At 36.6% G+C, this 72089-nt stretch overlaps 1 protein-coding gene across 1 annotated transcript; it reads left to right on the top strand.

The window, feature by feature from the left end:
• Positions 1-13830: 13830 nt before the first annotated feature.
• On the top strand, positions 13831-44104 carry LOC148216207 (uncharacterized; the record flags this gene model as incomplete). Its single annotated transcript, XM_088138797.1, is given in 6 exon segments — positions 13831-13933; positions 14493-14604; positions 41212-41349; positions 41990-42108; positions 42111-43351; positions 43963-44104. Coding segments are annotated over 6 exon segments (1855 nt in total), but the record flags the coding sequence as incomplete, so codon positions are not given.
• Between the last annotated feature and the right edge of the window lie 27985 nt (positions 44105-72089).

Genomic DNA, 72089 nt, shown 5'->3' on the forward strand with positions numbered 1-72089 from the left:
ATTAAGTCAACTATGATAATTCTTTGCTAATTACACACAACTGATTAAATAGCTACATAGCTGTTCCACTTCTTTTAATAAGCACAGCTGTTTCCTGTCCAGATTTTGACTGGGAAATTTTTCCCATCTCTAATTTTGACAAAATACACTTGAAAAAAGAAAAAAAAAAAAACCTCCAGAGGGCTCTTTGGACACATGCTGTTTAATGCATTTTGACACATGTTGCGCCAATAGACCTTTGTTTAGCCTTAAATAATTCTTAATGACATTTCACCCCCCATTAGATAGAGCTTTATGACTAACAAATATATAATAGAGTTCTGGAGGCGGGGGGGGGGGGGGTAAAGTCCCCAGCTTGTACATTGAAAACAGTTTGAGTTATATTGTTGTTTCCAAAGATTAGAGATACTGACCACAATTATGACTCTCTGAATGACAATTATTGTGATGGAGCAGAACATATTCTATGATGTAAGCTAACAGATAGATGATTTCCCTTTGGAATGGTATCTTTGGCACACACCGTGGTTTTCTTATGCAACCAGCCCTAAAGCTGCCCCTTGGTCAATGTTGAAGAAAAAGGCTCCTTTCAGGCACCTCTTATAGAGCGAGATCTATGGAAAAGGCTGCAAAGAATCCAAAGCAATTCAAAGCAAAGCAAGTTAAGTGAGCATCTGCTTGGGGCCTCCTTCCAGCACATGCCAGTCAAGACTCAGATAGCTTTGTACCTATCTGTACCTATACCTATATCTATGTCTATCTCAGGCTCAACAAACCTTCAGAGTTCAAACTCTGTCCCTCTTATGATAGAAGAAAACAACTCCTCTAAGATGATCAGGCAGAAGAATCAGGAATTGAACCATCAGTGGCAGTAAATTAAATGTCAATAGATGGTTTCCGTAAAAAGAAGACAGGAGAAAAGGAGATGCAGAATCAATGCTAGTTTTTGGAACAAGGATAATGAATCCACAAAAGAGAGGGAAGAGAATAGGGTCAGATTTATTCAATACAGAAGGAGGCCTGTGTAAGATAACTTAGATTGACCTTGACAAATACATCTGTGCCACAGAGGTGACATCAATCTCTTTCTTAAAGCAAAGAGGCAATGCAGTTTGCTTAAATGACGGACTTGGCATTTCCTCAAAACTTCTCCCTGTCCCATACTTGTCACCTGATAAAACCAGGAACTGGGCAGGAAAATTCAGAGAAGCAGATTCTTCACATGGCTTGCTCTGGCTTGGAGCAAGCAGTGCCAAAGAAGCAAGTGCTTCTTTAAATTTTTGGTCTGTTGGGCTAAGGAAATCAGCAGTGCCTCTTCTTCAGCACTTGATGTAGCTTTGGGTGACCAGAATGACAAGAAATGGCAATTGATGTTCTTGTACGCTTGGAATGAGAGATTTGGGAGGGCACAAGAGAGATGGGCTCTGAAACTTTTGGCAAGTGGCCCGGAGGACAGCAAGCAGCACTTTCTCTCACCGAAGCTTGGTCAATATTGCCAGATAAGCCATGAGGTTCTGTGAGATGGAACAAAGCAAAGCAACACAATCAATTTGCTTCACTGTTAGAAGTGAGGTGACTGCATTGCTTCATGAAGCAGCTTGGAGGGAGCACTTTGCTCAAAGCTTCATAGACGCAAAGCACTTCTTTGAAGATTCGCCCAGCTCTAATAGCAAGTACTTTCAAGAAACATATGCTTCTGAATGGTGACAGTTATTCAATGACTTGAATAGATACTTTAGCAAGAAGACATTGAGAAAGCTACAATACATGTTATTTCAACACTTGACTTTTCTAAAAGCTATTGACAGAATTCTGCTAGATAAAACAACTTGTAAAAGTAGCAGCAAAACTGCACACAATAAACAGAACAGCAGAGCTTCTGGGGTATTGCCTGGCACCTTTCCATGTCCAGCTCATTGCATGTTCTGCCCTTGACAGAACCTATCAGCCTATCTAGCATCTTTTCCTTCCAACGCTTCCAACAATGTTCACGTACAATACTCTCAACTGTCTTTTCTTGTTGCATGCATTTATGTGTATGAAAAGATGGGAGGATCAGACTATTTCAAGTCTGTGGTACTCATGTATTCACACAGAAGCTTGCCCTGCCTTGTTTATTTCATAAGTTGCTTTAAAAAATACAAATTAAAAAATCATCATAAAAAAATTGAAAACACACACTGTAGAAGTACTTTATTTGAAATATATTCCTAAAGGCATTTTCTCTAAATGTGTCTGAATGTGTGTGTGTGTGTGTGTGTGTGTGTGTGTGTGTATCAAGGTACACAAAGAATTGCATTAAAAACAAAAACAAAAAAAATGCAAAAACTTGTAGATAGCTAAGGCAACCTACATAGTTGGTTAGAGTTAGGGTTCTATTGTTGTTAGCTACTTTGGACCTATTTAGTAAGAAAGGCATAGCATAAATGTAATTAATAATTAAATGGAGAAAAATCCATCTCCCCTTGCAGTGAATCAGACTACTGCCTCTCCTTCTTTGTGTCAAAACTGATTTTTTTTTTTTTAATTCTTGCTTTGGCCTTCCAGATTCCCCCATTGTAAATTTGGGCAGTAGGAAGGAAAGGAGCAAGATCAATGTGTTGTAGCTATTCTGAATCCCCTTTAATAGAAGAATAAAAAGAACATTCCAAGGTTGGCTTATCCAAGATCAGGGGCCACATGGGAAGGACAGACAGGGATTGTCCCAGATACCCAGTCGGTCTTGGTCCCAAAGCTAGAGCTGGACTGCTTTTTTGAACATCAATGCATTAAAAACTACCCCTCTCTCTCTCTCTCTCTCTCTCTCTCTCTCTCTCTCTCTCTCTCTCTCTCTCTCTCTCTTTCTCTCTCTCACACACACACACACACACACGTATATATTTTCACATTCATTTCTCCTAGCACATACACAGTTTGCACATGATCTTCTCCAATGTTTTATCTGAGTTTTCTTTTCCAAAAAGTGCAGATTAGACCAGTTTACTTTAAGACATGGATTGAACATGTCCCTCCCATTCCTATCCAATACTGAGACATAGGCAGGTGAATAGAAAGGAACAGCCAAAGAAGCAGGTGTTCTTATGTTTATAACCTTCATTTTCTGGTGGAGTTTCCATGCCTTTCGCAGCTCTGTGAAAAGCAAACATCAAGCATTTTCCTCATTGCACATCCACAGGCAGCAGGAAAAGTCTCCAGTACTGTGACAAATAAGTTGGCAGTGCTTTAGACTTCTTACTCTCCTTCCAAAATCACCTAATACATATATTTCAAATGTTCCTTCTTCACAGGGACCATCCCATTTCTGCTCTGAAGATATGGGCTACAGGTGGGCTTGGAGGAGTGTGATTCCCTATCACGTGGTCCTTTCAACTCCACTTGGAACGCAGATGAAATCTGGGATAACCTGGAAGCTGGATTTTATCAGTTGGAAACTTCTTGGAATTGCTCCCTGCACGAGAACTCTGAGACATTGTCAGATTTTGTATGGGGAAGCCAGGGCTGAATCATGTTACATGTAATTTGCTTGGTCAAATAGACCACTTTGGAGTTTCTATGACACATGACCTCCCCTCCCACAATCCAGTTAAGCATAGGGTATGAAAAGGACCTTAAATGCTCTAGCAAGATCTACATATTTGACATTTATTATTGGATTAATATATCTCTCAGCCAAAAGAACATCTCCTTTCTTAAATTAGGAAAGGACAGGAATACAACAGAGGAGCTGATATGATAGTCTAGGCAATGACCTTTGATCTGAGAACAAGAATGTTACTGATATGATCTACTTTTCCATATATGAAATTATGGAGAATATGCTAATATCTATCCCTAGCATTACTATAGGCAAGGGTTACTACAGCTTGGAGCTGTAGTTATTGCTGCACATTTCTTGAGACATTAACCCTAATCATATGTATGTAGATGAAAATGTTGGTGCCATTGCCTATTTCTTCTACAATCCAGCATAACTTCAAGAGGCCATGGTCAAGTTTAAAATCAGCCTAAAGCGAGCTGTTAGCTGAACCAGAGTATTTCTCCAACTCATTGTTTCTAACCCACTAGACTTTAACAAGGGTAATTATCTAGTCAATCCAATTATCTAAGCAGAAGCACCATGTATATTAAGAAGTCAAGAAATCCAACCCTACTAAAATCAATGGCTATTTCCCCCACCCCACAAAAACTTCCTTAAGTCAATTTCATATTCTGATTTCCTGTTTGAGACCCATATAACATTATATCCATAGTATCAGCTTGACAAATGAACATTTGAGTACTTGAGGAAACTCCTATTAGCAAGATAAGGGTTGCTTTTTTTTTACCCTTATTAATTGCTTAAAGAGTTAATAGAAAGACAGCAGTTAGTGTGCTTCTTTAATGAGAAGCAATGGTTCATTAGTTTAAAGTGCAGTCAGTTGCCAATAAATTAGACCAAGATGGAAGGATAATGAATGTTATTTTCAGAACACAATAGAAAACATGTGCTTCTGAATGTATGATTTTTCAGGTATGTCTGTGCATCGTAGATACCTCTAACATGTGAGATTAAAATTCCCACCCAATTTAACTCCAGTGAATCACAACTGCCCAGATATGACCCAACTATAACAACTTCTGGAAGGACTCTCAGTATTAGTACAAAGAATCAGGAGGGATGATAAGGCAAAAGAAGCTAAAAGTTAAAGACTGAATATCACTGTGTTCTTAATATAGTCCCTCCTGTTAAAAATGACAACGCAATTCCTTTCCTGTATTCCTCATATTAATAATAATGAAGCCAACGAACTGGAAATAATCTGTCAAATTCCTAGATATTATCTGCAAAGATGTGGCCAAAGGCAACTCCTTCTATTGCATTCCTTATTATTTCTCTTTAATGAACTGGTATATAAATTACAGGAAGTTTTTTATAAGCCCATATCTTATTAATTCCATATTTTCTGCAACAGGTGGTTAAATTAATGAATCAAAGAAATAAAAACGTCTGTTAATTTAATTACATGATTACTGTTGTGCCAACATTTGTTTTAGTAATCTATAATAATCAGAACAGTTGCTTTATTCTGAGTGTTTTTATGTAAATGACTTTATAGTAAGTATTTACATAATATTTTTATTGCAGATTCCTTTTTTGACATGTTTGGTGTTTGGTTTCTAATTTTATTCAGAATATTACAAATGGAAACAGAGAAAATATTGATATAATTAATCCTCCCTATTTCTAATTATTCATAAAGCAAAATGAATGGAAAACATATTCCACCTTGAATCAGAAAATCTTTATATGATGAAGAATGAAGAAATCTGGGTGTCAAAGGAAAGGAATGGTCATGACTTACATGCATGGAGAAATTCACATTTGTGGAAAGGTTGAACATCATCATATGTACAGACTCAGCAAACCTATGGAATGTGTTTGAAATCATGGGAGGAAAATAAAATAATGAGAAAACACATTTGGCAAATACAGACTAAGCTGAGATATTTGTTTGGTAGTCATCAAGAGTTTGATTGTAGATAAATGATTCCATACCACGCGCATGCAAGCAGCATAAAATGTTTCCCTCTCCCCGAAACTAGAGTTTCATATACATAGACCTCTTTAGTATCTGTTATGCTACATTTATGCTACATGTATACAATATACATTTATGCTGAATGAGGAAACAGATAGGTATAGATTTCTCAGTTGACTTATAACATCTATATACCCATATCTCATCCCTGTCGGTTGTTATTTGGAAGGCATATAAAGTTGTTGATTTGATTTTGGATTTCAAAATGAATCATCCAAATTGGTATGATAGTTTCAAAAGCTAAATGTGCAAGTGTGCACGTGTGCACGTGAGAGAGGCAGCCAAATTAGTTTAAATGGCATCAAATCAATTCAAAGGTGTCTGATTTGATTTGGCAGTTTGAAACAAATTGTTATTTTAATTCAGAAAATCAATTTGGAGATTTAATTGACTTGCCTATGAATTACAATACTGAATGGAATATTTCTATAACCCTAGAACACAAGTCCAAAATAAATGTACATAACAATTGATACAATGGCATCCTTTGAATTGCTACAACAGCAACTCAGAACCAACTCAGGGTTACACATGACTTTTCAATGTCTTGGCAAGGAGTGGAGGACATTATAAAAAGAGCCAGGGCAAATATGATTGTTCCCCATGTATTTAAAGTTTTCTCCTATAACAATAAAAATTAAATTTGGTACCAAATATTAGAGCTGTCAGGGCCACATGGAAAATCTTTGGAGGCTATGTACTATCTCTGAGACTTCAGTGGTACTTCTCTGCTGTCCTAAACTTTTACTGTATAAAAATTCAATAATACAGTTATTTTATTGGCTTCTTTCTCCTACTGTAACACTAAAATAAACAGGAGCAGGAAGTCTAACCAGAAAATAATGTAGCTACCTGCACTTATAAATCTGATCTAGAAACTCCTGAGCTAATACTAGGACCTTACACATCCAACACTGATCTGTACTCCATATGATCTCATGCAGTCATTTTTTTTAATTCATTCATTTATTTATTTATTTCACTCAAAATTCAAATCTTACCTGGAGCTTGATCCTTATGATCAGCCTAGCTCTTAGTATCTGTCCTGAAATGCTGAAATTACTTCTTGTTATCTCATTGCCCCTCACCTTATATTTGATGAGAGTGAGGGGAAAAAAAATTGCTAGGCGATTAAAGATGCTCACTTCTAATCCAATTCTTTAAGCAAAACCTTAGGGAGGGGAAAACTGATGGCAATGGGGACAAAAGACAAAAACAGAACCACCTCAAACCTCATGGAAGGAGCTGTTTTGAAGACCACCACCCCCCCCCAAAATTCCCACAGAAAACCTTGCCACTGTGAATTATAGAACAGTTTCAACTTTTGTAACGAAACCTAGGAAAAAACTTTAAACTCATTCCGGTATTGAGAAAATATCTAGAGACTAACCAATAGTCTCTAGATATTTTCCAATATGAAAATCTTGGAGGCAAATCTGAAATGGGGTATTTAGAACAGAGAGGCAGCAGTTTACAATCAGATTGCTCAATAGAGTATAGCTGATGCACAAAGGAAAGGCTGAATAGTTAAGGAAGGATAGAACCACAAAATGAAAATAGGGTCAAGAACTTTTTAGGCAGTTTGGATCTTTTAAAAACGGACAGTGTCTTGAGAGATCATCAAAATCTTGCAGGATCTTAAAGGAGATCACTGAATTCTTGTGAGATTTCCATCACTTCATTTGTAATTTTTTTTTTTTTTACTTTGTGGACACTCCCTAAGGGTGTCACAATAATCAGGGCACCCAAGGGTGCTCTGTTTGTGATCCTTGTTATAATGGTCAGCTTCCAACTTCTCTAATGGCACCGTATCTCAGTGCTTGAATGTCAGCGTAGCCCAGCATAGCACAAGAAGAATACACTTCATTCATCTTGTAGTCATATGCTGAAAAAACAGAACCAATTGGTGTGATCTTTATACAGGATATTCAACTGTAGTAATATGTCAGCTGAGAGAGAAAGAGAGAGATTGATCTTACTAGGTTTATACTAAGAGTAGGTGTGTGCCTATATATATATAATTTTTATCCTAGTAAAATGTATCATCCAATACAAATTGCCAAATTGAAGAGGGGATTAAATAGAGCCATTCAGTAAACAGGTTCATCTGAAACACTAAATTAAATTAAGGCTTAGTTTCAAAATCAAATTTAGACTTAGATCAGTAGCTTTTATGCTGAAACAAGTGTGCATGGAAGGAGAAAATTTGCACCTGCTATAGGAGATGTTATTGCTATTAATCTAGTTAATTAGAGAAGAAAACACAACAAATTACTCTTAATAAGTTTTTCAGGCAAGATTTATTTTTAATCTATGAACTCATTGATACCTATTTATATTATCTTTTTTCCCAAAATTAAATTTGTATTCCAGAGAGTTTGAAATGACCTTTATTTGTTAACTAAGCAGTTCAGCCCATGGGCTTCAATGCCAGCATTTGATCCATTAAAGGAAGAAAATTCTTAGACAGTGAAAATCACCCAAAAATCCCTGGAGGTTTGGATCTTAATAATAAGCTAAAATATGGTTCAGAGAGAAGAAGTTGGCACGAAAAATGCTCCTTGTCTTTATGGGAATAGAAGCTGCAATGCAGAATCCTGTACCTTATACTAGAAATCTAATGCCTGAAATTACTGAAAGAGATGCTAAATCTTTGTTAGACTGTATTGCCTTTGTATGGGCTACAGACTTTTCACATTCCTCTGAATTCCTCATCTAAACTCACTTCTGAATTTTGGACATTTGAATTATATGGTCAGTTTTTCAAAGAGGTCAACGTTCTTTTAGGAGTTCCTTCACTTTTCTTCCTATTTATATCTGGATAAATAATAAAACTGATTTGTTGACTTCTCAGTTATGGCAGAAATTCATTTTTTCCTACCACTTCAATCCAGTGAAAGAGAATTTTCTTTACAAATTGTTTCAATGGAGAAGATAGTAGCCATGAGTAGAATAAGGGGCTCTTTCATTATTCACTTAGGAAATGACCAAGTGGTCTGTATGAATGTCCAGTATTTCACTTGCAAGATTCTGTTAATGTAACCTTACAGTAAAATAGAATTAGTTCATCTGGGCGTGCTTTCTGTCTGGACTACCATGCTAGGCTGACATCAGTCTTGCAAGTCTGAAAGTACATTCTCCCCCGCCATCCTTACAGCCCAGGAAACTAGGGGGGGTCCCTTCTGAGACATTTGCCACATCCCCATTCCTGCTGCGGGCTCAGCTGCCTCTTATCTGACAGTTTCCCTGGCTGTGGCTCTTCCCCTTGTCTCCCAAGGTCATTCCCACAAACCATTACAATATGTGTGCATATCTTTGTGTTCATTCCCTCTAATATTTTATCTCTATATTTTCCCCTAATATCCACATTTTTCACAAGAGATTTCCCCTTACCTAATCCTTTATGATTTTTTGTGGTCATTTCTGCAGCACCAATCTGGAACAGCATAGATATTTTTGTATCAGTACGTACTGGTTTGCATTAGGTTTGGAAAATGCAGTATTGATAAGTCATTTAAATATGAATCTTGCTAACTTTTCTTCAATGTGTTGTAATACAGGTAGTCCTCAAGTTAAGAATGCCCGGTTTACTATTGTAGCAAAAGTCGAGTTCAATGCACAATGATTTGAATTAAATTTTTATAATAAATTTTTATAACCAATGCACAATGGTTTGAGTTAATTCAACAATACTATTTATACAGTTTTATACAGTAATACTGTTCCAGCTTACATACAACTTTGACCTAAGGGCAGACTGTGGGAACGGAACTTGTTCTTAAACTGGGGACCACCTGTAAGTGAAAAAAGCTGACTGTCAAATTTTCCATAGCTATTTATTTATTTATTTATTTATTTATTTATTTATTTATTTAAACCAATGTATATAGCCGCCCATCTCACCACAGGTGACTCAGGGTGGTGTACAACAAAGCTAAAAACTGTCAATAAATATGTTAAAAATATAAAAATAAAAATAAAACCTTTTCTTGCTGTTCTTCTTGTATATTGGCAGAGAAGCTTTTACTCTGGATTTCAGGGCTCTTATCAAGTGGGTAAGAGGTCATAGGATGGCCATTCCATTCGTCAAGAGGGTCCATCAATGAGCTGAAATCTTAAGGTTCGTTTCTTTTTTCTTCACCTACTGTACAATGGATGATATAATTATCTTCCCCTGTAAAAAGTTAGGATTGCTTCCTCCTGACAAATGATGGGCCGTACAAGGCATTTTTCAGTGTGTAAAAGAAATTCCTGTATTCTAGTAAACCAAGTGTGGGTAACTTGGAATATGTGCAATATTTTGTCCTTAAGTTGCCATCAGTCCAGTTAGCATGAAACATGTTATAGGATTCTGAACACTGCAGTCCAAAATGTTTGCAAAGCACTACGTACCTTATGCTAAACTAACTCACTGTCCCATTTGTTCAATATTTAAATACTGAATCAGTGAAAAGAAGGACAAAGAGGTCACTAATGTTTAAAAGCATGATACAACATAAAAGCAAAGAGAGAGAGAGAGAGAGGAGAGAGAGAGAGAATGAAGTTCTGAAATTAATGTAGATAGGTATTTTTGTCCAAATATCAGACAAGTTTAATTTATTAATGATTTTTTTAACCTATTTTGAACACCAAAAGTTGGTGAAGTAATTTAGGGTGAAAGAGACTGGGCCAAAAATCACCAGGTTAATTTCATAGCTGAGAGGAAAGTGGAACCGGAGTAAAGTAACTCATAGTACGCTGTAGTGGTTAAGACACCAGGCTAGAAACCAGGAGTCTGTGAGGTCCAGTCCCACCTTAGGCACGAAGCCAGTTGGGTGACCTTTGGCCAATCACTTTCTCTCAGTCCTAGAAAGGAGGCAAAGGCAAACCACTTCTGCAAAACCTTGCCAAGAAAATTGCAGAGACTTGTCCAGGCAGTCACCAGGAGTCAGCACTGACTCAAAGGCACTAAAAAAAAAAAAAAAGTAACTCATAATCCATCTTTTTAATCACTAAATGATAAAGAATTAAGCAAAAGAGACTGTTTGGTGGCAGAGGGACAGATAACTTTAGTGCTGAGAACTGTTAAAGAGGGATTCAGACTTGCCCTGTAGATGAGAAATGCTTGGCTGTTATATTTCAGTCCATTGGCCAAGCAGTAAGATAACTGGAAGGATTAAGGCACATCTTTACACCAGTATGAAGACAACCCGCTAACCATTTCTAGAGGACACATCTGCAAGCCAGCTGCCTATATCTCATTGTCCATCCACAGTGAAGCAATGCAAGGATAGCTTTAGGTTCTCCATTCTGGAAGTGGCATCTTCCCTCTTATTCAGCCTTCAGATGCTGCATGCAGGCTATTTGGGCATATTGAGATGCATGGGTACATGACCTGAAATGATGCACTCCATGTTGGCAAACCTTTGGCTCCAATTGGTTCTACACTTTCCTCTGGGATCATGCTTTTTCATCTGATCCCTGACCCGTTCCCCTGCCTTTCAGCCCTCTCTTCACTGGGAGAGAGACTGGAACTCTGGTTTCCACAGCCACGTCTTTTCCTTTTTAAAGGAGCTAGTGTCTATCTAGTCGACTTGGTTATGTGCCATTCAGCTGGTGTTGAATCTTAGCAATCACATAGATAGACATTGTTCAAAATGATATGTCCTTAACCTAACCTTTCTGGATTCCAACAAAGTACTTTCACCATTGCAAGTGAGTCCAACCACCTTGTTGCTGGTCACCTTCTCCTTCTCTTTCCTTCCAACTTTTCCAGCTTTAAGGATTTCTCAAGGGGCCTGAGTCTTCTCATACTGGGTCCAAAATATGATAATTTGAGCATGATAATTTGAGAGCTCTACACTGATTTGTTCTATGGTCCATTTGTTTGTGTTCTTGGCTATCCATGGTCTTTTCCAACCCAAAGTTAAAAAATGCCAATACTCTTTCTATTGTGCTTCTGCAAAGTCCAACTTTCACATCATAGAGTATCACAGAGACAACCACTGCCTGTATGATTCTGATCTTTGTAGATATGGATGGCATCTGACGATGGCGTCTGAATATCTTTTCCATAGCTTTCATTGCTACCCTACCAAGTGCTAATCCGTGGCATATATTTGATTGCTGGTGCCTTTACTGTTAATAGCTGATCCTAAAAGGCAGAAGCTATCTATAATTTCAATGTCTTCTTGCCAATGTGAAGGCTAGTTGCTCTCCGGGTTTTCATTAGTTTGGTCTTCTTTATATTCGATCTTAGTCCCATTTTTTCACTATGCTCCTTGGCTTTCATTACTAGAGCTTACAGATCATTTCAGGAGCTCACACGCTCCTTAGTCAATTATCTGTAAGGTAGTTGACCTACAGAGTATGAAGCTCTGAAATTAGTCAGCCCGTTCCTGGCTTAAGGCTTATAACTTGAAATATGATTGAATGGGCTTGGCTGTTGTACGTCTGTAGCCCTGTGTGGCAGGGAATTCCCTTCCCTGTTGCTCCTTCGCTCAGGAATCTCAAACCCTTGCTTCCTCTTCTCACACAATGATTAGGGTAGTTTACAGCCCCATACTGATCTGTACAGCTCGCCCCTTTTCTCAAAGTCTAGCTCTTCAACAACCTTTATTCAGTTGCTGCATAAATCTATACATTTTTTATTGTCAGTGATGGAAAGAGATGCTAGTGGGATTTTTCTACCTCATATGTCAGATTAATTCATCTGGCTTTGGGTATTATGCACCCTGACTTCATGTGTGGTGAGTGTGGGCAGTTGCCTTTTTCTGCTTTTGATAAGGAGAAAAAATGTCTCTAATGAGCCCTGCTATTCGAATAGGACATAAAAAGAGGCTTATCTTGAACGTGGGAAATGAAGAGGCTATTTCTCATTTTTTAGTGTTGCTAATGACTGGCTGCCCTTCTCTTTGTTATTTTCTCAAGCAGGCATTAACCTTGCTTCACTCGCTGTGGCACTTTTTCATCTTCCTTTGTTTTGCTTTCTTTGTTCAATACCTTGGTTTAAGAATCTCCAGGGGCAACTGATTAATGAACCTTCAGTGTTCCACCTTAAGCCCAGAAATGGAAGAGAAACTTCTGTTTTATTTGATCTAGTATAATTTACAGCTACTGTCTCACTCTTTCAAGGTATGTGTGTGTGTGTGTGTGTGTGTGTGTGTGTGTGTGTTCCTGAATAATACTCACAAATACATAGGGTCTATGAGACTAAAGAGAGACTGTCAATACCATTATATAGATATTTGCCATTCAGAATTCACAAATCCAGCTTTATTTTTGAGAAAGATATTGGAAAGTGACTCTTAGTAGTCCATGTTCTACATGGATATACCCCAGAAGACTTGCCTGGATCTTATGATCGTGGATTTTAATTCCATGGAATGATATAACCGCCATCAGATATTATACGAAAAGATCTGGGTCCTTTTCCAAATCCAGTTCAGAGTCTGATGACATAACAGAGCATGTCTCATGCCCCTTATTTATATTGGGTCTGCAGCAAATTCTCTCTCCTTAGAAAGGAAAGAGCAAAAACTTATTTGGCCATGCTTGAGTACACACCACCTTACTTTCAGTAAGTATGCAAGGGGTATTGATAATTTTATACAACTGACATTTTGAAATGAACTCAAACAATTCACATTTTCCAGGCTATTATGCAAAGTAGAAAATATTTGTCCTTTGGATTTTTCTCAGCTGAGAAAGTGGGTTTCCATGTATTGTATAAGATATATTTTAAAAAATGTTTTAAAGTGATACAAAAATTCAGTGATCAGACTTGTGATTGAATAATATTTGCAAACGCTGAAAGAGATTGTTCATATCCAGTGTGACATGTGAGAATATGTGACATTATGTGGGAGTTGGTTGAAAGAATTGGAATCCATACCCAAGATGGTATCAAGCAGGTCTGTTATTTCTTCTAAGGAATGAACCAAACCAAAAGTCTCCAACATCTTACAGTTATTAAGAATGACACCTGTCTTGATCCAAAAAGGCGATAAAAAGTTCTACTTTTAAATTAATAAACCCTGCATTATAAGAGTAACTGAAAGCTTCATAAAATATGGATTTAGGATTTGCCCATAAATGATTAATGTATAGGGCTATCCCAAGTTTTACTCCTGTTACTGTAATATTAAAATATGTAACACTTGTCGTCTAATCCTACTGAATGATCAGGATTAGTAGGACAGTGCAATTTTCTAAACTACCATGTCAATATTTCAATGCTATTAAAAATGGATTAGAAAGTGCCCCATCAGAAATGGAGTTCAAAAGCTATGTGAAATGCAAATTCTTTTTGATACCTGTTTCTTGTGTTGTCATTTGGGGTCTAAAGCTCTCATTCCAGCAGATGAATTATGACGGTAAGAATGTGTGTTTGATACATTATGGAGGTGATTCTAGCTAAGGAAAGAAAAAAAGATTCTGGATTTTTTTTTAAAAAAAAGACAAAATAGAAAAGTGAGTTCTCCATGCTTCAAGGTAGAAAGTTACTTCCCCTTCTTTCAGATTTGTCTTTTGAATCTCGGAAATCATGGAAATGTTCCTAGATTAAAAGCAACAATTCTGCAACATTTCAAAAGAATATGTTAGGAGGTAGGAATTAAGAAGCATTAAAAAAAAAAAACCCAGCAACTTTGCATTCTGAATTTGGTATTTGCTTGAGTCTGATAAACACTCTGACTTTCAGTCAGTCCTCTGCTTTTGGCCTGTAACAACTTACCTGCATGGAAGTAAACCAGTCCTCTTGAACCCTTGAAGCTACTAGGTTTCAGCTATTGAAACTTTGGAGAAGAACTTTCAATTCATCTTTCACATATGTATATCATAGCAGAACTTTTAAAGGTGCAGACTGATGAGAGGATCTACCCTCCTCTCAGAATGGAATGTGTTTTTTAATTTGAAATTTCTGGTCTTAACTAGGTCAGACTCTCCTGTTGTTTGTCCATTGCACATCCATTGTTTCTAAAGTTAGTCCAGAACAAAAGGACGTTCAGGGGAACCAATCTGGGTCTGAACTTCAGGTTATGAGAAGGTAAGCAGAGGCTTTCATTTTTCCCAGTGTGCTTGCATTTGACAACATCAGAAAGGGCCCCCTTAATTTCATGGGATAACTTTTGAGCAATGTAAATTGGATGGTGGATCCCAATTCAGTTGGGAACTTCCTGGGGGAGGGCGGGGGGACCACTTCCTTTGCATAATGCTGTTAATCCAGTTTTGAGTAAAAGAAAGAGACAAAATTGCCAGCTATAACATCAAAGCAGTATTTATACTTTTTAATTCTAAAAAACGGGCAACTGCAGGCTTCTGTTCCCAGATGCTGCTATGATCCATCTTTGGAGGGTTTTGTTTTGATTGGCAATATGACAATTTGCTGTACAGAAGAGCAGTATTATTATAGAGCATTATATAGTCCCATGCAGGCACCCCACGTAGTAAATATTTTCTGTGGATACCTTAGATTGCCTTCACAGCTCTACAACACATTGCTCCTTAGCTTTCTGCTGCCTGCATTTAAAATAAGCATTTAGGAATGTATTAAAGCATCCAGGAGACCTGTGTTGCTATGATCTGTCTTTCAAGTGCAAATATATTTAGCAGCTTTGCCGGTACGGAGGCAGCCTGCTGTGCTGGGGTTAACACAGTTTAAAAAGCCAATGCAGTTAAGGTAGAAGAAGGCTTCCGCTATGCTTAAACTACTAATTCAAACTCTGTACAGGTTTTTCATCCTGTCAACCTGATCAGAGGGTTGTTCTACTGCAGTGTGGGCTGGTTTTGAGTCACTGAGGGCAAGGATAATGCAAAAGAGATGGCATTCCTCTGCCTCCTTTGGCTATTACATTAACTATAAAAGAAATGGCCCTTTGCTAATTGATACTGAAAATTAATCTAGTTCAATTTGTTTGGGATTTAGAATGAAATTATTATTATTATTATTATTATTATTATTATTATTATTATTATTATTATTTTAAAAGCATCTTTTGACAGGCTAACTTTTAATGCCTTTCCCTTATAAGTCCCTCCACCAAAGTCATTCACTTCTCGTTGAATTATTTACAAGACAGTTTCATAAGGGAAAGCTTCAAAAACCCTTCAGGCAATAATAATATGTTCCTCACTGCTATCAACACAATTTGTTCTGGTTAATTGCTTGTCTATTCCCATCGGATAAAAGCATCACTTAAATGCAGGGTAAGTACCTACTGTTACATTTTAAGGTTGTTGCAAAAAAGAGGACAATATTTAGATTTTGTTAGGGGCCTTATTCCAACAGCTGTCACTTACTTGCAGGTAGCCACACCTGGAAGAAAGAGGAACAGTGAGAAAGCAGATGCAAGGGATATATGAATCTGTCTCCATCTAATCAATTTGTTCTGTACATTTCCATCACATTCATTTCATCATTTTTTTTCATTATTCCAGGATTAAAAGAAAAAGAAAAACAACATCATCCAATAACATAATGTTTTTCTGCACCGTTCCCCTAATAAAAATCTAGTCCATATCAAGATGTTCACATATTATTCCATTGTGTCAACATTCTGGGAAATATACTGTTATTCTACATACCTCTTCCCTATAACAAGTAGATGCACAAAGTTTTCTGATATATATTGCAACTTAAAAATAAAAGTTTTAAAGACGTGCATTGCAAAATATCAAGGAATGCTGTATTTCAAGGATTACTGTACTGGTTTGCATGCTAGTCCCAAAAGTGTGAATCAGCTCAGTAGAATTTGAAAAATCCATGTGTACTTTTCTATCTTAGCATGGCTAGCCTAGCTCAATGGAGAGATTAGAATCATCTGCTCCTTGAATTGCTTTCCATTCTAGATAATAATTGTATGAATGATTTTTTTCTTCTCATCTAACCCATTTCCTTTTGTGGTCTACCTTTTTAGATTGTAAACCTGAGGGGGGAAAATATCTTCTTACTAATTGCTGTAAGCCCTTTCTCAACCCAAAATGCTTTCTTGGCTGAACTGTGGAATGAATGAATGAATGAATGAATGAATGAATGAATGAATGAATGAATGAATGAATCCGTCCATCCATCCATCCATCCATCCACCCATCAATCCAAATACAGGAAAGAGTGGCTTCTACTTTCAGCCTTCCCAAGAAGAATGTCTGAAATTAATTCCATTAATTCCAAATGTTTAGATATTGCTACATCTTTTGATTCCATAGAATTCATTTGCATTTTTAAAAAACCTCTTAATATTAAAACAATTTGCACACAATTGTAGGGATAAATCTATCTGAGCCTCCGAATCACCATTTGCAGTTTCTGAACATGGATATGCTAAATACATGACTAACATGCAATAGGATAGGAGGACTAAATAATCTGGACTGCAAAATTCTTACTGTCTTCTCATACAAATCAGCAGTTTATCAACTAAATCCAGAGTTATGGTATGTCACAATCCAGTCACATTATTGAACTGGGCAAATCCTTGCTGTAGAGATCAAAGACAGGGTCTTCAGAGCTGCTTAAGTTTGATGAATTAACCACTAGACTAAATGTCTGATGTACTGTTACTGCTAAAACCTACTTCTTTCAAGTATCACTCTGAGCTTTCATTTCATGGCTGACAATACTGTAATACTTTCCCCAAAGAACTTTGGAGTGATACTGGTCAGTTGCTTGAGAAAATGTGGGTGCTAGTTTTCAAAGCATAATTTTAATAAATTCTGAATGCACTCAACATGTGAATAGGATTGATTGTTTCAATTTATACAGCCGCCCATCTCAAAATTCATGACCCTGGGTGGCTAAAAACCACTATGCAACACATAACAATAAAACACACGCACATATAATCAGCAGCTGATGTAAAAAACCAACCAACCAACCAATAACAACAACAAAAATTCAACACAACAATTGCATGGGGTCTGCCGAACATCCACATCCCTAAGCCTGGCAACACAATCATGTCTTTTTTGCCTTAGAAAAGCCACAGGGTTGGGCCAATCTAATATCTTGGGGGATGATGTTCCAAAGGGTGGTTGCCAAGACAGAAAATGCTGTCTTCCTGGGCCCCCAGATGGAATTTCCTAACAGATGGGACCCAGAACATGCCTCTCCTGCCAGTTCTAATGGGATAGGTAGTCCCTCAAATAACCTGGCCCCATGCCATAAAGGGCTTTATAGGTGACTACCAGCACCTTGGATTGAACCTGGAAGCTGATGACCAGTGCAATTCATGGAGCAGAGGTGTAACATGCCCTGACTGAGAAGCACACATAACTGCTTGCACTACTGTACTCTGTACCAGCTGTGGCTTCTGGATGCTCTTCATGAGCAGTTCTGTGTAAAGTGCATTGCAGTAATTAAAGTAATCTTGCCTGTTTATGGTTGAATAGATGGTTGGATGAGGGGAAACCCCACTCATCATATGGGTCCACAATTGTGGTTAGGACTGCAAGTGCATTAACCAGAACATTCTTACAGCCCCCTTTAAGTTATTCATGTTAAATGTGTGCAGATGTTTGAAAGAAACCATAATTGCTAATTAATTACCTCCAACTCTCTTTAGCTTTATGCATCAGCAAGTGAACATCTACCTAGAGCTATAAGGGTATGTGTGCTTGGGAATCATGAGCTTGTTCCATCAAACAATACGTCTCTAAAATGTGTTGGGCTAAGAGTTAACAATTTCCCCCAAAACACCCAATGCCATGGTATATGTAACACACACAGCTCTCAGGTCCATACAAATGCCATCCAAACACTGTAAAGAGGAAGAGTCACTTTTGATAAACTTTATTGCAATGGGAGGCACTTCAAACCTTGTGAAATATAAATTCTAAAGTGACAGAATACTCTGCTAAATAACATTATGTTTATTATTTATTTATTTATTTCATAATATATTATGATATAACAGACATTATATTATAATATATCGTGAGAGCCAGGCTGGTGTAGTGGTTAAGACACCAGGATAGAAACTGGGAGACCATGAGTTCTAGTTCTGCCTTAGGCATAAAGTCAGCTGGGTGACCTTGGGCTAGTCCCTCTCTCTCAGCCCTAGGAAGGAGAGAATATCTGAATGACATTCTTATGACTGGGGAGCCGACCTGTTGTATTGCCTTTTGCTAAAACAATTTATTATCATCTATTGTACAATCATCTCTCCAATGGAATGCAGCCACCCGAGGGTTCAACACTTTAACTAAACCCAAGGAACAACATCAAGAGAAAATTTATCTTGGTTTTTTTTTCCCCCCCCAAAGTGAAAATCTGGACAAGTAGGGAGGCTACAGAGTAATGGAGAGTTCTATAACACCACACTGTTTCCATCGGCTTGTAACAATAATGCAAGTTTAAAAATACTGTATTAAAGAAAAACACATTGTGAATTAATTACTAATAAGAGAAGCCTATCCTGCAGAAAAACAAAATTTGTGGGAAATTTTGGGTAAAATTGGAGGACATATTTTTGGCATAATGTTAACTACACCCTTGCTATAATCCTTCTCTATTGATAAGGATAGGATACACTTCCTCACCTTCTCAGTAAGTTCCTATTTCATAATATCAGACTGTCAGGATGCAGTTTTCTTTAATCAAGTTGCATTCATTCCCATTATATTCTTTTTTTCTAAATGTAAGAGTCAAGAAGTATATTCAAGTAGATGAACAGCCATAAATGTAGGTGGTTCATGCATTCCAATATTCCATTTCAGAATATTAGCACAGGATTGATTTTAAAATGACTTTATCCCTTAAGAGTGGATTGTGAAAGAATGGTCAGAATGGTAATTTTTCACCAAAAATAATTGTGCTCATTTTTTCCCCATTTATACTGGGCTTTTTTGCAAGAAACATCACTGCCTAGTTTTGAAGATCTGAAGAACATCCATTAACCCTTCACTCCTCCCTCTTAAGTATTCTAGAAATCCATTCAGCCCCTTATTTAATTCTCATCTTTTTCAGCCATTCAATCCATGAACCATCATTTCACTTTTTTCTTTTTTTAGCAAAAACCCCATAAAAGGTTTCCAGTCTTTTAAAAAAAGCACTTATTGTTTTCTCCCTGATCAAACAGGTCAGTTTTGCCATTTCCACCAGATCTGACATTTTCATGATCCATTTCCCCATTGTGGGCATTTCGGTACTCTTCCATCTTCGTACATATAATAATCTTGCTGCCATTGCCATATACAAAATCAGTCTTCCATGAGCCTTTTCTAATTTGTTATCCATAATATAATATTCAATAATAAATACGTTTTTGTGTATCTATATTCTTTTTCTTGTAAGGGAAAGAGAGGGGGAGGGAGGGAGGGAGGCAGGCCTAAAGGCATCATTATTGTTGCTGACCAAGAATAAATGGGAATAGACTTCTTTGAGGCCAAAGTGTGATGGGTTAGGCTACCTAGCTGTGAAGCCAGATGAACTGATTATTATAAAAGCCTGAACTCAACCATTCATAATTATTTTCTTGAAATGAAGAATAAACCATGTAGATGGGACTCATGCATTGTTTTACCCCAGTTCATTGAATAAACCACAATTGGCTAGATAAACACAACTCATTAAACTGAAAATGTTGATCAGCAAATGGCAATAGACTTATTTCACAACATGCTGAGCCAAAGCTAATTGTAGCACATCATAGCTTAATACATCAAGTGAACCAAACTGAATAGCGGCAACAATCTATATAAGTCAAAGATACTTCATTTTTAAAAATAAAACACATTACTAATAAGAGAATGTATTACAACAGTAAGAAGAAACAAACAAATAGCTGTCCATGTATACATTTGGAAGTAATGAAACACAGATGATAAATGCAGTAATCTGAAATCTCCATATTCAAATATTTACCATACAAACATAACTACATTCACAATATTTGTTAATATGTCTTTGAAAAGCTTCATGTTATAGTGAAAAGCTATGCTATGGTTAGCAACAAGACTACAGGAATGGAATGTTAGGTGTTTATTAGATTTTTTTCCAGATACACGCTGGTAAGATATTCCAAGAAGATGAATCACTTCTGTATGCCTAGAATAAACTTTAGGTAACTCCATACCTTGTATAAGATCCAATCATTCAGTATTTTTCATGAAATAAACATTCCTCTTCAACACAAGTTCCAAATGAAGGAACTCTATGATTTCCCACTTCCCAATTAGATTTAGCTTCTGCCCGGTCTTCTGGAACCTGTATATAATTATCTCCATGCTTATATATACATATACATCTGGAATGCACTAAGTGAGAAAAGGTTGTTTTAATATCTACAGAAGAAAGAAAAATAGGTGCTATTATATATATACATATATACATATACATATAAATGCATACATACATATATATGAAAGTTGAAGAGGTGGTATGATAAAGAATACAAAGCATAGAAGTTGTCATCTCAACACATCTGGAGTGCACCAGGTGAGAAGAGATTGTTTTAATATCTCCAGGAGAATGAATAGGTGCTATTATTTTAAAATAATTAGAGTATTTTTCTCTTCCCCGTATTTGTCTCAAAGGTCATAATTTATGCAGGGAGGAAGTGAAAATTGTAAAATTTGCATTAAATATCAATATCCAAACCACACTGGGAGAAATAGGACCACTCTTTCCTCTATGCATAGATATTTTTGAGAGAGAGAGAGAGAGAGAGAGAGAAATACCTTTAAGGTATATACTGTATATACACACACATTTCTCAAAATGTATAGAGGAGAGAATGGTTGTAGGCTTCTGTGACTAAACCAGAAAAAGGCCATGTGTAATAAAATGCCCTCATACTCACCCTTCCTCTCCAAACCTCCATTTTGCACACTGTTTTCAATTCATTGTGGGTCTGACATTTTCTCTCTAAGATTGCAAAACATCTCACACCAGAGCAGAAAAGGGGTGGTAGCAGAAAGAACTAAAGGTCAGTGCTAATATTCATCCCACTAAATCAGTGCTAGTCTCAAGGCAGATATAATCAGGAGGGTACTCTTCTTCAATGGAGTGGCATTCAAAGACAATTGTGTCTTGATTGTTATTGTCACTAGTGGATGTATATGCTTGCCATTTCGATGCTGTCACACTGGTTGTTTTGAAATCCTTAATTATCCCTTGAAGAAAGCTGCTGAATGATGAACATAACCCTATCTATTTCCAAAGCATTCTTCTTTTCTAACTGAACGATTTGTTTTACTTCCTTTTTCAGTCAAGCATCAACAAGAATGGAGAGTTTTTGAGCAAGTCCCGCTTTGAGTATATCAGACTTACCAAAGGCATGTAGGATAGGAAGTACAAAGGGCATGTCCTTCCTGTTCTCGAGGCCTTTTTTATAATGGATGAAGTAAAACCTGAGATGGTTGACTGATGTGTTAATGTTTGAACCCATCTGCTTTCCAGTTTGGTGCAGTAAATCCAGGGTGAGCCTGGAGAGCGAAAAAAGGAGTTAAACCAGCATCCAAGCAAGCAAACAAACACCCTATCTTCCTTTCTCCTTACTTTACAAGCTTTGTCTAATGCTGTGTTGTCCAAACTTGGCCACTTTAAGATGAGTGGACTTCAACTCCCAGAATTCCCCAGCCAGCCATGCTGGCAGGGGAATTCTGGGAGTTGAAGTCCATTCATCTTAAAGTGGCCAAGTTTGGACAACAATGGTCTAAAGTGTATACAGAAAGAGTAGTGATTTTGCATTTTTATTTATGGTGTCATATTTTCTAATTAAGGACCAAATCCTTTGGGGATTATGCAACATTGTTCACAGGTTTTGAAGGACCAGAATTGGCATGATGAAGGAAAATTCAGTTTTTGTGAAGGGATTCTCACTTTGGAACTTTCTTAAAAGCTGAAAAAAATAGGAAAAGTTTCTGAAATGAAACCCAGGCATTACCTCTCATTACAGGGCTTGGTAGTACGTCACAGCTCTCTTGTCACTTAAACTAGCAGTAGGTTTATTCATGAAATACAGTGTAACTAGATTAGGTTAACAGACAGGAGCAGGAATTTGTGGAAAGACCCAAAAACAAATGGCAGCTGTGGGTTTTGTATCTTTTTTTTTTTTTGGTCTGCGCTCAGTCATTGCTGACCCTGCAGTGACTGCTTGGACGAGTCCTTGCAGTTTTCAAGGCAACTGTTCTTCGGAAGTGGTTTGCCAGAGCCTCCTTCCTAGGGCAGAGCCCAGCTGGCGAGCACAGGAGGCGGGGTTTCCATTGCTTCGCGCCCTTTTCGGGTGAGTGCGGTTTCGCACTTACCGGCAACTGCTCCCAACTCCTTTTTGCAAGGCGCCGCCAGCATTTTTCCTCCCACCGGAGTGAGAGTACCCATTTATCTACTCACGTGAGTTTTCGACCTGTTGGGTTGACAGGAACTGGGGAGGAAACAGGAGCTCACCCTGTTTAACGCAAAGGCTGGACTCGAACCGCTGAAGCGTCGACCATTTCTGGCCGGCAACTTTCAGCATCATTAAGCCGCTGCGCCACCGCATCCCCCTTTGTATCTTACACGACTTCTAAATGCTTACTGTAGCAGGTCTGATCTGATGCATGATCTGATCTAATGCAAGAAACTTCCTTTATCAGACATTATAATGAGAATGGAAACCTGCCTTATATTATGAGCTGGAGAAGAGAGCAATGCTAATAAATCTCATCTCAGGTCAGAGGCAAGCAGAAAGAGCTGTTGTAGATCCTGTCCAAAATCAGGAAAGGCGAATTCTGGCAAATGACTATTACTGTATGTGGAAACGTTCTTACAATAACCACTCATGCCTAGGATACGTGTACGCAATATTTTATAGTTCACTTGAATTTAACTGCCTGCAGTATACTTATTGGATATTAATTAATTAATTAATTAATCAATCAAATATGTACAGCCGCCCATCACACAGAAAAGCATCTCTGGGTGGCTTACAACAATCCAATAAAAACCACATATATGTAAACAAACTATATTATATAGTTTGATTCTCATTTCTTTCCCAAGCTACTTATCTATAAATATACTGCACAATCGTTTTTATTGTTGCTTTGATGCTTTCAGTAACTTGCTGATCTATCAATAAGATTTCAATTATTTCATATGTTAAAAATATAATAAATAAAATGTTTATGTCAGTGGATTTCAGCTTGTGCTGTGGGACTACCCCTTTAAGCTTCTGTCACCCTTGTATCCTTATACTTCCAAACTGCTAGAGAGTCCCATGAAGCAGATGTGAGGGATGAGAAGAATGTGGAGTACATTAATTTCACTGATGAGTGCCATTCTACCAGTTGACAGATTCAGTTGTAAACTGGTTGTGATTATTTAGTTTGGTCCTTGAAATGTGTGCATGATTGTGTATGTTCTACAAGGCCAGACTAAATAAACACACACACACACTTTCAAGAAGTTTGATAGTACAACCAATTATTTAAAGAGAAGATGGGATTCTTGTAGCACAGGATGGACAATCACCTGTCAAGGATAGCTTACTTACAGTGGGGCAAAAAAGTATTTAGTCAGCCACCAATTGTGCAAGTTCTCCCACTTAAAAAGATGAGAGAGGCCTGTAATTTTCATCATAGGTATACCTCAACTATGAGAGACAAAATGGGGGAAAAAATCCAGAAAATCACATTGTCTGATTTTTAAAGAATTTATTTGCAAATCATGGTGGAAAATAAGTATTTGGTCAATATCAAAAGTTCATCTCAATACTTTGTTATATATCCTTTGTTGGCAATGACAGAGGTCAAACTTTTCTGTAAGTCTTCACAAGGTTTTCATACGCTGTTGCTGGTATTTTGGCCCATTCCTCCATGCAGATCTCCTCTAGAGCAGTGATGTTTTGCGGCTGTTGCTGGGCAACACGGACTTTCAACTCCCTCCAAAGGTTTTCCATGGGGTTGAGATCTGGAGACTGGCTAGGCCACTCCAGGACCTTGAAATGCTTCTTACGAAGCCACTCCTTCGTTGCCCGGGCAGTGTGTTTGGGATCATTGTCATGCTGAAAGACCCAGCCACGTTTCATCTTCAATGCCCTTGCTGATGGAAGGAGGTGTTCACTCAAAATCTCACAATACATGGCCCCATTCATTCTTTCCTTTACACAGATCAGTCGTCCTGGTCCCTTTGCAGAAAAACAGCCCCAAAGCATGATGTTTCCACCCCCATGCTTCACAGTAGGTATGGTGTTCTTTGGATGCAACTCAGCATTCTCTCTCCTCCAAACACAAGTTGAGTTTAGACCAAAACGTTCTACTTTGGTTTCATCTGACCATATGACATTCTCCCAATCCTCTTCTGGATCATCCAAATGCTCTCTAGCAAACTTCAGATGGGCCCGGACATGTACTGGCTTAAGCAGGGGGACACGTCTGGCACTGCAGAATTTCAATCCCTGGCGGCGTAGTGTGTTACTGATGGTAGCCTTTGTTACTTTGATCCCAGCTCTCTGCAGGTCATTCACTAGGTCCCCCCGTGTGGTTCTGGGATTTTTGCTCACCGTTCTTGTGATCATTTTGACCCCACAGGGTGAGATCTTGCATGGAGCCCCAGATCAAGGGAGATTATCAGTGATCTTATATGTCTTCCATTTTCTAATTATTGCTCCCACAGTTGATTTCTTCACACCAAGCTGCTTGCCTATTGCAGATTCAGTCTTCCCAGCCTGATGCAGGTCTACAATTTTGTTTCTGGTGTCCTTCAACAGATCTTTGGTCTTGGCCATAGTGGAGTTTGGAGTGTGACTGTTTGAGGTTGTGGACAGGTGTCTTTTATACTGATAACAAGGTCAAACAGGTGCCATTACTACAGGTAATGAGTGGAGGACAGAGGAGCCTCTTAAAGAAGTAATTACAGGTCTGTGAGAGCCAGACATCTTGCTTGTTTGTAGGTGACCAAATACTTATTTTCCACCATGATTTGCAAATAAATTCTTTAAAAATCAGACAATGTGATTTTCTGGATTTTTTCCCCCATTTTGTCTCTCATAGTTGAGGTATACCTATGATGAAAATTACAGGCCTCTCTCATCTTTTTAAGTGGGAGAACGTGCACAATTGGTGGTTGACTAAATACTTTTTTGCCCCACCGTATATTCCTGTGCTGAATAGGGAGTTGGATCAGAACATGGAATAATCCATTCTATGATTCTACTCATACACATAGAGAGACAATTATTTGTATTTTAAGAAAATAATTACTTGTGGGATGTATTTAAATAGATGGTATTGCTGCCATCAGTATGTGGCCATGGGAAAGGGGAAAAAGTATCTTCTCCACACAAAAGGAAAAAGAGAGTGGAGTGTTGCTACAACAGCCTATAAATATTTCATATTAGGAGATGCAGCTTCAAATGCTTGAATTTTATTGCTGTTTACAAAGATCATCCTTGTTACAATGAAAGGAAGAAAAACATAATGCCTAGAAGGTTTCTGGGTTTTTTTTTTCCAGATACCAGCTGGTACCACTGAATCAGGGAGGTGAGTTAAATCTGTAATATATATTCACAGACAATCTGTGATTGAAAATTCATGTTCTTTTATTCTTTACTACCAGCCAAGATCCTCTCCTACCCCAAAAGTATCATTGGAACAGAAACTAGAAGGGGAAAAATAGTAAATTGTAGGGCACTGAAGGTTAAATCCTTTACATATTAGAAAATATGCTCATATCCCATTAGAGAGTCATCTTCTAGAGGCCAAAATGTAAATCGACATTATTTTTTGGAAAAAAAAAACCCTTAGCCTGACCTTTAGGAAAGTGAGTGAAAGGAAAAAAAATAGTGCATGTTTGACTGTGGGTTTTAACATCTGTTCAGGCAAGTTTAGCAATTCATGGCTGGCATTTTGTTACCTTTGAATCCTTCAGGTGTGAAAGGCCACATTGGAATGCAAATACTATAAAAGTATAGTCAAGCAGATTGTCAGCATGACCCTGAAAGGCCAAAACAAAAGTGAAACATCATTAAACTAAACTAATAACTAAAAGAAGTCATTAGACATTTTTGTTGGAATCATTTCCAGGTGCTCCATTTTAATATTCGTAAGTATTCTTACCAAGTTTCAGGATGAAGCAGCCTTACAATACTATGAAACAGATTAAGGTTGAGGAGTTGGTATTTGAACAACAAGAAGCACATCACTGTTCTTCTACCAAGAGCTCAGAGTGATGCCCAGAAGTATAAGAGCATTACAACTCTACATAGCAACTGAGACATCTAACAATATGTTAACTCAGGGTTCCTCAACCTTGGTGACTTGAAGATGTGTGAACTTCAACTCCCAGAATTCCCCAGCCAGCCATTCCCCAGCCAGCCATGCTGGTTGGGGAATTCTGGGAATTGAAGGCCACACATCTTCAAGTCACCAAGGTTGAGGAACCCTGAGGTAACATGTTGTTAGATATTAACATATGCATCTGTACCAAAGGACAATTATTACAGAATCTTTATATCCAGGAACATTTGAGTCATAGGGCGATGGTATCTTACATCAGTCTGCTTTTAATTGTCCTCTATAAACTGACAATGTGTAAATCACTTTCATACTGCTCCAGGAGAAAATATGCCATTGGGGTGCTATCGGTTGAAAAGCCATTTGAAATCACTACATTTTGGACCGTAGATGGGACCACAAGCAAAGACTCCTCAAATAAGATTAACACATGATAGCAACTGTGGTCTAGAGGCAACATAGTTGGTTTTGAACAAGGACAGTCAAAGCCCCAAGATCTTCCAATAGAGCTAGGAAAGAACCCTGCCTGAAACTTTGGATGGTTATTCTGGATCATTGGTCTGATTTGTTATAAAGTTGTTCTTCCTCCCCCTGGTTGATTGATAATTTGGGGACACACTCATTGAAGTATTTGATTTCAAATAATTTGGGGTTTTATGCTCTGGAGTCAAAGGCTGTAGCAAGATTTTAAATATGGGTGGTAACCATGGTTTGTTTGAGGCCTTGGTGCAGCTCCTAGAACCTCCAACTCTACTTTTGCTATCAAAATCCAGTTGTGTGATTTGCTAGTGATGTTTTGCAGTAAATCACTCAGAAATAGTTCTACTTATGTGAAATCACCAAATGAAATCTCTCTCTCTGCCTCTGTGTGTGTATGCATACTGTGGATAAGATTAAACTATAGAATTATTTTGTTTGCCTCACTTGAAGGCAATGCTGAATATATTCGCTTTGTTTTATGTACAGAGCAAAAGTGTCGCATATTCAAACAATATAGTTTATTTCCAGTTTAAAGTATCAGATAGTTATTCAATTTTCTAGCCACACCTATTTTCTCCTTTTTGCCTTTTAGGGCCATCTACTATTATGACCTCACTCATTTTTGAGTACAGACTCTACTCCTAAAAAACACTTTACCTACCAAGTTTTAATGCATTGACCGAATGCATGCACACGTAGGTAATACATGAGGCTGAAATTCAGATATCAATGCATCTTAGGTCAGTGATGCTAATATTTTTGTGATTTCACCACCTGGTCAATGCTGCAGTCCTAACCATACCTACTTTGAGAGAAGCCCGGTTAAAATACTAGCACTTCTTGAGGTTAGTCTCTCAATCTGGGATTGAAAGAAAATGCTCCTGAGAAATATTTTAAGGTGGAAGAAATCCTCTGAGTTTGGAACATCAGAAAAGCATAATTCACATGACGGGCTACTTATAGAGCTATGCAAACATTGCTCCACTGTTTCATTTTGCAGAGCTAACCTGTATCTGATCACTGGCACACAGGGACATTGTGAAAACGAAAACGGAGACGTTCCATCCCCATGTCTTGAATCAAAGGTTCATCTTGAATCAGATGTAACACTTCGCTTTGTCTGGCTCTTTTCTTTGACACATATATCTTCTCCAAATAATCCAAAAGCCAACAAAGCCCTGAGAATTGGTTATTTTGCTGCAAAGTAATGGTTCTTCAATGATATCTAGAAGACTCAATCCCCAACCTCTCATAATGGGTTAATCATTTAGTTATGAGTTACATGCTGGGAATTCAGAACACAATTCTCACCAGGGAAGATTTGGGAGATCCTCTTAAGCTGGTGTTCCAGGACAAGGGAGAAGAGCCCCATTCAGGACTGACAAATGGGGAGAACCAGCATTCTGTCCCTGCCCTTTCCACCTTGATTTCCTTGTATTGAAAGTTTAAAGTCAGTTATAAATCTACTTGGTCAACTGATATCCATAGCACAGGAGCTTCATGCTCTCACAGAATATAATGGTATTTATAGCCAATTCAAGTCAAATCAAGAATGGTATGGTATGGTAGGTATAGCACAATAAAGAAAAAGAACTGATGATGTACAATGGGACCCATTTCCATATGCAATATAGGTCTTTTATTAATAATGTGGGTTAGAGCTTATGGGAACTCAATCCAGAAATCCTCCCCACAAGCTTCTTATTTCATGACACAAGTGGAAAAACATGTAGTGATTTATGCAATTTACAGTCAGGTCCAGAAATATTGGGACATCGACACAATTCTAACATCTTTGGCTCTATACACCACCACAATGGATTTGGAATGAAACAAACACAATGTGTGTTAACTGCAGTCTGTCAGCTTTAATTTGAGGGTATGTACATCCAACTCAGGTGAACGGTGTAGGAATTACAACAGTTTGCATATGTGCCTCCCACTTGTTAAGGGACCAAAAGTAATGGGACAATTGGCTTCTCAGCTGTTCCATGGCCAGGTGTGTGATATCCCCTCAGTACCCCAATTACAATGTGCAGATAAAAGGCCCAGAGTTCATTTCAAGTGTGCTATTTGCATTTGGAATCTGTTGCTGTCAACTCTCAAGATGAGATCCAAAGAGCTGTCACTATCAGTGAAGCAAGCCATCATTAGGCTGAAGAAACAAAACAAACCCATCAGAGAGATAGCAAGAACATTAGGCGTAGCCAAAACAACTGTTTGGAACATTCTCAAAAGAAGGAACGCACCGGTGAGCTCAGCAACACCAAAAGACCCGGGAGACAACGGAAAACAACTGTGGTGGATGACCAAAGAATTCATTCCCTGGTGAAGAAAACACCCTTCACAACAGTTGGCCAGATCAAGAACACTCTCCAGGAGGTAGGTGTATGTGTGTCAAAGTCAACAATCAAAAGAAGACTTCACCAGAGTGAATACAGAGGGTTCACCACAAGATGTAAACCATTGGTGAGCCTCAAAAACAGGAAGGCCAGATTAGAGTTTGCCAAACGACATCTAAAAAAGCCTTCACAGTTCTGGAACAACATCCTATGGACAGATGAGACCAAGATCAACTTGTACCAGAGTGATGGGAAGAGAAGAGTATGGAGAAGGAAAGGAAATGCTCATGATCCTAAGCATACCACCTCATCAGTGAAGCATGGTGGTGGTAGTGTCATGGTGTGGGCATGTATGGCTGCCAATGGAACTGGTTCTCTTGTATTTATTGATGATGTGACTGCTGACAAAAGCAGCAGGATGAATTCTGTAGTGTTTCGGGCAATATTATCTGCTCACATTCAGCTAAATGCTGCAGAACTCACTGGACGGCGCTTCACAGTACAGATGGACAATGACCCAAAGCATACTGCAAAAGCAACCAAAGAGTTTTTGAAGGGACAGAAGTGGAATGTTATGCAATGGCCAAGTCAATCACCTGACCTGAATCCCATTGAGCATGCATTTCACTTGCTGAAGACAAAACTGAAGGGAAAATGCCCCAAGAACAAGCAGGAACTGAAGACAGTTACAGTAGAGGCCTGGCAGAGCATCACCAGGGATGAAACCCAGCGTCTGGTGATGTCTATGCGTTCCAGGCTTCAGGCTGTGATTGACTGCAACAGATTTGCAACCAAGTATTAAAAAGGGAAAGTTTGATGTATGATTATTATTCTGTCCCATTACTTTTGGTCCCTTAACAAGTGGGAGGCACATATGCAAACTGTTGTAATTCCTACACCGTTCACCTGAGTTGGATGTACATACCGTCAAATTAAAGCTGACAGTCTTCAGTTAAAGCACATTGTGTTTGTTTCATTCCAAATCCATTGTGGTGGTGTATAGAGCCAAAGATGTTAGAATTGTGTCGATGTCCCAATATTTCTGGACCTGACTGTAAGTGTAGAAAAATTACCCCCATGTAAGGTAAATTGTTCAACATTAGCTCCCTTCACAACATTAAAGGACAACATTAACATTGTCCTTCAAAGATGTGTAGTAAGATGCCAGTTAATCAAAATCATTATGTCAGGTATTAATTAGAATCACTAACTAATGTATTGTCTCATCGGAAACTGCTTTTCCTCTTAATTCACTGCACTTAGTTAAATGGGAAATGCAATGAAATTAATGTAGAAGACCTTTCAGGTCATCTTTGCCCATACTTCTACCAGTAGGTATTAGTTGCTTGCCTTTCACTTTTGAATGCTTCCTTTAGTTGGCATCATGTGGCTAAAAAGTGTCTGTTTTTCAATACTATGAATTTTCAAAAGGCCTGAACTAAAATAAGAATCCTGGATTCTGAAATCTTCATTAGAACTATCTCTTTCACTAGCTGCTTTTCATGGACTTTTGTCAAGCAACTTTTGAAGAGTCTTTCCTTGACCCAAATCACTTTGATCTCTGGTTGATTTTGACTCCCCAAATGATTAACTCTACTTTGAAACAGAGAGTTAAAATTAGTAGAATATTATGATAACAGCAAAAAAAAGTAGATCCAGTTAAAGAATTTTTATTTGAAGACCACATGGTCTGTCTTTGTCATATGCAAACTCCTTTTTATACTCAACACAATATTAAAGACAGATGAGAAATGCATTACATGTGAACCATGACACAAATCTGTCATTTTAAGTATTCTAGATGTGAAATAAATGTTATGTTTCAGAGTTTTATTTATATTATTTTGAATGCTGTGGTACAGGGAACAATGGGAATCTGAAACAAACTCTTGTCTCTTTCCACCTGTTGGGAGGGCATGGCAGTCTCCCTTCATTTTAAATTTAAATCAAATTAATGTAATATGATTTTTCATCTATTTTTTAATGTTAGCTTTTTGTCACATGAAACATTACAGTTGCAACAATTATTTGTGTGGCTAAAGGACCCAGATTTCTGGGTCCTACATGTGATCTCAGGGTCTCAGTTGTATACTTCTGAAGTAAGTAAATCATTGTTTAAAAAGGTGACTTCTAGAGTGTAAGGGAACAGAAAATGGTTAAGACCCAATTCAGAATAATCATACTTTGAATCAATTTATAAAATCAACAATTTATTTTTCAAACTAATGTAGCAAATTGAGTTTGGGGGTATAACCTACCCCTTCTAAATCATTGGATCTTTTAAAAGATATCTAATTCAAATCCCTTTCAAAGCAAGTTTCTAAACTGAAGCTTCACAAACCACTACTTTATGGTATTACAGAAAAGAATCATATTGACTTACTTGCCCAACCAGTTGTTTGTGGAAAGTATTATTTTTAGACCTGGTTTAACAGTTGATATCATCAGGCAGCTGCTGAGACCCTACTACTCTGGGCAAGAACATCATTGGAATTGTCACTGTGATAGTGAGCTGAGTTTTTTAAAAAATCCTGCCTTGTTATGGTTGAGTTTTCTTCCTAGCTATGATGCAGAATGAATTCAGCTTCTGTGTTCTAAGAAATTGTCCATGACATGATGATCACACTAAAAAGGTCTTCTTGTTGATGAAATAAAATATTCTTAGAATAGTCACACCAGTGCTAATATTTCTGGTCCTAATGTGATAACGCTGTCAGTACCATTGGCAAAATCGAACTTGTCTTGTTTTCTGTGAAGATCAAATGTAAAGATCTTGACAGCAATAACAAAAGCTATTGTCTGTTGCATTTTAAAGGAGGAGAAAATGTGCTGATCTGTGCATGTTTTCTATGTTGTTCTTTGAACAGATGAAGAAAAGAGAGATGATCCTGGAAACATGTTTTGTTTATGCATAACTATCCTAAGGACATTGAATTACTATGGCATTTCCTGTTATGTTATCTTGTCACTGGAACTAGATCAAACTAAACTAACCTTAAAACAAAGAATTTCAGAAGCAAAAGGTCAGTTAGAATATGCTCTTTGCCCCATGGATGTATGTATAAATAAACAGTTTTCAGATTTCAAACCAGCCACTTGTCTAGTCAAATCTCAGTTCCTAAATTTAGAAAAGCTCTAACTCTGGTGGGCTTTAATTTGACTCCCCCAACAATTTTGGAAGGGAAATACAAGAAGATGCCTAACATGAAAATGTAGGTGGTTCCTGGGTGTATGTAATGGGCTGTGAGAATACCTTGAGAGACAGGAGGAAGAGGAACCACAGTCTAGACAATGGTCAGACAAGATATACCTCAGCCCACAGAAGGAATGGGGGTGGAGAAAGCATCCCAGAAGGGACCCTCCCTCCTTCTCTGGAAAGTAAAGGCAGGGGAGGGGGGAAGTGTTTTCAGACTTGCAAGCTTCTGTTATTGTAACTTTACAATAAAGGTAGTGTTAGTACTCATGGTTTTGGTTTCCTATCTAGAATACCTCAAAGAGCTGACATGGTGTGGCTACTTTAGAAAATATAGCCCATGTTCTCCCTCATTGCCAGTTCTACAAGGAAATCTATCTTGATCACCCCTCCTTTATCTGAATTTTCAGGATCTTGCTATGTTTTATTTGCACTATTTACTAGATAATAAAGATAATTTTATTTCCTTAAATGTTGCAAAATCTGTTATATCATGGGTAAATTCCACTCACAGATGGTTAGTAATTTTCAGTGACTGTTGTTTCTGGTGCTTATTTTGTTATGTTATAGTCCATGACCACAAAAAGAAAAAGTAATTCGTACCTACCCCCATGACTAAAATTTGCATTTATCCTAATGTTTAATCAACAGAGGAATTATTCGTAAATGATGTCCTTTTCTCAACCCATCTCAACAGATTTGTTACCATTACATTATTTTTCTTTTAAAATACTGCATTACAACACATTTAAAAGCAGATTGAGTAAACAGATTTGAATTTGGTTTGCTTTTTGTAATTAATGAAATCCCAGTTGTGGGTGCAGACAAAAAATTGAAGAGAGAACAGATTTGCTGAAAATGAGCCTATGTCCAATCCATGCCTGGATGGGATAATAGAATAGTGATGCCCGTGGATGACATGAAAACTCTGTTAAGGTCATTTCTCCACTAGTGATTTAGAGTATCTTTTAGAGCCATCCAACCATTATTGTGACCAAATACTAATAATATGGACAGTCTTTATATCACAGGAACCTGATAACTGGATAATGCTATGGAGATGCTATAAAGCTTTGGGGTGGAAATGCACTAATAGTGAATTTATTTGCATAGAAAGACATTCACACATTCATACTCTGGAGAAGTGCAAGAGAGCTACAGCCTATTGTGAGAAGCTCACTGAAGTCGTCTTCTTCCCTGATGGGGGATAATAGGAAAACAAATAAATGCAGATTTTTTGAGGGGGGCAAAGGATAATAATATTCCAATTAGATGTCAGCACCAACTGGCCTTGACTGGTCCAAAAAGGAAACTGAAGCATGGTTAGGTCTGATTAGTACTTGGATTGAAGATTAGTAGACTCTTCCAGGGCTGTAGACTAGATTGGGAAATTAGGGGGAACCAATCCCAGAAGAAATCAGTGACGAATTACTTCTGTGTTGTTGCAGGAAAAGCAACCAGGATATGTTCATGTAGTCACCAGGAATTGAACTGAACTCAAAGGAGACTTTATCTAATAAAGGCCCATTGCCTGCTCTTCTCCAACATTCAGTTTCTCTTCTTCAGTGTGCTGCTGGTTATATAAGGGAGCCATTTCTCATTTTGTCATTTTCTGAAAGTAAAATGATTTCAGAAAATCAAGAGCTTGTCAGCCTTTAGCAAATTCCTTCCTCTGAGAATTTGTAAGACCACCTCTGCTAAGCAGTAGGTAGTAATCTTCTTGCAAACCGATTTTAAGATTAGGATTCTCTGAACCTTGCCTTGTATTGTATTGTGGCATAGGCTGATATTATCTCACCTTTTTTTGACCTTGGCTATTTCCTCCACCTAGCAGAGCTACACAAGTACATTTAAAGCTTCTGAGCAGTTTTCTTTACTGTAATCCCCCCCGCCCCCATGCATACACCTTCCCATGTACCATCTTCACGTCACCACTGACTGTGAAGGCTACTGACACAGTAGTTTATAAATCTTGTTTGTTCCATAGTGAAAAGAAAATACATACCAAGACTGATAAAGCTGAACTAATGCCTTGCGTGCACCTGATTTATATAATAAAAATCCACAAAGGAAAAACAGCAGGCAGCACACTGCTGACCAGCTCAAACATCAGTGATGACAATATTTCCAAATCAAAACAGCCAAGGACCGCATACATATTGTTGATCTGTGAACAAGATTCAAGGTATATTGTCTAAATGGGGAGGTATGTTTTACACACATATAAACAAATGACAAGAAGATGCATCTTTTCTGAAACCTGAGGAAGAAGCATAATGAATTAAATAATAATTAAATGCTTCTAAGATTTAAGATTTCTGCCTTACAGCATATAAACAGAAACTAAACACAATTGGAACATTGGTTTCTTAAATCCTGCAATTATGACTAGCTGTATAAAGTCACATAATGTGTAAAGTCACATATGTATAAAGTCACAGTATACATGTATTTCTTTTTCAGTGAATGGAATTTGTTAAACTTGCATCTTTCTCCTCTTTCTTCAGTAACAACAGCAACAATTTTAGCATGTGAACAGAAATGCAGCCTTAGGAACCTTTAATGGACTTGATACCACCACTGCCTGGGTAGATAATAGATGATACCAGTCTAAGAAGCAGTTTATTGAAAACCAACGAGTTTCTCCTCCATATTTACTCATCCTTTCAATTTAATTTGGTAATTTTTCTCAATTTGCTGAATATTTCTCTTTTGAGATGCTTTGATTCAGATCTGCAAAAAGTTATGTTGTGGTTGAGGAATCAGAGTGCAAAGCCCCTTGGGCCTAGCCAATTATTAAGATTGTATGAAGTAGGCAAAATCTGATTGAAATAATAAATGTGATTTGGAAATTTGATTCAACAATTTTAATAGTATGAGAATATTAATCTGATCCAATCTGGACATTCATATCAGATAAATATGCTTCAGATTTCTGAATTAATTTAAAAAAATGCTTGGGTGTGTCTGACCTATCTGATTTTTGAAAAATAATCTGTGTTGATTTAGGGTATCATGTTATTTAGGGTATTTATATTTAATATTTAATATTTATATTATATTATTATTATATTATTTATTATATTATATTATATTATATTATATTATATTATATTATATTATATTATATTATATTATATATAATTATTATATTTATATTATATTAATATTTATATTTAATAATATTTATATTTAGGGTATCATGTTATGTTAATATCATGTTATTGTATGAATCAAAAGAACTCCAAGTTTAATTTTCAGAAGTTTTTTTTTTCTCCTTCACCCTGGAAAATATTCAGAAATAGACATTAGTTAATAACACTGTATTTGTGGCTTAGAATACATTATTCAGAGGACTATAGTGAGCTGCCTTGGACCAAGTTATGGATCACTAATCCATCAGTTCCAAAATGGTTTACTGTGTTTGCTAGCATTTCCCCAATTTTCCAGGGTGGAACTTTTCCACCTATGTGGAACTGGACTGAGGATTTTCTGCAGGCAAAACATGTGTTTTACCTACGAGCTATGGACCTTCTGAATCAAAACTTAACCCAAAGTCACAACATCACCTGTTCTGCTCCTTGTCCCTTCTCTTTCAAGAATGCCAGCTTTAGTCATTGATCCTATTGTGAACTATTTGAAAATAAGAAAAATAATAGTCAGACCATCCATCCATCCATTCATATTCTATTAAAGAATTAACAGTACCTCAAGCAGATTGCTATTTCTGAACAAATGGGTCAAGTTAACTCACAATATGAACCAATCTGCCCAACTTTACCTTTGTGGCTCAAGGAACAATAATTTAATTTCCTTCTCCTTCCCCAGGATGGTGTATAGGACAGTAGCAATATACATACAACAAAAGGAGCAGTTTAGCTTTACAACAATTTAAACTCTTCCATGAACATAAAAAACCATTAACCAGGACATAATAACTATGGAGTTGGGCAGCCTTATAAATTTGATAAATAAATCCATTGATATAGTTATATATCAAATATATTGGCACTGTTGTGTTCCTGGGGCAAATATGACCTTAAAAATGTTTATATCAATCATTATGTCTTGGGCTGGCAGTGAAATGGATGGGGTGGGAGGTACCATATATTTTTTTCAAAGAAAGAGTTTTTTAGGTGCCACCACCTAAAAAAGTTTGTGGGTCATATCCCTGATAGGATTACAATCATCCAAGGCAGCTGCTCTTTTGAGTACTATGATTCTTACAGTTTTATAATCTGTAAGATATAATCTGTAATATCAACATTTTGCATTGGCTCTAGGACTTCATAGACAGCCAGTGCAATCCTTTAAGTTTCTAAACTGCACAATTCCATTTAACAATCTTACTATTTCGGTTACGCCTAATGAAAAATAAAAGCAAGGTATTGACTAAGTGGCACCATGAATCCTTTTGACTGGTTAGCGTTTATACAGTATGTAACACTTTTTATTTGTTTCAATAAAGAAGATCATGGAGCAAAGAGAATGAACATGATTCTTTTTATCATTTTAGATCGTTGGAACTGGGATTTTAAAAAATCCTAAGAGGTGAATGAGGTGATAAATTGCCTTAACTTCAAGCTCCCTTTACTATTATTATTTTCAATACAGAGGACATGATTGTCATCTTAGTTATTTTAAATCAAAAGGGTGTCCTAGTTTTCCTTTGTTTTAAATTTAATTGGAAAGGTATGATGCTTTAATTATCTCTGGGGGAGGTTCAATAGAAATTTCACAGAGTATATACAGTACACAAAGCCTAAAATGAACATAAGGTTTTTGCCTCAGTGATCTATAATTCCCCCACCTTACTGACAATTGTCTTTTTAGTATGGTAACAAACTTTTATCAAAACCAGATGAGCTCTTGAACTGATCACGATATTTAACATCTTTAACTTTACAGGGTCAAACAACATGCAGGAGAGAGCATCCATGGAAGGATTTCTCCTGTTTGTAAAGCATGGAAGCATTGGATGATTTAGGCCAGTGTTGTCCAAACTTGGCCACTTTAAGATGAGTGGACTTTTCATGGCTGAGCACTAGAGCTGGAAATACGGTAATGCAAGCGGGTGAGACCGGGATTTTCTGTTGTTGCTTCAGCATGGGTTGATAGATAGATGTTTTTGGACTTCCCACTTTAGGGCTGAGAAAGAATGACTTACCCAAAGTCACTCAGACAGCCTCTATGCCCAAGAAGAACAAGAACTTGATATATATGTATATGCATACAAAGAGACATTTAGAACCTACAGTTCCTTTTTCGTGTTTCTGTCTCAAAATAATGGAAAACTATGCCTTGGAAAGGCACAGAAAAATAATTTTGAAGGTCTCCTGGCCATAGGTGGCCAACCTCTTGCTTAAAGGGAGATTCTAGAAGAGGATATTTTAACCCTATTCACTATTCCCAAAATCTGGAATCTATATAATGTGTAGGCAACCGCTGAAATGATTGTTTAGTGGAAAGATTCAGGCATATCTGATCTAAATCTAGGTTGGAAGATACATTTTCTACAAATGTTGTGGGAAATCTGATAAGTATGATTCAATGTAATGTTGGTTTAATTTGTTAAGACCTGTATACTATATCCTCCTCCTCCCCCTCCTCCTCCTTCTCTTGTCATTTTCTGATTTATTTAATTTTCCTTTGACATTATTATTTATTATTGTATTTAGTTGTTTTCTTTTTCTCATCTGTTATATATTATATATTATATTAAAAAAAACTTCAATACTATTAAAACCCAGATAAATATCAAGCATTGAGATTTTCTTGTCTATGTTACCAAACAAACAAAACAATCTACTGTATTCTTCTTCATCAAATCCCATCACCAATAAAGTTGTTAGAAGCCTCTTGGAGGGAAAATTATAGATACCTAGTTTACTATTACTAGCATGTCATGGGTTGAGAAAAGAGAATGTTTAATTGGGAAATTGGCTAATGTGGATCAAAAAATTCTCCTGTAGCTTTTTCTACCAAGTCTAATACAAACTGATTTTTTTTAAAGAAATGTTTTCAACCATTTTTTTTAAAGAAGAGAATGTTGGTGGAATCTTGTGCTTTTCCTGCCCTTATACCATTGCAAGATGACCAAGGGTAATGTACATGAAAGAGTAGATTGAAATTTACAGCCTCCAAATTATAGGCATAATGAAGGAAATCTATCATTGGGCATTTTTCCAAAATGTATTGAACATTCCTCACACCATATTTAAATTCTCATTCATCCATTCATCGATTCATTGATTCATCTTCTGAACATTGATAATTAATCAACATTCAAGAATACAAACAGTTTTATTACAGTACATGTCATCCCTTTGAGATGAAATGGAAAGCCATGTGGCGGTATAGAGATTAAGTGACTAATAATACTATCAGCTTTTGGGAGTTCATTTTTCACCTCCTCCTTAGATGCAGGAAATACTATCATCACATTGATCTGGACCAGTTCTCAGATATAAAAGGAGACTTAAACAGGCTAAGGTATTCAAAATTGGTCCTTTAGATCAATGTTTCTCAGCCTCAGCAGCTTTAAGATATGTGGACTGGGGAATTCTGGGAGTTGAAATCCACACCTCTTAAAGTTGCTTTAGATATATTTGTCCCAAGCCATTTGGGGCTTTAGAGGTGAGTTTTAGCACTTTGGATTGTACTCTGGGAATAATTCAGGATTTGCTAATACATATGTGCTTTTAGATGTAAGGATTATCACCAGCCATTTTGTTCATAACCAGACAGACAGCAACTGAACATATACATCAGAGAAACATTGAATTGGAACAGATCATAGAGGTAATCTAGTCGAAACCATCCAGCCTCTGTTTAAAGACCTCTAGCGAAGGAAAACCCACTATGCCATATAGAAATCTATTCCACGGGCTAATAGCTTATATAATCACAATTTTTAATGATCCCATTATAGTGATGTGCAGACCAATAGAAGTCCAGACTGCAACAGTGCTAAATATATTCCCATATTATTCCTTCCCTCTCCCTCTCTCTTTCTGTGACACTCCAATGACAGAGATAGGGAGAGAGAGAATTAAAAGACAATTTGTTATCAAAAGAATGCTGCACAGTACAGTGATACCTGGGGTCATGAACGCTTCTGTTCACGACCAATTCGGGTCACGAACAGTACCGTTCGCAAAATTTTGCTTCCATTCACGAACACCAGATCGGATGATGAACAGGATCCGCGGCCATTTTCCCTCCCATGACACGTGGTCGTGGCGTCCTGTAGGGAGGGGGACTCTCCCTCCAAGCAATAACCGCCTTCTCCACGCCAGAAGTCGCGTCGAGCAAGGTTAGCATTCTCTCTCTTCGTACTGTACTTTGTGTCATATTTTTGTGGTTTTAAAAAAAATACATATGGTTCAGAATGGATTAACCGTAATTACATTGAACCTTATGGGAAAATTTGATTCGGGACGCGACCAATTTGGGTCGCGACCAGAGTTGTGGAATGAATTAAGTTCGTGAACCGAGGTACCACTGTATTTTTCCATCTATATTTTTCTGCAGACATTCCAACCCATACCTTTTCCCCACAATTATCCCACGTGTTTTTAAAATACAACTCTCCTTATTATATAGCGCTATTTACCCTCCTTAACGTGCATTTTATTTAAATGTAACTGAGTCTTGACATATCGTTTTAATGCAATCTTCCTCCAAGCCATTGATTTCAGTGCAGTTTATCTGAATGTGTGCTAATTTTCTGACCCTTTCTTAGCTGAAAAGGACACATTCCAAAGATCTCCATTCCTCCCTTATGTCCTATGCTAGAATCCATTCTGGCTGATTCAATCTATTTCAGAGTGAAAGTAATACATCTGAATCTTTTTCTTACATAGAATCTATCTCCTTATATGCATGGCACCAGATCTTACATGTGTTTCCTTGGCTGTCATTGTAGGTGCTCGGAACTCACTAGATGTGCCTCTCAATCTGAGGAGCTTGAAATTATTTGACTGAAATATTATTTAAAATTCTACTAATAAGAATGTACTGATCTTTTAATATCTACAGACACCTCACTTTAAAGTCCTTTAACATGTGACTAAAGTTAAGCACATCACAACGTTCTTTAATGAATAGGAATGGATTTCTCAGTGGAGATTTTAAAAGAGTAACAAGTCAAAATTTCATTAATCACAGAGGTTCAAAAGATTTTCCCCTTTCTTTTAAGCCCGTTTGCATGCTCCTCTCCCCTCACCCCCTGCCACCAGACTAGTATTTTGCTAGTAACAGAGTTCCCTTGAGGAATGGCCCTTACAACCTTGGGATATCAGAAATAAAATATCAGGCCTAGGGGAAATTATAAGCTTTTCTATCTCTCTTTGTCTTTTCTTGCGGCTGCTGAATTGTCCCTTTCTTAAGAGCAGCTGATTTTATTCTCTGTCTTTTTTTCTTACAGAGTCTTCTTGTTTCCTCCTCTGTCCAGTCACCTGAGATACTTGATCCACCGAACCGTTGATGACGTTGACCTCCTGAGCAGCTTCTCTGTGGGAGAAGGATGGAGGAGGAGGACAGTGGTTTGCCACTCGGCAGTCAGGTTGGAGGGTCCCATTTTAATGGCTCATTTTCAGTGAGATCTTGAGAACTGAATCAGGGATGGAAGCTTAAGAACCCATAACCAGCAGAATGGGCTTAACTGTATTTTGAAAGCAAGACCATTCAGGAAGAGGGTGTGAGGCATTTGATTCTCTAGAGCAGCCTTTCTCAACCTTGGGAAGAATTCTGGGAGATGAAGTCCACACATCTTAAAGTTGCCAAGGTTGAGAAACACTGCTCTAGAGCTTCACATCTCAGAACAGCTTGCATGTTCTTTGCATTCAAAATGTTAAAGATATGCCAGATTTTTGACAAGTGAAGAATTCTTAACTTTCCACAAAACAGGCAGCATAGAAGCTATTCTGTGTTAGTCTCACAATGTGTTCTCAAAATTCCAGATGTGTTCATGACTCCAACACAGTTGATGACTTCCTTGTTGGCATCTTAGTACCTTTCTTAGCACTTGGAAGGAAGTCCCTGAAATCAGGGACAGTGACAAACACCTACACTGGATTCTTTAATAAGGCAAGCTCTTGACTTTGTCTTTACATGGTGTAGCCAAAATTGGATACATTTGGTCTTGGAGTTCAAAGCATTGAATTGCCTGTTTCTTGTGTTTCTGGCTCTTCTCTTGCGTATAGGTTGCCTGATGAGCCAGATCACTCCAGTGGTGCTGTTGAAGCCTCCCACTTCAACCACCCTCCCCATGCAAGAAGCAGAGGGAGCCGATCCAGAGGAGGCCCATGGCAGATAGAAGCCCTCCCAACAGTTCCCAAGCCCGAAGAGGAAATGGCCGGGGTAGAAGGCAGCTCCAGAAAAAGCCAGACAGAGCTCTCTATGTCTCTAGGGCGATGCGGAAGAAGCCAGAGGGCTTGGGTCAAGGTGGCTCCACAGAAGCATTTGAGACTGAGTTGCATTGTTTGGGCAGCAACAAGGAGGAATGTGAAACATCCAGGGCCACTTATGGCAGTGAGAGGGTTACAGATGGAAACAGGTTATCCAGCAAGACTGAACGTGAAAACCCAGAGGCCAACAGCCCCCCAAAGGAAAGATATTCAAATTCAGAGCCTGGTAATCAAGGTGGTAAAGGTGCTCTGGGGTGCCCGGATTCCCCTCTTTTGAAGGATGCACCCAGTGCACGTGACCTGGAAAAGCAAGAAAATGTGGAGCAGGCCATGTTGGTATCACAAAGCAGTCCAAACCTAGCTGAAATAGGTACCCAGTATAAAGATGACAGAAATGTTTTGGTCCCAGAAAGCTATGAAAACTCAGGTCTTCCAGAAGGACCGATGGAGACCTTTGTTGATGCTCTTTCAAAACCAAGTGGACATTCACCTTTGCCAGAAGGCCAAAAGTGCAAACCTCCAGAAGTCCAGGAGTTGGACACAAAGCCACCTATTCTAGAAGATGCAAATAAAAGCTGCCAGGATTCCATTCCATTAAATAGTGGTACGCTCCTGTCCCTTCCTGAAAACAGTGGGACAGATATTTCAAATGCTATTCTGTCGAAATCTAGTAAGGACTTACCCCTCTTGGAAAATAAGGATGGGACATGTGCTTGTGCCAAGGGAGGGGAGGAATGTAAGCTGCTTCCAGAACTGGAAAGGAGAACTCTAGATGCCTCTAAGGACGACCCTGAGTTGCCAGTGGAAACCCAAATGAAGGACTGCGCTGTTGCACTTCCGTTGGAATGTGGCCAAGCCCAATCATCCGGAGTCATTCAGGAGGACTTACTGGGGTGGGTACCATCTCCTGCACTGGACAGTTGCAAAACTCCATCTCTGCTAAATCCTGAGGCTCAACCCTACTTGCATACCTCTGTCTCCAATCCCCACAAAGTCAACCTGTGATTTGAAAGCCAGGAGAAGGAGTCTGTAGGCCTGGAGGGGCACCAGTGGCCTGGGGTGGAGCTGTCTGCTGGCGATAGAAGCCTTGGCGTTTCTTCATCAGAAGAAAAGAGCAGCGTCTTTGAAGATGACTGCGGGGCCGAACTTTTGCAAGAGGTAACTGCATCGTATTGTTCTTTGTTTCTGGGAGCCTGGCTTTATTTAATGTACCTCTTTTGAAGCATCTCAAAGTGATCTGTAAAAAAAGCGCCAGTAAAGTGTGTAATAAACAATACATGAAAACAATATCAAAGATTTATTAAATAGCAATAAAAAAATAAAATGAGGTGCGGTGTGCCCCCTCCCTCATGGCCTTCAGGAAAGAGATCAAATCCTGGCTCTGCCAGAAGGCTTGGGGGCCAGAGGGGGGCCTGCACCTATGGAGATGGCTGGTGGGGTGAGGGGTTGTCCCCCCCCCAGCATCTTACAGGTTTTTTAGGGCCAATTATAGGAGGTTTTTAGGCCATTTTTATATATGTTTTTAACTATTTGTAGATTATGTCTATGGCTGGAGAGTCCTGTGTTTTTTATTATTATTGTGAGCCACCCAGAGTCACCCATTGGGGGAGATGGGCGGCATACAAATCTGAAAAATAAATAAATAAATAAAATAAATAAATAAAATAGATGCATTAAAAAGGGGAGAGGGGAACATTCTTCCAACATTCATCCTGGGACAGCCTGGGTAAAATGATAATGTTTCAGTAGGTGCTTATAAAGTCTTTTAGTGGGAACCTATCGTGGGAGAATGTGATTCCAGAGCACAGGTACCACCACAGAGAAGGGTTGATCCTATCAAGCAGGTCTTGGAAGATGTTGCAGGACCTCACCAGCCCCTCTCAGAGCCTCCTGGTGAAGGTGGTCCAACAGGTATCCAAGCTGTTTGGGGCTGTAGAACCTGTACTTTGGACCAGGTTTGATGGCTATTTCACAGCTAGTGCGTGGGTTTCAACAAAGGTATGGCCAGGCCTATTCTCAGCAACCCAGCCTCAGCTGTCTGGACCAGCCAAGTATGGTCTCCATCAAGCACATGGCAGAGTCACAAGCACGAGATGGGCCGCTGTTTGAATTTAAGAAATACAGAATTGCAGTAATCTAGATGTGATGTTACTAGCACATGAACAACTCTGAAACCCAAGTTTCTTCACTTTGTTTCCTGCCTTTTTTGTCGTGTGTCAACCATTCACTAACTGAGTTGATACATCACACTAAACCACCATTTGTTGAATACACCACGATGGTTGGTTTAACACATGTGAAGTGAAATCCATGATATTTCGTGCATGTGTGGCTTTCTGTCCTTCCCAATGGGAATATTCTTCCGCAAAAAGTATCGTTTACAGCTCGGTTATTTCCTGACACCAAACAAATCAGGTTTGGGCTTAGTATGAGCGGCGAAGCTGATCTTTCTCAGCACGACTGCTTGCCATTTGCAGACACTATCTCCACTCTAATTCTTTTCTTGGAAGTGAAAAATAATGCAAAATAATAAGCAAACATGAGTTTGTCTTTCTTGATTTGATTCCATGTTATCCACTGCAGTCGAACAGTTCTTGATTGTTAATGAACAATTTCTCCCCTGGGGGTTCAAGCAACATAAAAAAAAAAATCAGAAGTGAAACTGTCTGTAGTCTTTAAGGCAGTGTTTCTGAACCTTAGCAACTTTACAATATGTGGACCAACTCCCAGAATTCCCCAGCCAGCTGACTGGGAAATTCTGGGAGTTGAAGTCCACATATCTTAAAGTTGCAAGGTTGAGAAATACTGCTTAAAGGACAGGAAAGCAGATGTATCTTAATAATTGTTGCTGTTTTTAAATGTTTTGGAATGGGTTCTATGTATTTTTATTGTTTTGCACTTTTTATATATATGGTAGTTTGATGATGCTCTCCCCATCTCACCATATATATGTGGTGGTTTTTTGATTCTCTCCACATCTTGGGGAGATCATTTTGATGCTCTCCATCTCCGAAGATAGGGAGAGCATCAAACCACCATAAATATATATTTAACAGATAAGGAGTATAATCAATAAACCACGATATATATATATGGTTAAAAGATGGGGAGAGCATCATCAAACCGCCATATATATATATATATACAGTTAAAAGATGGGAAGAGCATTACCCACCATATATTTATCCATAAAAGATAGGGAGACCATCAATAAACCACCATATATATATGGTTAAAAGATGGGAACAGCATCACCATACCACCATATATATTTATGGTTAAAGATGGGGAGAGGATCATCAAAGCACGATATATGTATGGTTAAAGATGGGAGAGCATCAATAAACCATGATATATATCTATGGTTAAAGATGGGGAGAGCATCATCAAACCACCATATATATGGTTAAAAGATGTGGAGAGCATCAATAAACCACCATATATATATGGTTAAAGATGGGGAGAGCATCATCAAACCACCATATATATATGGTTAAAAGATGGGGAGAGGATCAATAAACCATGATATATATATATGGTTAAAGATGGGGAGAGCATCATCAAACCACCATATATATATGGTTAAAAGATGGGGAGAGCAAAAATAAACCATGATATATATATATGGTTAACGATGGGGATAGCGTCATCAAACCACCATCTATATATGGTTAAAAGATGGGGAGAGCATCAATAAACCATGATATATATATATGGTTAAAGATGGGGAGAGCATCATCAAACCACCATCTATATATGGTTAAAAGATGGGGAGAGGATCAATAAACCATGATATATATATATGGTTAAAGATGGGGAGAGCATCATTAAACCACCATCTATATATGGTTAAAAGATTGGGAGAGGATCAATAAACCATGATATATATATATGGTTAAAGATGGGGAGAGCATCATCAAACCACCATCTATATATGGTTAAAAGATGGGGAGAGCATCAATAAACCATGATATATATATATGGTTAAAGATGGGGAGAGCATCATCAAACCACCATATATATATGGTTAAAAGATGGGGAGAGGATCAATAAACCATGATATATATATATGGTTAAAGATGGGGAGAGCATCATCAAACCACCATATATATATGGTTAAAAGATGGGGAGAGCATCAATAAACCATGATATATATATATGGTTAAAGATGGGGAGAGCATCATCAAACCACCATCTATATATGGTTAAAAGATGGGGAGAGCATCAATAAACCATGATATATATATATGGTTAAAAGATGGGGAGAGCATCAATAAACCATGATATATATATATGGTTAAAGATGGGGAGAGCATCATCAAACCACCATATATATATGGTTAAAAGATGGGGAGAGCATCAATAAACCATGATATATATATATGGTTAAAGATGGGGAGAGCATCATCAAACCACCATATATATATGGTTAAAAGATGGGGAGAGCATCAATAAACCATGATATATATATATGGTTAAAGATGGGGAGAGCATCATTAAACCACCATCTATATATGGCTAAAAGATAGGGAGAGCATCAATAAACCATGATATATATATATGGTTAAAGATGGGGAGAGCATCATTAAACCACCATCTATATATGCTTAAAAGATGGGGAGAGGATCAATAAACCATGATATATGTATATGGGTAAAGATGGGGTGAGCATCATGAAACCACCATCTATATATGGCTAAAAGATAGGGAGAGCATCAATAAACCATGATATATATATATGGTTAAAGATGGGGAGAGCATCATCAAACCACCATATATATATGGTTAAAAGATGGGGAGAGCATCAATAAACCATGATATATATATATGGTTAAAGATGGGGAGAGCATCATTAAACCACCATCTATATATGCTTAAAAGATGGGGAGAGGATCAATAAACCATGATATATATATATGGTTAAAGATGGGGAGAGCATCATCAAACCACCATATATATATGGTTAAAAGATGGGGAGAGCATCAATAAACCATGATATATATATATGGTTAAAGATGGGGAGAGCATCATCAAACCACCATATATATATGGTTAAAAGATGGGGAGAGCATCAATAAACCATGATATATATATATGGTTAAAGATGGGGAGAGCATCATTAAACCACCATCTATATATGGTTAAAAGATGGGGAGAGCATCAATAAACCATGATATATATATATGGTTAAAGATGGGGAGAGCATCATCAAACCACCATCTATATATGGTTAAAAGATGGGGAGAGCATCAATAAACCATGATATATATATATGGTTAAAGATGGGGAGAGCATCATCAAACCACCATCTATATATGGTTAAAAGATGGGGAGAGCATCAATAAACCATGATATATATATATGGTTAAAGATGGGGAGAGCATCATCAAACCACCATATATATATGGTTAAAAGATGGGGAGAGCATCAATAAACCATGATATATATATATGGTTAAAGATGGGGAGAGCATCATCAAACCACCATATATATATGGTTAAAAGATGGGGAGAGGATCAATAAACCATGATATATATATATGGTTAAAGATGGGGAGAGCATCATCAAACCACCATATATATATGGTTAAAAGATGGGGAGAGGATCAATAAACCATGATATATATATATGGTTAAAGATGGGGAGAGCATCATCAAACCACCATATATATATGGTTAAAAGATGGGGAGAGCATCAATAAACCATGATATATATATATGGTTAAAGATGGGGAGAGCATCATCAAACCACCATATATATAGGGTTAAAATATGGGGAGAGCATCAATAAACCATGATATATATATATGGTTAAAGATGGGGAGAGCATCATCAAACCACCATATATATATGGTTAAAAGATGGGGAGAGGATCAATAAACCATGATATATATATATGGTTAAAGATGGGGAGAGCATCATCAAACCACCATATATATATGGTTAAAAGATGGGGAGAGCATCAATAAACCATGATATATATATATGGTTAAAGATGGGGAGAGCATCATCAAACCACCATCTATATATGGTTAAAAGATGGGGAGAGCATCAATAAACCATGATATATATATATGGTTAAAGATGGGGAGAGCATCATCAAACCACCATATATATATGGTTAAAAGATGGGGAGAGCATCAATAAACCATGATATATATATATGGTTAAAGATGGGGAGAGCATCATCAAACCACCATATATATGGTTAAAAGATGGGGAGAGCATCAATAAACCATGATATATATATATGGTTAAAGATGGGGAGAGCATCATCAAACCACCATCTATATATGGTTAAAAGATGGGGAGAGCATCAATAAACCATGATATATATATATGGTTAAAGATGGGGAGAGCATCATCAAACCACCATCTATATATGGTTAAAAGATGGGGAGAGGATCAATAAACCATGATATATATATATGGTTAAAGATGGGGAGAGCATCATCAAACCACCATATATATATGGTTAAAAGATGGGGAGAGCATCAATAAACCATGATATATATATGTGTTTAAAGATGGGGAGAGCATCATCAAACCACCATATATATATGGTTAAAAGATGGGGAGAGCATCAATAAACCATGATATATATATATGGTTAAAGATGGGGAGAGCATCATCAAACCACCATATATATATGGTTAAAAGATGGGGAGAGCATCAATAAACCATGATATATATATATGGTTAAAGATGGGGAGAGCATCATCAAACCACCATATATATATGGTTAAAAGATGGGGAGAGCATCAATAAACCATGATATATATATATGGTTAAAGATGGGGAGAGCATCATCAAACCACCATATATATATGGTTAAAAGATGGGGAGAGCATCAATAAACCATGATATATATATATGGTTAAAGATGGGGAGAGCATCATCAAACCACCATATATATATGGTTAAAAGATGGGGAGAGCATCAATAAACCATGATATATATATATGGTTAAAGATGGGGAGAGCATCATCAAACCACCATCTATATATGGTTAAAAGATGGGGAGAGCATCAATAAACCATGATATATATATATGGTTAAAGATGGGGAGAGCATCATCAAACCACCATATATATATGGTTAAAAGATGGGGAGAGCATCAATAAACCATGATATATATATATGGTTAAAGATGGGGAGAGCATCATCAAACCACCATATATATATGGTTAAAAGATGGGGAGAGCATCAATAAACCATGATATATATATATGGTTAAAGATGGGGAGAGCATCATCAAACCACCATCTATATATGGTTAAAAGATGGGGAGAGCATCAATAAACCATGATATATATATATGGTTAAAGATGGGGAGAGCATCATCAAACCACCATATATATATGGTTAAAAGATGGGGAGAGCATCAATAAACCATGATATATATATATGGTTAAAGATGGGGAGAGCATCATCAAACCACCATATATATATGGTTAAAAGATGGGGAGAGCATCAATAAACCATGATATATATATATGGTTAAAGATGGGGAGAGCATCATCAAACCACCATATATATATGGTTAAAAGATGGGGAGAGCATCAATAAACCATGATATATATATATGGTTAAAGATGGGGAGAGCATCATCAAACCACCATATATATATGGTTAAAAGATGGGGAGAGCATCAATAAACCATGATATATATATATGGTTAAAGATGGGGAGAGCATCATCAAACCACCATCTATATATGGTTAAAAGATGGGGAGAGCATCAATAAACCATGATATATATATATGGTTAAAGATGGGGAGAGCATCATCAAACCACCATATATATATGGTTAAAAGATGGGGAGAGCATCAATAAACCATGATATATATATATGGTTAAAGATGGGGAGAGCATCATCAAACCACCATCTATATATGGTTAAAAGATGGGGAGAGCATCAATAAACCATGATATATATATATGGTTAAAGATGGGGAGAGCATCATCAAACCACCATCTATATATGGTTAAAAGATGGGGAGAGCATCAATAAACCATGATATATATATATGGTTAAAGATGGGGAGAGCATCATCAAACCACCATATATATATGGTTAAAAGATGGGGAGAGCATCAATAAACCATGATATATATATATGGTTAAAGATGGGGAGAGCATCATCAAACCACCATATATATATGGTTAAAAGATGGGGAGAGCATCAATAAACCATGATATATATATATGGTTAAAGATGGGGAGAGCATCATCAAACCACCATCTATATATGGTTAAAAGATGGGGAGAGCATCAATAAACCATGATATATATATATGGTTAAAGATGGGGAGAGCATCATCAAACCACCATATATATGGTTAAAAGATGGGGAGAGCATCAATAAACCATGATATATATATATGGTTAAAGATGGGGAGAGCATCATCAAACCACCATATATATATGGTTAAAAGATGGGGAGAGCATCAATAAACCATGATATATATATATGGTTAAAGATGGGGAGAGCATCATCAAACCACCATATATATATGGTTAAAAGATGGGGAGAGCATCAATAAACCATGATATATATATATGGTTAAAGATGGGGAGAGCATCATCAAACCACCATCTATATATGGTTAAAAGATGGGGAGAGGATCAATAAACCATGATATATATATATGGTTAAAGATGGGGAGAGCATCATCAAACCACCATATATATATGGTTAAAAGATGGGGAGAGCATCAATAAACCATGATATATATATATGGTTAAAGATGGGGAGAGCATCATCAAACCACCATCTATATATGGTTAAAAGATGGGGAGAGCATCAATAAACCATGATATATATATATGGTTAAAGATGGGGAGAGCATCATCAAACCACCATATATATATGGTTAAAAGATGGGGAGAGCATCAATAAACCATGATATATATATATGGTTAAAGATGGGGAGAGCATCATCAAACCACCATATATATATGGTTAAAAGATGGGGAGAGCATCAATAAACCATGATATATATATATGGTTAAAGATGGGGAGAGCATCATCAAACCACCATATATATATGGTTAAAAGATGGGGAGAGCATCAATAAACCATGATATATATATATGGTTAAAGATGGGGAGAGCATCATCAAACCACCATCTATATATGGTTAAAAGATGGGGAGAGGATCAATAAACCATGATATATATATATGGTTAAAGATGGGGAGAGCATCATCAAACCACCATATATATATGGTTAAAAGATGGGGAGAGCATCAATAAACCATGATATATATATATGGTTAAAGATGGGGAGAGCATCATCAAACCACCATATATATAGGGTTAAAATATGGGGAGAGCATCAATAAACCATGATATATATATATGGTTAAAGATGGGGAGAGCATCATCAAACCACCATATATATATGGTTAAAAGATGGGGAGAGCATCAATAAACCATGATATATATATATGGTTAAAGATGGGGAGAGCATCATCAAACCACCATATATATATGGTTAAAAGATGGGGAGAGCATCAATAAACCATGATATATATATATGGTTAAAGATGGGGAGAGCATCATCAAACCACCATATATATATGGTTAAAAGATGGGGAGAGCATCAATAAACCATGATATATATATATGGTTAAAGATGGGGAGAGCATCATTAAACCACCATCTATATATGGTTAAAAGATGGGGAGAGGATCAATAAACCATGATATATATATATGGTTAAAGATGGGGAGAGCATCATCAAACCACCATATATATATGGTTAAAAGATGGGGAGAGCATCAATAAACCATGATATATATATATGGTTAAAGATGGGGAGAGCATCATCAAACCACCATATATATATGGTTAAAAGATGGGGAGAGCATCAATAAACCATGATATATATATATGGTTAAAGATGGGGAGAGCATCATTAAACCACCATCTATATATGGTTAAAAGATGGGGAGAGGATCAATAAACCATGATATATATATATGGTTAAAGATGGGGAGAGCATCATCAAACCACCATATATATATGGTTAAAAGATGGGGAGAGCATCAATAAACCATGATATATATATATGGTTAAAGATGGGGAGAGCATCATCAAACCACCATCTATATATGGTTAAAAGATGGGGAGAGCATCAATAAACCATGATATATATATATGGTTAAAGATGGGGAGAGCATCATCAAACCACCATATATATATGGTTAAAAGATGGGGAGAGCATCAATAAACCATGATATATATATATGGTTAAAGATGGGGAGAGCATCATTAAACCACCATCTATATATGGTTAAAAGATGGGGAGAGCATCAATAAACCATGATATATATATATGGTTAAAGATGGGGAGAGCATCATCAAACCACCATATATATATGGTTAAAAGATGGGGAGAGCATCAATAAACCATGATATATATATATGGTTAAAGATGGGGAGAGCATCATCAAACCACCATATATATATGGTTAAAAGATGGGGAGAGGATCAATAAACCATGATATATATATATGGTTAAAGATGGGGAGAGCATCATCAAACCACCATATATATATGGTTAAAAGATGGGGAGAGCATCAATAAACCATGATATATATATATGGTTAAAGATGGGGAGAGCATCATCAAACCACCATATATATATGGTTAAAAGATGGGGAGAGCATCAATAAACCATGATATATATATATGGTTAAAGATGGGGAGAGCATCATCAAACCACCATATATATATGGTTAAAAGATGGGGAGAGCATCAATAAACCATGATATATATATATGGTTAAAGATGGGGAGAGCATCATCAAACCACCATATATATATGGTTAAAAGATGGGGAGAGCATCAATAAACCATGATATATATATATGGTTAAAGATGGGGAGAGCATCATCAAACCACCATATATATATGGTTAAAAGATGGGGAGAGCATCAATAAACCATGATATATATATATGGTTAAAGATGGGGAGAGCATCATCAAACCACCATATATATATGGTTAAAAGATGGGGAGAGCATCAATAAACCATGATATATATATATGGTTAAAGATGGGGAGAGCATCATCAAACCACCATATATATATGGTTAAAAGATGGGGAGAGCATCAATAAACCATGATATATATATATGGTTAAAGATGGGGAGAGCATCATCAAACCACCATCTATATATGGTTAAAAGATGGGGAGAGGATCAATAAACCATGATATATATATATGGTTAAAGATGGGGAGAGCATCATCAAACCACCATATATATATGGTTAAAAGATGGGGAGAGCATCAATAAACCATGATATATATATATGGTTAAAGATGGGGAGAGCATCATCAAACCACCATCTATATATGGTTAAAAGATGGGGAGAGCATCAATAAACCATGATATATATATATGGTTAAAGATGGGGAGAGCATCATCAAACCACCATCTATATATGGTTAAAAGATGGGGAGAGCATCAATAAACCATGATATATATATATGGTTAAAGATGGGGAGAGCATCATCAAACCACCATATATATATGGTTAAAAGATGGGGAGAGCATCAATAAACCATGATATATATATATGGTTAAAGATGGGGAGAGCATCATCAAACCACCATATATATATGGTTAAAAGATGGGGAGAGCATCAATAAACCATGATATATATATATGGTTAAAGATGGGGAGAGCATCATCAAACCACCATATATATATGGTTAAAAGATGGGGAGAGCATCAATAAACCATGATATATATATATGGTTAAAGATGGGGAGAGCATCATCAAACCACCATCTATATATGGTTAAAAGATGGGGAGAGGATCAATAAACCATGATATATATATATGGTTAAAGATGGGGAGAGCATCATCAAACCATCATATATATATGGTTAAAAGATGGGGAGAGCATCAATAAACCATGATATATATATGTGTTTAAAGATGGGGAGAGCATCATCAAACCACCATATATATAGGGTTAAAAGATGGGGAGAGCATCAATAAACCATGATATATATATATGGTTAAAGATGGGGAGAGCATCATCAAACCACCATCTATATATGGTTAAAAGATGGGGAGAGCATCAATAAACCATGATATATATATATGGTTAAAGATGGGGAGAGCATCATCAAACCACCATCTATATATGGTTAAAAGATGGGGAGAGGATCAATAAACCATGATATATATATATGGTTAAAGATGGGGAGAGCATCATCAAACCACCATATATATAGGGTTAAAATATGGGGAGAGCATCAATAAACCATGATATATATATATGGTTAAAGATGGGGAGAGCATCATCAAACCACCATCTATATATGGTTAAAAGATGGGGAGAGCATCAATAAACCATGATATATATATATGGTTAAAGATGGGGAGAGCATCATCAAACCACCATATATATATGGTTAAAAGATGGGGAGAGCATCAATAAACCATGATATATATATATGGTTAAAGATGGGGAGAGCATCATCAAACCACCATATATATATGGTTAAAAGATGGGGAGAGCATCAATAAACCATGATATATATATATGGTTAAAGATGGGGAGAGCATCATCAAACCACCATATATATATGGTTAAAAGATGGGGAGAGCATCAATAAACCATGATATATATATATGGTTAAAGATGGGGAGAGCATCATCAAACCACCATCTATATATGGTTAAAAGATGGGGAGAGCATCAATAAACCATGATATATATATATGGTTAAAGATGGGGAGAGCATCATCAAACCACCATATATATATGGTTAAAAGATGGGGAGAGCATCAATAAACCATGATATATATATATGGTTAAAGATGGGGAGAGCATCATCAAACCACCATATATATATGGTTAAAAGATGGGGAGAGCATCAATAAACCATGATATATATATATGGTTAAAGATGGGGAGAGCATCATCAAACCACCATATATATAGGGTTAAAATATGGGGAGAGCATCAATAAACCATGATATATATATATGGTTAAAGATGGGGAGAGCATCATCAAACCACCATCTATATATGGTTAAAAGATGGGGAGAGGATCAATAAACCATGATATATATATATGGTTAAAGATGGGGAGAGCATCATCAAACCACCATATATATGGTTAAAAGATGGGGAGAGCATCAATAAACCATGATATATATATATGGTTAAAGATGGGGAGAGCATCATCAAACCACCATATATATATGGTTAAAAGATGGGGAGAGCATCAATAAACCATGATATATATATATGGTTAAAGATGGGGAGAGCATCATCAAACCACCATCTATATATGGTTAAAAGATGGGGAGAGCATCAATAAACCATGATATATATATATGGTTAAAGATGGGGAGAGCATCATCAAACCACCATCTATATATGGTTAAAAGATGGGGAGAGCATCAATAAACCATGATATATATATATGGTTAAAGATGGGGAGAGCATCATCAAACCACCATCTATATATGGTTAAAAGATGGGGAGAGCATCAATAAACCATGATATATATATATGGTTAAAGATGGGGAGAGCATCATCAAACCACCATATATATATGGTTAAAAGATGGGGAGAGCATCAATAAACCATGATATATATATATGGTTAAAGATGGGGAGAGCATCATCAAACCACCATATATATATGGTTAAAAGATGGGGAGAGCATCAATAAACCATGATATATATATATGGTTAAAGATGGGGAGAGCATCATCAAACCACCATATATATGGTTAAAAGATGGGGAGAGCATCAATAAACCATGATATATATATATGGTTAAAGATGGGGAGAGCATCATCAAACCACCATATATATAGGGTTAAAAGATGGGGAGAGCATCAATAAACCATGATATATATATATGGTTAAAGATGGGGAGAGCATCATCAAACCACCATCTATATATGGTTAAAAGATTGGGAGAGGATCAATAAACCATGATATATATATATGGTTAAAGATGGGGAGAGCATCATCAAACCACCATATATATATGGTTAAAAGATGGGGAGAGCATCAATAAACCATGATATATATATATGGTTAAAGATGGGGAGAGCATCATCAAACCACCATATATATAGGGTTAAAATATGGGGAGAGCATCAATAAACCATGATATATATATATGGTTAAAGATGGGGAGAGCATCATCAAACCACCATATATATAGGGTTAAAATATGGGGAGAGCATCAATAAACCATGATATATATATATGGTTAAAGATGGGGAGAGCATCATCAAACCACCATCTATATATGGTTAAAAGATGGGGAGAGCATCAATAAACCATGATATATATATATGGTTAAAGATGGGGAGAGCATCATCAAACCACCATATATATATGGTTAAAAGATGGGGAGAGCATCAATAAACCATGATATATATATATGGTTAAAGATGGGGAGAGCATCATCAAACCACCATATATATATGGTTAAAAGATGGGGAGAGCATCAATAAACCATGATATATATATATGGTTAAAGATGGGGAGAGCATCATCAAACCACCATCTATATATGGTTAAAAGATGGGGAGAGGATCAATAAACCATGATATATATATATGGTTAAAGATGGGGAGAGCATCATCAAACCACCATATATATATGGTTAAAAGATGGGGAGAGCATCAATAAACCATGATATATATATATGGTTAAAGATGGGGAGAGCATCATCAAACCACCATATATATATGGTTAAAAGATGGGGAGAGCATCAATAAACCATGATATATATATATGGTTAAAGATGGGGAGAGCATCATCAAACCACCATATATATATGGTTAAAAGATGGGGAGAGCATCAATAAACCATGATATATATATATGGTTAAAGATGGGGAGAGCATCATCAAACCACCATATATATATGGTTAAAAGATGGGGAGAGCATCAATAAACCATGATATATATATATGGTTAAAGATGGGGAGAGCATCATCAAACCACCATATATATATGGTTAAAAGATGGGGAGAGCATCAATAAACCATGATATATATATATGGTTAAAGATGGGGAGAGCATCATCAAACCACCATCTATATATGGTTAAAAGATGGGGAGAGCATCAATAAACCATGATATATATATATGGTTAAAGATGGGGAGAGCATCATCAAACCACCATATATATATGGTTAAAAGATGGGGAGAGCATCAATAAACCATGATATATATATATGGTTAAAGATGGGGAGAGCATCATCAAACCACCATCTATATATGGTTAAAAGATGGGGAGAGCATCAATAAACCATGATATATATATATGGTTAAAGATGGGGAGAGCATCATCAAACCACCATCTATATATGGTTAAAAGATGGGGAGAGCATCAATAAACCATGATATATATATATGGTTAAAGATGGGGAGAGCATCATTAAACCACCATCTATATATGGTTAAAAGATGGGGAGAGCATCAATAAACCATGATATATATATATGGTTAAAGATGGGGAGAGCATCATCAAACCACCATATATATATGGTTAAAAGATGGGGAGAGCATCAATAAACCATGATATATATATATGGTTAAAGATGGGGAGAGCATCATCAAACCACCATCTATATATGGTTAAAAGATGGGGAGAGGATCAATAAACCATGATATATATATATGGTTAAAGATGGGGAGAGCATCATCAAACCACCATATATATATGGTTAAAAGATGGGGAGAGGATCAATAAACCATGATATATATATATGGTTAAAGATGGGGAGAGCATCATCAAACCACCATATATATATGGTTAAAAGATGGGGAGAGCATCAATAAACCATGATATATATATATGGTTAAAGATGGGGAGAGCATCATCAAACCACCATATATATATGGTTAAAAGATGGGGAGAGCATCAATAAACCATGATATATATATATGGTTAAAGATGGGGAGAGCATCATCAAACCACCATATATATATGGTTAAAAGATGGGGAGAGCATCAATAAACCATGATATATATATATGGTTAAAGATGGGGAGAGCATCATCAAACCACCATATATATATGGTTAAAAGATGGGGAGAGCATCAATAAACCATGATATATATATATGGTTAAAGATGGGGAGAGCATCATCAAACCACCATCTATATATGGTTAAAAGATGGGGAGAGCATCAATAAACCATGATATATATATATGGTTAAAGATGGGGAGAGCATCATCAAACCACCATATATATATGGTTAAAAGATGGGGAGAGCATCAATAAACCATGATATATATATATGGTTAAAGATGGGGAGAGCATCATCAAACCACCATATATATATGGTTAAAAGATGGGGAGAGCATCAATAAACCATGATATATATATATGGTTAAAGATGGGGAGAGCATCATCAAACCACCATATATATATGGTTAAAAGATGGGGAGAGCATCAATAAACCATGATATATATATATGGTTAAAGATGGGGAGAGCATCATCAAACCACCATATATATATGGTTAAAAGATGGGGAGAGGATCAATAAACCATGATATATATATATGGTTAAAGATGGGGAGAGCATCATCAAACCACCATATATATATGGTTAAAAGATGGGGAGAGCATCAATAAACCATGATATATATATATGGTTAAAGATGGGGAGAGCATCATCAAACCACCATATATATATGGTTAAAAGATGGGGAGAGCATCAATAAACCATGATATATATATATGGTTAAAGATGGGGAGAGCATCATCAAACCACCATCTATATATGGTTAAAAGATGGGGAGAGCATCAATAAACCATGATATATATATATGGTTAAAGATGGGGAGAGCATCATCAAACCACCATCTATATATGGTTAAAAGATGGGGAGAGCATCAATAAACCATGATATATATATATGGTTAAAGATGGGGAGAGCATCATCAAACCACCATATATATATGGTTAAAAGATGGGGAGAGCATCAATAAACCATGATATATATATATGGTTAAAGATGGGGAGAGCATCATCAAACCACCATATATATATGGTTAAAAGATGGGGAGAGCATCAATAAACCATGATATATATATATGGTTAAAGATGGGGAGAGCATCATCAAACCACCATCTATATATGGTTAAAAGATGGGGAGAGCATCAATAAACCATGATATATATATATGGTTAAAGATGGGGAGAGCATCATCAAACCACCATCTATATATGGTTAAAAGATGGGGAGAGCATCAATAAACCATGATATATATATATGGTTAAAGATGGGGAGAGCATCATCAAACCACCATCTATATATGGTTAAAAGATGGGGAGAGCATCAATAAACCATGATATATATATATGGTTAAAGATGGGGAGAGCATCATCAAACCACCATATATATATGGTTAAAAGATGGGGAGAGCATCAATAAACCATGATATATATATATGGTTAAAGATGGGGAGAGCATCATCAAACCACCATATATATATGGTTAAAAGATGGGGAGAGCATCAATAAACCATGATATATATATATGGTTAAAGATGGGGAGAGCATCATCAAACCACCATATATATATGGTTAAAAGATGGGGAGAGCATCAATAAACCATGATATATATATATGGTTAAAGATGGGGAGAGCATCATCAAACCACCATCTATATATGGTTAAAAGATGGGGAGAGCATCAATAAACCATGATATATATATATGGTTAAAGATGGGGAGAGCATCATCAAACCACCATCTATATATGGTTAAAAGATGGGGAGAGCATCAATAAACCATGATATATATATATGGTTAAAGATGGGGAGAGCATCATCAAACCACCATATATATATGGTTAAAAGATGGGGAGAGCATCAATAAACCATGATATATATATATGGTTAAAGATGGGGAGAGCATCATCAAACCACCATCTATATATGGTTAAAAGATGGGGAGAGCATCAATAAACCATGATATATATATATGGTTAAAGATGGGGAGAGCATCATCAAACCACCATATATATAGGGTTAAAATATGGGGAGAGCATCAATAAACCATGATATATATATATGGTTAAAGATGGGGAGAGCATCATCAAACCACCATATATATAGGGTTAAAAGATGGGGAGAGCATCAATAAACCATGATATATATATATGGTTAAAGATGGGGAGAGCATCATCAAACCACCATATATATAGGGTTAAAAGATGGGGAGAGCATCAATAAACCATGATATATATATATGGTTAAAGATGGGGAGAGCATCATCAAACCATCATCTCTATATGGTTAAAAGATGGGGAGAGGATCAATAAACCAATATATATAAATATGGTTAAAGATGGGGAGAGCATCATCAAACCACCATATATATAGGGTTGAAATATGGGGAGAGCATCAATAAACCATGATATATATATATGGTTAAAGATGGGGAGAGCATCATTAAACCACCATCTATATATGGTTAAAAGATTGGGAGAGGATCAATAAACCATGATATATATATATGGTTAAAGATGGGGAGAGCATCATCAAACCACCATATATATAGGGTTGAAATATGGGGAGAGCATCAATAAACCATGATATATATATATGGTTAAAGATGGGGAGAGCATCATCAAACCACCATATATATATGGTTAAAAGATGGGGAGAGCATCAATAAACCATGATATATATATATGGTTAAAGATGGGGAGAGCATCATCAAACCACCATCTATATATGGTTAAAAGATGGGGAGAGCATCAATAAACCATGATATATATATATGGTTAAAGATGGGGAGAGCATCATCAAACCACCATCTATATATGGTTAAAAGATGGGGAGAGCATCAATAAACCATGATATATATATATGGTTAAAGATGGGGAGAGCATCATCAAACCACCATCTATATATGGTTAAAAGATGGGGAGAGCATCAATAAACCATGATATATATATATGGTTAAAGATGGGGAGAGCATCATCAAACCACCATCTATATATGGTTAAAAGATGGGGAGAGCATCAATAAACCATGATATATATATATGGTTAAAGATGGGGAGAGCATCATCAAACCACCATATATATATGGTTAAAAGATGGGGAGAGCATCAATAAACCATGATATATATATATGGTTAAAGATGGGGAGAGCATCATCAAACCACCATATATATATGGTTAAAAGATGGGGAGAGCATCAATAAACCATGATATATATATATGGTTAAAGATGGGGAGAGCATCATCAAACCACCATATATATATGGTTAAAAGATGGGGAGAGCATCAATAAACCATGATATATATATATGGTTAAAGATGGGGAGAGCATCATCAAACCACCATATATATATGGTTAAAAGATGGGGAGAGCATCAATAAACCATGATATATATATATGGTTAAAGATGGGGAGAGCATCATCAAACCACCATATATATATGGTTAAAAGATGGGGAGAGCATCAATAAACCATGATATATATATATGGTTAAAGATGGGGAGAGCATCATCAAACCACCATATATATATGGTTAAAAGATGGGGAGAGCATCAATAAACCATGATATATATATATGGTTAAAGATGGGGAGAGCATCATCAAACCACCATATATATATGGTTAAAAGATGGGGAGAGCATCAATAAACCATGATATATATATATGGTTAAAGATGGGGAGAGCATCATCAAACCACCATATATATATGGTTAAAAGATGGGGAGAGCATCAATAAACCATGATATATATATATGGTTAAAGATGGGGAGAGCATCATCAAACCACCATATATATATGGTTAAAAGATGGGGAGAGCATCAATAAACCATGATATATATATATGGTTAAAGATGGGGAGAGCATCATCAAACCACCATCTATATATGGTTAAAAGATGGGGAGAGGATCAATAAACCATGATATATATATATGGTTAAAGATGGGGAGAGCATCATCAAACCACCATATATATATGGTTAAAAGATGGGGAGAGCATCAATAAACCATGATATATATATATGGTTAAAGATGGGGAGAGCATCATCAAACCACCATATATATAGGGTTAAAATATGGGGAGAGCATCAATAAACCATGATATATATATATGGTTAAAGATGGGGAGAGCATCATCAAACCACCATATATATATGGTTAAAAGATGGGGAGAGCATCAATAAACCATGATATATATATATGGTTAAAGATGGGGAGAGCATCATCAAACCACCATATATATATGGTTAAAAGATGGGGAGAGCATCAATAAACCATGATATATATATATGGTTAAAGATGGGGAGAGCATCATCAAACCACCATATATATATGGTTAAAAGATGGGGAGAGCATCAATAAACCATGATATATATATATGGTTAAAGATGGGGAGAGCATCATCAAACCACCATCTATATATGGTTAAAAGATGGGGAGAGCATCAATAAACCATGATATATATATATGGTTAAAGATGGGGAGAGCATCATCAAACCACCATATATATATGGTTAAAAGATGGGGAGAGCATCAATAAACCATGATATATATATATGGTTAAAGATGGGGAGAGCATCATCAAACCACCATATATATATGGTTAAAAGATGGGGAGAGCATCAATAAACCATGATATATATATATGGTTAAAGATGGGGAGAGCATCATCAAACCACCATATATATATGGTTAAAAGATGGGGAGAGCATCAATAAACCATGATATATATATATGGTTAAAGATGGGGAGAGCATCATCAAACCACCATCTATATATGGTTAAAAGATGGGGAGAGCATCAATAAACCATGATATATATATATGGTTAAAGATGGGGAGAGCATCATCAAACCACCATCTATATATGGTTAAAAGATGGGGAGAGCATCAATAAACCATGATATATATATATGGTTAAAGATGGGGAGAGCATCATCAAACCACCATATATATATGGTTAAAAGATGGGGAGAGCATCAATAAACCATGATATATATATATGGTTAAAGATGGGGAGAGCATCATCAAACCACCATATATATAGGGTTAAAATATGGGGAGAGCATCAATAAACCATGATATATATATATGGTTAAAGATGGGGAGAGCATCATCAAACCACCATCTATATATGGTTAAAAGATGGGGAGAGCATCAATAAACCATGATATATATATATGGTTAAAGATGGGGAGAGCATCATCAAACCACCATCTATATATGGTTAAAAGATGGGGAGAGCATCAATAAACCATGATATATATATATGGTTAAAGATGGGGAGAGCATCATCAAACCACCATCTATATATGGTTAAAAGATGGGGAGAGCATCAATAAACCATGATATATATATATGGTTAAAGATGGGGAGAGCATCATCAAACCACCATATATATATGGTTAAAAGATGGGGAGAGCATCAATAAACCATGATATATATATATGGTTAAAGATGGGGAGAGCATCATCAAACCACCATCTATATATGGTTAAAAGATGGGGAGAGCATCAATAAACCATGATATATATATATGGTTAAAGATGGGGAGAGCATCATCAAACCACCATCTATATATGGTTAAAAGATGGGGAGAGCATCAATAAACCATGATATATATATATGGTTAAAGATGGGGAGAGCATCATCAAACCACCATCTATATATGGTTAAAAGATGGGGAGAGGATCAATAAACCATGATATATATATATGGTTAAAGATGGGGAGAGCATCATCAAACCACCATATATATGGTTAAAAGATGGGGAGAGCATCAATAAACCATGATATATATATATGGTTAAAGATGGGGAGAGCATCATCAAACCACCATATATATATGGTTAAAAGATGGGGAGAGCATCAATAAACCATGATATATATATATGGTTAAAGATGGGGAGAGCATCATCAAACCACCATATATATATGGTTAAAAGATGGGGAGAGCATCAATAAACCATGATATATATATATGGTTAAAGATGGGGAGAGCATCATTAAACCACCATCTATATATGGTTAAAAGATGGGGAGAGGATCAATAAACCATGATATATATATATGGTTAAAGATGGGGAGAGCATCATCAAACCACCATATATATATGGTTAAAAGATGGGGAGAGCATCAATAAACCATGATATATATATATGGTTAAAGATGGGGAGAGCATCATTAAACCACCATCTATATATGGTTAAAAGATGGGGAGAGGATCAATAAACCATGATATATATATATGGTTAAAGATGGGGAGAGCATCATCAAACCACCATATATATATGGTTAAAAGATGGGGAGAGCATCAATAAACCATGATATATATATATGGTTAAAGATGGGGAGAGCATCATCAAACCACCATCTATATATGGTTAAAAGATGGGGAGAGCATCAATAAACCATGATATATATATATGGTTAAAGATGGGGAGAGCATCATCAAACCACCATATATATATGGTTAAAAGATGGGGAGAGCATCAATAAACCATGATATATATATATGGTTAAAGATGGGGAGAGCATCATCAAACCACCATCTATATATGGTTAAAAGATGGGGAGAGCATCAATAAACCATGATATATATATATGGTTAAAGATGGGGAGAGCATCATCAAACCACCATATATATGGTTTAAAAGATGGGGAGAGCATCAATAAACCATGATATATATATATGGTTAAAGATGGGGAGAGCATCATCAAACCACCATCTATATATGGTTAAAAGATGGGGAGAGGATCAATAAACCATGATATATATATATGGTTAAAGATGGGGAGAGCATCATCAAACCACCATATATATATGGTTAAAAGATGGGGAGAGCATCAATAAACCATGATATATATATATGGTTAAAGATGGGGAGAGCATCATCAAACCACCATCTATATATGGTTAAAAGATGGGGAGAGCATCAATAAACCATGATATATATATATGGTTAAAGATGGGGAGAGCATCATCAAACCACCATATATATAGGGTTAAAATATGGGGAGAGCATCAATAAACCATGATATATATATATGGTTAAAGATGGGGAGAGCATCATCAAACCACCATCTATATATGGTTAAAAGATGGGGAGAGCATCAATAAACCATGATATATATATATGGTTAAAGATGGGGAGAGCATCATCAAACCACCATCTATATATGGTTAAAAGATGGGGAGAGCATCAATAAACCATGATATATATATATGGTTAAAGATGGGGAGAGCATCATCAAACCACCATCTATATATGGTTAAAAGATGGGGAGAGCATCAATAAACCATGATATATATATATGGTTAAAGATGGGGAGAGCATCATCAAACCACCATATATATATGGTTAAAAGATGGGGAGAGCATCAATAAACCATGATATATATATATGGTTAAAGATGGGGAGAGCATCATCAAACCACCATCTATATATGGTTAAAAGATGGGGAGAGCATCAATAAACCATGATATATATATATGGTTAAAGATGGGGAGAGCATCATCAAACCACCATCTATATATGGTTAAAAGATGGGGAGAGGATCAATAAACCATGATATATATATATGGTTAAAGATGGGGAGAGCATCATCAAACCACCATATATATATGGTTAAAAGATGGGGAGAGCATCAATAAACCATGATATATATATATGGTTAAAGATGGGGAGAGCATCATCAAACCACCATATATATATGGTTAAAAGATGGGGAGAGCATCAATAAACCATGATATATATATATGGTTAAAGATGGGGAGAGCATCATCAAACCACCATATATATATGGTTAAAAGATGGGGAGAGCATCAATAAACCATGATATATATATATGGTTAAAGATGGGGAGAGCATCATCAAACCACCATATATATATGGTTAAAAGATGGGGAGAGCATCAATAAACCATGATATATATATATGGTTAAAGATGGGGAGAGCATCATCAAACCACCATCTATATATGGTTAAAAGATGGGGAGAGCATCAATAAACCATGATATATATATATGGTTAAAGATGGGGAGAGCATCATCAAACCACCATATATATGGTTAAAAGATGGGGAGAGCATCAATAAACCATGATATATATATATGGTTAAAGATGGGGAGAGCATCATCAAACCACCATCTATATATGGTTAAAAGATTGGGAGAGCATCAATAAACCATGATATATATATATGGTTAAAGATGGGAGAGCATCATGAAACCACCATCTATATATGGTTAAAAGATGGGGAGAGCATCAATAAACCATGATATATATATATGGTTAAAGATGGGGAGAGCATCATCAAACCACCATCTATATATGGTTAAAAGATGGGGAGAGGATCAATAAACCATGATATATATATATGGTTAAAGATGGGGAGAGCATCATCAAACCACCATATATATATGGTTAAAAGATGGGGAGAGCATCAATAAACCATGATATATATATATGGTTAAAGATGGGGAGAGCATCATCAAACCACCATCTATATATGGTTAAAAGATGGGGAGAGCATCAATAAACCATGATATATATATATGGTTAAAGATGGGGAGAGCATCATCAAACCACCATATATATATGGTTAAAAGATGGGGAGAGCATCAATAAACCATGATATATATATATGGTTAAAGATGGGGAGAGCATCATCAAACCACCATATATATATGGTTAAAAGATGGGGAGAGCATCAATAAACCATGATATATATATATGGTTAAAGATGGGGAGAGCATCATCAAACCACCATCTATATATGGTTAAAAGATGGGGAGAGCATCAATAAACCATGATATATATATATGGTTAAAGATGGGGAGAGCATCATCAAACCACCATCTATATATGGTTAAAAGATGGGGAGAGCATCAATAAACCATGATATATATATATGGTTAAAGATGGGGAGAGCATCATCAAACCACCATCTATATATGGTTAAAAGATGGGGAGAGCATCAATAAACCATGATATATATATATGGTTAAAGATGGGGAGAGCATCATCAAACCACCATATATATATGGCTAAAAGATTGGGAGAGCATCAATAAACCATGATATATATATATGGTTAAAGATGGGGAGAGCATCATCAAACCACCATATATATATGGTTAAAAGATGGGGAGAGGATCAATAAACCATGATATATATATATGGTTAAAGATGGGGAGAGCATCATCAAACCACCATATATATGGTTGAAAGATGGGGAGAGCATCAATAAACCATGATATATATATATGGTTAAAGATGGGGAGAGCATCATCAAACCACCATATATATATGGTTAAAAGATGGGGAGAGCATCAATAAACCATGATATATATATATGGTTAAAGATGGGGAGAGCATCATCAAACCACCATATATATATGGTTAAAAGATGGGGAGAGCATCAATAAACCATGATATATATATATGGTTAAAGATGGGGAGAGCATCATCAAACCACCATATATATATGGTTAAAAGATGGGGAGAGCATCAATAAACCATGATATATATATATGGTTAAAGATGGGGAGAGCATCATCAAACCACCATATATATATGGTTAAAAGATGGGGAGAGCATCAATAAACCATGATATATATATATGGTTAAAGATGGGGAGAGCATCATCAAACCACCATATATATATGGTTAAAAGATGGGGAGAGCATCAATAAACCATGATATATATATATGGTTAAAGATGGGGAGAGCATCATTAAACCACCATCTATATATGGTTAAAAGATGGGGAGAGCATCAATAAACCATGATATATATATATGGTTAAAGATGGGGAGAGCATCATCAAACCACCATATATATATGGTTAAAAGATGGGGAGAGCATCAATAAACCATGATATATATATATGGTTAAAGATGGGGAGAGCATCATCAAACCACCATATATATAGGGTTAAAATATGGGGAGAGCATCAATAAACCATGATATATATATATGGTTAAAGATGGGGAGAGCATCATCAAACCACCATATATATATGGTTAAAAGATGGGGAGAGCATCAATAAACCATGATATATATATATGGTTAAAGATGGGGAGAGCATCATCAAACCACCATATATATAGGGTTAAAATATGGGGAGAGCATCAATAAACCATGATATATATATATGGTTAAAGATGGGGAGAGCATCATCAAACCACCATATATATATGGCTAAAAGTTGGGAGAGCATCAATAAACCATGATATATATATATGGTTAAAGATGGGGAGAGCATCATCAAACCACCATATATATATGGTTAAAAGATGGGGAGAGCATCAATAAACCATGATATATATATATGGTTAAAGATGGGGAGAGCATCATCAAACCACCATCTATATATGGTTAAAAGATGGGGAGAGCATCAATAAACCATGATATATATATATGGTTAAAGATGGGGAGAGCATCATCAAACCACCATCTATATATGGTTAAAAGATGGGGAGAGCATCAATAAACCATGATATATATATATGGTTAAAGATGGGGAGAGCATCATCAAACCACCATATATATATGGTTAAAAGATGGGGAGAGCATCAATAAACCATGATATATATATGGTTAAAGATGGGGAGAGCATCATCAAACCACCATCTATATATGGTTAAAAGATGGGGAGAGCATCAATAAACCATGATATATATATATGGTTAAAGATGGGGAGAGCATCATCAAACCACCATATATATGGTTAAAAGATGGGGAGAGCATCAATAAACCATGATATATATATATGGTTAAAGATGGGGAGAGCATCATCAAACCACCATATATATATGGTTAAAAGATGGGGAGAGCATCAATAAACCATGATATATATATATGGTTAAAGATGGGGAGAGCATCATCAAACCACCATATATATATGGTTAAAAGATGGGGAGAGCATCAATAAACCATGATATATATATATGGTTAAAGATGGGGAGAGCATCATCAAACCACCATATATATATGGTTAAAAGATGGGGAGAGCATCAATAAACCATGATATATATATATGGTTAAAGATGGGGAGAGCATCATCAAACCACCATATATATATGGTTAAAAAGATGGGGAGAGCATCAATAAACCATGATATATATATATGGTTAAAGATGGGGAGAGCATCATCAAACCACCATATATATAGGGTTAAAATATGGGGAGAGCATCAATAAACCATGATATATATATATGGTTAAAGATGGGGAGAGCATCATCAAACCACCATCTATATATGGTTAAAAGATGGGGAGAGCATCAATAAACCATGATATATATATATGGTTAAAGATGGGGAGAGCATCATCAAACCACCATCTATATATGGTTAAAAGATGGGGAGAGCATCAATAAACCATGATATATATATATGGTTAAAGATGGGGAGAGCATCATCAAACCACCATATATATATGGTTAAAAGATGGGGAGAGCATCAATAAACCATGATATATATATATGGTTAAAGATGGGGAGAGCATCATCAAACCACCATCTATATATGGTTAAAAGATGGGGAGAGCATCAATAAACCATGATATATATATATGGTTAAAGATGGGGAGAGCATCATCAAACCACCATATATATGGTTAAAAGATGGGGAGAGCATCAATAAACCATGATATATATATATGGTTAAAGATGGGGAGAGCATCATCAAACCACCATCTATATATGGTTAAAAGATGGGGAGAGCATCAATAAACCATGATATATATATATGGTTAAAGATGGGGAGAGCATCATCAAACCACCATCTATATATGGTTAAAAGATGGGGAGAGCATCAATAAACCATGATATATATATATGGTTAAAGATGGGAGAGCATCATCAAACCACCATATATATATGGTTAAAAGATGGGGAGAGCATCAATAAACCATGATATATATATATGGTTAAAGATGGGGAGAGCATCATCAAACCACCATATATATATGGTTAAAAGATGGGGAGAGGATCAATAAACCATGATATATATATATGGTTAAAGATGGGGAGAGCATCATCAAACCACCATCTATATATGGTTAAAAGATGGGGAGAGCATCAATAAACCATGATATATATATATGGTTAAAGATGGGGAGAGCATCATTAAACCACCATCTATATATGGTTAAAAGATTGGGAGAGCATCAATAAACCATGATATATATATATGGTTAAAGATGGGGAGAGCATCATCAAACCACCATATATATATGGTTAAAAGATGGGGAGAGCATCAATAAACCATGATATATATATATGGTTAAAGATGGGGAGAGCATCATCAAACCACCATATATATAGGGTTAAAATATGGGGAGAGCATCAATAAACCATGATATATATATATGGTTAAAGATGGGGAGAGCATCATCAAACCACCATCTATATATGGTTAAAAGATGGGGAGAGGATCAATAAACCATGATATATATATATGGTTAAAGATGTGGAGAGCATAATCAAACCACCATATATATATGGCTAAAAGTTGGGAAAGCATCAATAAACCATGATATATATATTTGGTTAAAGATGTGGAGACATCATCAAACCACCATATATATATGGTTAAAAGATGGGGAGAGCATCAATAAACCATGATATATATATATGGTTAAAGATGGGGAGAGCATCATCAAACCACCATATATATATGGTTAAAAGATGGGGAGAGCATCAATAAACCATGATATATATATATGGTTAACGATGGGGATAGCGTCATCAAACCACCATCTATATATGGTTAAAAGATGGGGAGAGCATCAATAAACCATGATATATATGGTTAAAAATGGAGACAGCATCATCAAACCACCATATATATATGGTTAAAAGATGGGGAGAGCATCAATAAACCATGATATATATATATGGTTAAAGATGGGGAGAGCATCATCAAACCACCATATATATGGTTAAAAGATGGGGAGAGCATCAATAAACCATGATATATATATATGGTTAAAGATGGGGAGAGCATCATCAAACCACCATATATATATGGTTAAAAGATGGGGAGAGCATCAATAAACCATGATATATATATATGGTTAAAGATGGGGAGAGCATCATCAAACCACCATCTATATATGGTTAAAAGATGGGGAGAGCATCAATAAACCATGATATATATATATGGTTAAAGATGGAGAGCATCATCAAAGCACCATATATGGTTAAAAGATGGGGAGAGCATCAATAAACCATGATATATATATATGGTTAAAGATGGGGAGAGCATCATCAAACCACCATATATATATGGTTAAAAGATGGGGAGAGCATCAATAAACCATGATATATATATATGGTTAAAGATGGGGAGAGCATCATCAAACCACCATATATATATGGTTAAAAGATGGGGAGAGCATCAATAAACCATGATATATATATATGGTTAAAGATGGGGAGAGCATCATCAAACCACCATATATATATGGTTAAAAAGATGGGGAGAGCATCAATAAACCATGATATATATATATGGTTAAAGATGGGGAGAGCATCATCAAACCACCATATATATGGTTAAAAGATGTGGAGAGCATCAATAAACCATGATATATATATATGGTTAAAGATGGGGAGAGCATCATTAAACCACCATCTATATATGGTTAAAAGACTGGGAGAGGATCAATAAACCATGATATATATATATGGTTAAAGATGGGGAGAGCATCATCAAACCACCATTTATATATGGTTAAAAGATGGGGAGAGCATCAATAAACCATGATATATATATATGGTTAAAGATGGGGAGAGCATCATCAAACCACCATATATATGGCTAAAAGATAGGGAGAGCATCAATAAACCATGATATATATATGTGGTTAAAAA

The sequence above is a fragment of the Python bivittatus genome, unplaced genomic scaffold, assembly GCF_059951505.1.
Source record: "Python bivittatus isolate LINGU-HERP-01145 unplaced genomic scaffold, Pbiv_v1 ctg000320_np1212, whole genome shotgun sequence".
Classification (NCBI taxonomy): Eukaryota; Metazoa; Chordata; class Lepidosauria; order Squamata; family Pythonidae; genus Python; species Python bivittatus.